This window comes from Bicyclus anynana, chromosome 3 (assembly GCF_947172395.1).
Source record: "Bicyclus anynana chromosome 3, ilBicAnyn1.1, whole genome shotgun sequence".
NCBI classification, from domain to species: Eukaryota; Metazoa; Arthropoda; class Insecta; order Lepidoptera; family Nymphalidae; genus Bicyclus; species Bicyclus anynana.
Window position 1 is genome coordinate 1,585,500 of NC_069085.1, and position 72,089 is coordinate 1,657,588.

Here is a 72,089-nt window from a genome sequence, read left to right on the forward strand (position 1 = left end):
TTATCCAAAACGATTTTATATAAGCTATTTTAGATATTTAGATTTTATATAGCTAAAAATCACCATGTTTTAAAAGGTACGATTTTTCACTTATTCCCGATTATATTCATCTTCCATACTCAGCCATGTTTTTCAACATAATTAAATTTTTAATATCTCGTTGGATAGCTAATAAGCCACACTTGTTTTTAAACTGCTATGCAGATAAAGTTGCTAGGTATTTTTTTAAAATAAACTTGCATCTAGTCATGGGATAAATACGTAAGTTTCATTTTTAAATCCTGTTTGAAGTAGAGTAATTAATTCGGTTAATTTTTGCTCCATATAATCTAATTCAATTTGATAGCTAATGATTTCTACTATCGTCCCTTAAAGGGGTCGCTATAAGTTTCCAGTGACCCTGTATATTAGCACACTCATTTACTTTATATATATCCGCATTTCGATTTTACGACTTATTTGTTGGATCAAATTCCATTATAATATTTTGTCATAATGTAATGTAAATATTAACACTTGCCGCGTCGTTCTTCGCTATGGCTGTCTGGCTCGTAGTTGCATTTCTTTTGATTAACCGGCTGCAACTTTGGCTGGGCGCCCGGCTGCGATGCTGTTTGAACACTCGGCTGTGACGCCGGCTGGGATGCCGGCTGCCCGCCCGGCTGTGATGCCAGCTGGGACGCCGGCTGAACGCCCGGCTGTGTCGCCGGCTGCGACGCCGGCTGGGACGCCGGCTGAACGCCCGGCTGCGATGCCGGCTGAACGCCCGGCTGCGATGCCGGCTGGGACGCCGGCTGAACGCCCGGCTGAACGCCCGGCTGAACACCCGGCTTCGACGCCGGCTGAACGCCCGGCTTCGACTCCGGCTTCGACGCCGGCTGAACTCCCGGCTGCGACGCCGGCTGAATGCACGGCAGCGACGCCGGCTAGGCTCCTGTTGAGCTCTCGGCTGCGGCGCCAGCAGAGCGCTCGGCTGGACGGAGCTACATCCTTGCTTGCGCGTTGAGTTGTTAGTCCAACTTTGTTTGGTTTGCCGAGTGCCTCAATTTTTAAAGCTAAAAATAGAAATTGTGGAGGGCAGAAAAAGTATTCATCGAATAAAGAATCATTTCAGATCATACTGTTTTGTTGATTATTGATTACGATTACAAAAATTAATTATCAAACGTAACAGATTTAATCCAATATTATTAAGTACACATTTATAATAAGATAAGAAACACATTTATAAAAAGGTGTGGGTAAGTATAAAAACCAAATCGTTAAACTAACAACACTTTTGTTGGTAAACCACTCCTAGAAATTGTATTCTAACGTAAATAATAAATAAGTCACGAATTTAAAAAAAAAAATTAAATGAAAGCCATTTCACAAATATACAAATATAAAAACCAGATGTCACCTGCGGTCAATTTACAGCGTTCAGCATACCCCGCTTCTGATATTAGGGGTGGCGAGAAAAGAAACTCGAGGTTCACAAACACACCACTTTAATAACACAACTCTTCGAATATAATCACAAAAACTGAGCCCGCCTCATCCATGAAGCCACGTTTTTATACCTTTCCAACGGAATAAACAACAAGAACAAAATATAGTCAAACATCAATCTTTTATCTATACGGATATTGACATAACTTCATTTATGAATTATGTCAATATACGTCTTTAAATCTATTTATTTATTTTAGTTTAGTTTCGTATATTTTAGTTTAATTTTAAGAACAAAGAATTACTCGTCATTATACGTCATGGTACCTACGTATATTGACAACACTACAGTTATAACCAGATTGTAACATATAATGTAGCATATCCGTTAATACAAATGCCTTCTTATTTAATTTTCTAACAGTTGGTAAACAGAAACATCAAGAAAGGGTGTAGTATAGATAAGTAATTGTACCTAAAACAAATCCCCTTGCGTGGGTGTGTAAGTGTATTCATACTCTTTATTTAGTTATTAAGGTATTATCGACAATATCAGCCAAGAATGGACCTGTGTTCGTATGAAAATCCTTTTGTTGTTAATTTTATGGGACACGGCAAGGTAAACAAATCTCTTTAATATAATATGGTTTTCCAGGCGTCCTTAAACAAATAAGCCATATCACCAGAAAAAAAATAATTAAAATATGAAATTCGGGCATTCTTTCTTTCTTGCCCCACAACAATGCAACCACACTCCGGTACAGTACCACATAATCATGAATCGTGTGAAAACAAGCAATTTCGTTGCCATTATGTTGCGTTCGATTTGTTGCCACAAATTAGCGCTGCGAGTTGCGCGGGGCGGCATCTGGCGACACCCACGATTGTTGCGGATTGTTGCACGGCGCGATTACAGGGTTGCAGGCTAAACGATGATGATTAGCCGACGTTTGTGGGTAATTGTGACTTTCTTTTATTTATTATAATGTTAAATATAGGAACAAAAATGTTTGTGTGTGTGCAAATCTGTTTCTGCACTGCACACAGTTTTAAGAAATTAAATATCACGTGTCTCAAACAGTGATAGAAAACATCGTGAGGAAACCTGCATACCAGGGAATTTTCTTAATTCTCTGCGTGTGTGAAGTCTGCCAATCCGCATTGGGCCAGCGTGGTGGACAGCCAGGTGTCCGGCTTTACCCGGACATGTTTGGCTTTTTGCGGTCGCGTCCGGCCAAATATGTACATGTTCGGCCTGTCCGGCTTTTGTCAGGCTTTTTGTCAGAGTGGCGATTCTCGTTAACTTAATAAACATTTCAAATTCGTAAACGAGTTTTTTTATTATAAATATTATGTCCATCTTTTAATAAATATCGAATATGCATCTTATCTGGTCACACTCCATCTTCGATCTCATCCTCACTTTACATCACGTATAAATACTTTTTTCAACAGTCCAGCTGTAAAAACAGCTGTGAAATAAGTTTGGCAATAAAAAAACATGTCCGGCTTTTAGGGCAAAATGTCCGGCCTTATATAGTGCGAAGTTCGGCCTTTGCATTTTATGGCCTGGCAACCCTAGGCCAACCCTCTCATTCTGAGAGGAGATAACTCCTCTCATTCTGAGAGGAGACTCGAGCTCAGCAGTGAGCCGAATATGGGTTGATAATGATGACGATGATGATGACACAGTTTTTAAAATAGTAGGCTTAAACGTGTAATAGCAGGTATAATGAAAAAAACATGGTTTATTAGTTTAAGTTACATGCGTTCGCTAGTTTTAAATAAAATATTTAGGTATAGAGCCGTGATAACCCAGTGGATATGACCTCTGCCTCCGATTTCGGAGGGTGTGGGATCAAATCCGGCCCGGACATGCACCTCTGAAAGAAGGAAAAACGTCGTAAAGAAACCTGCATTAGAGAATTTTCTTAATTGTCAGCGTGTGAGAACTCTGCCAATTCGCATTGGGCCAGCGTGGTGGACTATTGGCCTTACCCTTCTCATTCTGAGAGGAGACTCGAGCTCAGTAGTAAGCCAAAAATGGATTGATAATGATATAATAAGCTGAATGGGCCGTGAAATGTTGAGTTTTTTAACCAACTATTACCTATTACTATGAAGCCCAAAACATTATCTAAGTAATAAATTACTTAGGACCTTTTGTAAAAGAATATCTAGGAACCTTAGAATTTGTAGCATCTAAAATGCAAACGGTTTAGGTATTTGGTGACGAGCGTTGAATCGTGAACCGGATTTGACCGGTTGCGACCGGTTCGGACCGGTGTCAGCCGGTGTCGTGCAGATTCGGTCACGCTTGGGCGGCTGGCTGATACGGACGACGGATGTGCGCCGAGCGAGCATTTTAGGATTAGAAAATTGGTTTAGAATTACAGCCTGCGATAGTCAGACCAAATTTTAGGATGGCTGAAATATTGTCCCATACTCCTACCATCATCATCATCATTAATAATCCATATTCAGCTCACTGTTGATCAAGATTATCCTCACAGAATAAGAGAGCTAATATCACCACGCAGACCCAATGCGGAAATTCTGACAATTTTATAAATTGCAGGTTTCCTCGGGAAGTTTTTCCTACACCATTTAAGAGACACGTGAGAATTTCTTAAAATGCACATAATTCAAAAGCTGATTTACAAGACGGGGGATGGATTTTAAAAATATTTATGATTAAATAATTTAATTGCGATCCATTTTCTCTAATGAATGACCTATGTCTAATGTCGTGATCTACGAATCTTTTTTCACTGTTTTCCAAAAACTTGATTTTTGTATAAGATCCTGGTCCCTACTATAAGCCCGCTATCTACCAAAAGCCACCATATATAGCATAATAATTGGCTACTTGCTACTTACCTATGGTAGCAGCATAGGCTGACTTCAGCCTACATATATTGATTACCTCAAAATATGTCTAGCTGTTGCAAGCTCTCAGTTGAGTACGACGTGTTAGAAATTCTATTTAATACATGGAATTCAGAAACAGTGGTCACTGCATATTACAAAGCAATGTCCTCTCTGCCGTGTTTATGTGTCTAGGACTCATAGGTAATCTCAAAACTATTGGACGTAAATTTTGTTATATTTTTGTTAATGGATGGATTTTGTTATTGCTAATGGATTAGGTGGTTATTTGATAAGCCCGATATTCTCATGTATTTTGAGACTTCTGTAAAAATCGGTGTAAACTTTTACCCTTTTTTTTGAAACTTATTAAGTGCATATTATATTTTAATTTTTAAAGTTAATCAATACACATAGATTACTGTTTGTTCCGAAAATAACCATGGTTCTTTCGGCGTTTGTGAAAAACTTCTTTTACCCTGCCGACTTCGCATACATCCTCAAGTGTTATAAATTTATCTGATAACAAATTAGTATTTATAAAGAATTTTGAAACACCACAAAACACCTAGGTATATACTTTTTTCTCGTATAAATCTTATTTAACAATATAACAAAATAATTTATCTAATTTTTAGATTCAATACTATCGTGAGTGTTATTCATATTAATTGATTATGAAACACGGCTAAAACTCACGTGATATTAGGTCGGAGTATGCACGACTAGTTTCGAACGGGGCCCTTAGTCATGAGCTGGTTCTTGCATCGCGGCACGATCCAAAATAATTTATCTAAATAGGTTCAATTATCATATTAATTAGGCACTACCTGTACTTACCTACCTACGGATATCATCTAGCAATCCTAAGCAAACCTAAAACTAGGTTACTCATTAGTAGGCGTTTTCGATTCGTGAATGTCTATTCTGTGAGTTCTGTGTGCCTAGTGGGAGTTTTCAATATTTTCATACTGTTACTATCACGTTGACGTAAACGCAAATTTATATGGAATTGAACCAGTTGTGCAGTAGTGCCGCTAGATGGCGCTGTCAATTCCTTAGAAAATCGCGTTTACGTGACAGTAACAGTATCAAACTGCCACTAGGCCCTCTGTACTACACACCTACCTGTTAAAATGAGAAAATAAAATCATTGGATTTTTTTTTAATTTTTTTACGTAATACGTATGATACGAAGTTTGTAGCGCAGGCGTTGCATTGTGAACCCCACACTTATACTCGACACGTCGCATAAAATATAACAATAATAATTAACCCGAGCCAAAGTAATGATTCTTACTTCATTTCTGACTCCAACTTTCTAATTAACTCCTAACACAATAGATATGAGGCACACATAAACAACACCGAGGGTGACAACACTTCCTTTTAATTATATAAACTTTAAACCTCCAAGCGATTGTAAACTCTATGAACCTAAAAATAAAACTCAAATTTTAATAACAAAAATGTGTATCATGTGAAATAGTTGAAAAAATACTTGTTATACAAAATTGAACTTTGACTGTTTGGTTTTAGGGTTGATATTCGAATGTGGGTTAATCTCAAAGTTGCATAGGGTTGTCACGAACAAGTTCATTATGCACTTAGACAATTAGTGTACGCCCGCGGTCGCACGTCATTGTAGGCCCGTGGGCCCTTCCGTCATATCTTCCGGGCCCCTACCACCTTTTTAATTATGCTCATTAGGGGATCAGACGCAATGACATGACAGATGCAACAGTGACAGATAGTGTGACACTGGCCGCCTCGTGTTGGTTGGTGTGAAACTCAAATATAGCTACGAAACGTGATATCACCTCAGACCAATTATAGAAGGACCTGTATGGCACTCATAGTCACGAACAAAATTGTCTGTCATTTTCTGAGGAAAACGAGCTTAGATTTGGTATATATCTTATACTAAACTAGAAGTTTTTGCCCGTTTTTTACACAATTCAATTACACAAAAAGGTATTTTTACGGAGTTCTTTAACCGACGAACACGATTACAACTATTTAACATCGGTTTCCATAGAGACAGTTTTTATAATCGCATTAGATCGTTGATCATATACTTTGACAGAAAAGTAACGTCTAGCGAGGCGGGTCCTATACAATAATTGGTCTGAGGATATAACCAATGGTATTTTATGCTAGAGATGGGGCACTAGCGCATAATAATAATAATAATAATAATTTTTATATAAGGTAAAAACACCCAGACATAAAAAAAATTATAAAATAGTGCAAATAGTAATATATCGTCATCGTTATCAACCCATATTCGGCTCACTGCTGAGCTCGAGTCTCCTCTCAGAATGAGAGGGATTAGGCCTTAGTCTACCACGCTGGCCCAATGCGGATTGGCAGACTTCACACACGCAGAGAATTAAGAAAATTTTCTGGTATGCAGGTTTCCTCACGATGTTTTCCTTCATTTAAGACACGTGATATTTAATTTCTTAAAATGCACATAACTGAAAACTTGGAGGTGCATGCCCGGGACCGGATTCGAACCCACGCCCTCCGGAATCGGAGGCAGAGGTCATATCCACTTCACGGCTTTTAGTAATATATAATACAATTTAATTTTTTACAATTTAAAACTTACGTGCTAACTGGGAAGGTTAAAAGACTCTTCCCAGGCGTCATTTTAGTCCGGAGTAAAGACTATTTTCTATTATGGTAATGGCATAAAAACTGAGCCGGACAAATGTGGAAAATTTACTTAATTTAATTTAGTCGCTTATTAAACAACGAACGTTATTTAAATAATACCTAAATATCGTTAACAATGTCGAGTTGTGTGTTCAGGAAGTACATTAATATATAATGGAATTAAAGAAAAACATGCACAATGCACATAGTCGCTCAGTGGTGTAGCTAAATTCGTATCACTTTTTGCGATGATTTTGTACGTAACTTATCTATAGTATAAAATTATCATTGGATAAAACATCATGAGCTTAACTTTAGTTCCAGTGTAGGGTTGTTAATGAATAAAAATATACAATTGTATTTCATTACTAAACCCACGTAAATATGCACCAACGACTGACTAAATCTGACTGCAATTAAAAATTTATAATTAAACAAAAATTTATTTAGAAATAGCTACCCCAATAGTCACAGTCTAAGTTTTCTCTAGAACGTCGTATTTAACCGCCTTTGGTGTAATTATAGAAACTCTTGAAGTATGAGCATTTTATATTATATATAAACTATGAATCTAATCTAAATTAATTCGTAATTCTTGAAAAATTAATTCTCCGAATCATTTCACCGCGGCTAGTTGCCTCGACTGGTGACAGGAGGGCTGCTCATTTCATCATTTACCCTGCTCGTAAACCTACCCAACCCTACCCTACCCTACCCCTACCTTACTCCTAACCTACTGCTAACGCTAACCCTACCCTCCCCCCACCTTACCCCTCACTTACCCTACCCATAACCTATCCATACCCTATCCTACCCTACCCCTAATCTACACCTACCTTACCCCTACCCTACCCCTACCTTACTCCTACCCTACCGCTAACCCTAACCCTTCCCTACCCCTACCTTACCCCTACTCTAACCCTTCCCTACCCTTCCCTACCCCTACCCTACCATACCCCTATCCTACTCCTACCCTACCCTATACGTTCCATATCCTTCCCCTACTTCTACCTTGCCCCTACCCTACACTACCCCTACCTTATCCGTACCCTACCCTACCCTACCCTACACTTTCCCCTTCCCTACCCCTATCCTATCCCTACCCTCAGCAAAATTAGTTTTGTGCGTGGTGCAATGACCAAAAGACTATAATTTCCCAAGCGACTTCTATGCTAATACTATAAAGAGGTAAAGTTTGTGTGGTTGTTGGGGGTAATCTCTGGATCTACTGGACCGATTTGGAAAATTCTTTTACCAATAGAAAGCTACATTATTTGCGAGTGTCATAGGCTATGTTTGGTCCTCATGTTCACACGGTAACGGGAACCACGTAATTGAAACCGCGGGGCGTCATATAGCGCCATTTCTGCGACTTTCAGAAATTTTGTATTATCTCCGAAACTATATAACTAATTAACATACTGTAATGGGCAAATCTTATCTCTATAATATCCTTGTGATTATTAAACAATTTATTTTGATAAGGATTTAAGTTTAGTTGTGTAAATAATGACGTAAACCTTAGCTTAAAATTTAAATAATTTATTAAAGTACTAAAGGTACTATATCTGCTAAAATATAAAAGATAGATATATGGTGTCGCGGACTTTTTTGTAGAACTTTTAGAGGATCAAAAAGCCTCCATACATTGATTTCAGTTATACGCAATGGTTGAGGCAGCGCATGCGAATAAGTAAGTTTTTCGGTCCGACCTATAAGAGAAAACCCGCGATAACTCAGTAGTTATATATGATAGAAATATAAAATAGCCTATAGCACTCCCCGATAACGTAGCATTCTACTGGTGAAAGAATTTTTAAAATCGGACCAGTAGTTCCGAAGATTACCCCATTTCAAAGAATTGTTACAAACTTACAAACTTTACCTCTTTATAATATTAGTATAGATTAAGATAAGTTATGTTAAGTTCCTTATGTATTCTTTCTTTAAAAAATTAAGGACTGTCATACAAACTTTCATTTCTTAATTCTCATAAACACCTACGTTTTACTCGCCATGATAATGCGAGCAGGTTATATCAGGCGCCTATTGAGTAAAACGTAAAGTTATTCTAACATAACAAACGGTCCTCTTCGAGATATTATAGAATCCTACCTCGTTGAAGAGGTTTCATCCCCTATTTCAACCCCCTTCAAGTTTTATTTCTGGCGACAAAGTAGACTAAGTTGCTTTTCAGCGTGCCATATATACTCAGAGGCACAATTATCCGCCCTCTTTAATTTGACGCGAGTATATTAAATATATAATGATAATGATGGGCGGATAATTGTGCCTCTGAGTATAGGTACATTATCTATTTATCTACCAAAAATTTAAATCGGTTCAGGTGTATAAATATAATAGACAGACAGACAGACTTAGTATCGCATTTATAACAGGTACCCTATTAGTAACCTATTAGTACATGGATTACATTTTGAACGTAAGTCGGTATTACCGTTAAAACTTAACAACAAAATTGGTGACGGCAACTTTGACAATTCGTCGGCGTTAAAACACAACAAGGTAGTTAGAGATTCGACGAAACGACAATTCCAATGAGACAGACAATGGAAGGAGTTTTGGAGTTCCGCAGAAAATACGCACAAAAAAAACTCAGCAAATAAACACATTTCACAAAACATTACCTACTAGTTCCGGCAGAGGGACAGTTTTGCTAATATCTCGTTGGTGCAATTGTGGATAATTTGACTAAATTCAATTAAATAATTTATTTTCTATGATCTAGTAAGATATATTTGTAACGGAGCTCGTTCGGGGGAGGAATACCACCATGGTTATTTTGTCGTTAATAAGTAGCAAGATAACTATTCTGCGGTGTAATTACCTACATTACATATGAGAGGTAACATGCCTATGCATTAGTCTGGTATAGATTAGTTTAAGACGTGCTTCTTGCTAATCTTAAGCCGTTTTTGTTAGAAGCTACTTCTCATTAAGTGGACCATCAGGTTGTTTTGGACAAAATCTTTTACAAGAGTAGGTACGTATTGGCAAAGACTTATTGGCGAGCGTATGATAACGTAGCGAAGCGAATGTAAACATTCAGAGTTATGGATAGAATATAAAATTGTAACTCTTCCAAGTAAACCAGGGAACATCTTGGAATGATTCGTCACTTATATTGCGATCGCAGTCCAGCTAGGCTACCTTGGGTCTTTATTATCAACCTATTAAAATAAACATCAAATCAATTGACAAAATGTCATTTACCTACAATGTGATATACACCAGTAAGCACCGGATGAAATTAATAAATTAATTAGCTTAAGTCAAAGATAGTGAATTAGCCTGCTGGACACTAATATTATAAACGCGAAAGTTTGTATGGATGTTTGTTACTCTTTAACGCCACAACTACTGAACCGATATGGCTAAAATTTAAAACTAAGGTAGACAATACCTGGATTTAACACATAAGCTACTTTTTATCCTAAAAAAATCAATAGTTATTGCGAGATTTGGGAAAAACTGTATTTCACGCGTACGAAGTCGCGGGCGTCCGCTAGTTGCCAAAATATTATTATAAGAAAAAGAACATACGTTAAAGAATGTGAATTATACGGAACACATTAAAATAATGTCAACTCCTCAGCTTAACAGTTTGTCTAAAGTACGAAACAATGCGTTATTTAATAACCGTTAGTTTAAAAACAAAACAAATATGTTTATTGCGGTTGTAAGGATGTCTGCATTGTTTAAACAATTTTGGATATTGTTTCCGTTGAACAATTGTTTGTTAGTTTGTTTTTCTTTATCAGTCACTGATGGACAGTAATGCGGACATTGTGGTCCTTTTGTCCTTGTGATTATTTATATTTTGAAGTATTTAACATCTTGGATGAAAGTTTGAAATTAGACAATGTCCTATGTATACTTTTTTGTACGATAAGGTACTTACTGAAATCAGAATAAATTTTAAGTACAAAACAGGACAATATTCCGTAAGCAATTATGATTAAATTAAATTCTGATTGAATCTCAGAGACACTCCGGTTTCCGACGTTAACACCCGCTGTAGGTTTTTACCTTCTTCTGGGGCTCATAGTTAGCAAGTGTCAGATCGAAAATATACGGTTTTACAAACTCCAAAATGAAGTTATATCTTTGTTAAAGTGTTTTTCAGATAGCAAAAGTAAGGTGACAGTCACCTGTATGACGTACTTAATACGTACTATTATCGTGAATCGCAGCAAACTTTCAAGAGTGAAACGAACTGTTACCCGCACCATTCTACATGAAACGAACTATAATACAAGACGTTTGCCACTGCAGCGAATTCGGTTGGGAGTAACATACTGAATAATTAGAAAAAATAAAACGCTAACAAAAATGCATTATTTAAAAAAAAACACATCTCACAAAATAACACCCGTAATAACAGTAAAATAAGCATCCACCAATGCAGCCACAAACATCAAATTATCCAATCGCGATCCGCACGCATCCGCACGTAAAATCCGCACGTGAAAAGCATCGACATTACGGTAATTGGATAATATTTTTTTAATAAAAAAAAAATATGAATTTTCTCGCGACAATACGTGCATTATTGAGATTGCCCTACGCGAGACGGCCGCCCACAATGCATTATCATCAGTCTATTAACGGAGTGCATTCTTGCTGAAAAATAATAGAACCACCCCTCTCCCTCCCATATAGGAAGGCTCGGTGACACCGCGCTCACGATAACTGGGATTAACTGTATGTTTTAACTATCGTGAGTGTTATTCATATTAAATTATTGTAAAACAGAGTTAAAACTCACGTGACACAATGTCGCAGTATGCCCGATTTGTTTTTGAACTGATACTTCTCTTAGTCATGAGCTGGTTCTTGCAACGCTACGTTAGTTTGGCTTTAGTCGGGCGTTCGAGTACTTTGACGTTGTGCGACGTAAGTTAACAGTTGAACTGTCATAATTAATATCTGTGGACTAACAAAATACTTTTTCATACTAATTGAAGGTGTTCGCAAATGTTTCTTCTAATATCGAGTTTTAATTTTTTTTTATACCTAATAATACTTAAAAACCAAATAAATCTTAAAATCATTTAATACACAGTAAAACTTTACAGTGCTTAATTATCAACTGCCATGCATGTGAAAACCGGAGAATTAGAGTTTAAATCATGTAGCTGTAATTACACTTTCAATCATATTTTTTTTTATCGACAGACAGTAATGCTGTTTTGCAGCAAAAATACACAAGGCATTAGTACTTACCCGGATAGATCTGTCAGAAAGATCTCTACCACTCTTATGCTTTGATGTTACGTAGTGAAAATGTACTATAGCTTTTTATTGGTAAAAGAATTTTCAAGATCGGTTTAGATATTTTACCAGCGACCCCTACATTCTGCAACCTCAGAAAATTTACTTTTTTATTGTATTAGTATTAATGTTATTTATACATTAGTATGCCTAAAAATATAATTAATGGTAATGATCTAACTTGAAGTGTACATTGAATAGGAATCTAATTGGAAATAATACATCAATAGAGATTTCCAATTAGTATTCAATGTTTAAATAATAAAAAACAAACAAATGAATGGTGGTTATTTTTAAAGAAAATCACTATTTATGTAAAAATATAAACGACAAATCTAGATGTATGAAAAAAGAATTTATCTTTTCAATATCATTTTAAAATGACCTACGTAGGTAATAAAAATTAAAATTAAGATTTTAAATTATCAACTTCAGTATTATAATTTTTATTTTATTTTAACAGTAACATTAATTAATTAATGTAATTACACATACATACACATAAAAATCGACAGCAAAAATATTATAAAAAATATTATTCCAAAATGTTTAGCTAGTTTATGATAGTTGAGCCCTATATACTTACTATAGGTATTATAGAATCTATAGTTATTACTATATTATATATCTATAAATTTCAGACATCCAATAGTTTTCGCTTGAAAGAGTAGGTAAATAAGAAACTTTTGCGGAAACTTTTACCAATTAATCAATAGCCACTTGAACTGACACTGGTACCAGATTGTTGAGTCAACATTTTAAGATTCTTCAGTACCTATCGTAGTGAAATTTATGTACAAATTGTTTTTGTTAGTAAGTAGGTTATGCTCATATTGTGTGTTAAAATAACGCATAAGAAATTCTTAATCTAGTAAAAAAAAATAGAAAATATACGCGAATTGAAAATTTGTAACTGGGCACGTGAATAAACTTTATGGTATGTAGTCGAGGTGTCAAGGGAAATTCGCGTAAATTAAAATAGCAAGATAGGGCGAATAAGGTTGCGGGAGGCTTTGTTCACAATGCGGAATGCGAAAACTAACTAGCTTTTTATTTTATATCTCTTTCCATCTTTAGGTTGAACGTCTACAGGAGATCTACCAGGAAAAAGTGCTACGAGCTAGGAAATACGTGATAAATTGCAACATTCATTCTTACCGTCTAGCCAGTTGTTTCGGTGATAAAATTTATTTTTTTGATTGATTTATTGATGTTTCGCAAATCGCTGCTTTGCGACTTAGAGGTCTGTCTATTAATTCTTCGGTATTTTGACGCATCTGCGGTCTGTAATCTCATTTCTTACCTTGTCTGTAATCTCATTTCTTGCCTCTCTCTGTAAGCTTAAGTGTTTGGTCTGAGAACTTTGTGGTTCTTATGGGTCTTATAGAACTTAGATCCAACCGTATGGACAGTTTCCACAAACCTGTTGTTGAGATTGTCCCCAGTATCGCAATTTGCTAGGCAATCAATGATTGATTGCTGATTGATAAACAATCAAACATTTAATTAATTTGTAAAACTGCAGCCATCCATTTTACTAAGAGCCAGTATCAAGTATGTATCGATTGCTGTTTGGTATGTGAAATGTAAGCACGTATTACACAAACCGCCGCTAGATGGCGTTACAAGTACTTTACGAGCTTTTAAAGCTAGGCACCAGTGATTTATTTGTAACATCGTTTCCTTGTTTTAAGGTGTACAAAGTGTACCTATAAATAAATAACACAATATACCTGTGATAGATATAATATTTTGGTTATAAAAATTTAATTTCTCGTCATGTTAGATAATGTAATTTTGATTATGTATCATGAAACAATAAATTTGTTTATTACAGTTACCTATTTAAGGTACGTTCACGTGATTTTCCATAAATCCCCCTTTAACCATATTGTTTATTTGTAGCGAATTAGGGACTTCTGAACCGTTTTTAACCATTTTATCCCCGTATTCCTACGGGAACGGAAAACACGCGGGTGCAACCGTGAGGGGTCCGTATATAGTTTTCATATATTTTAGGTGATCCCATGAACGGCTAGCCTAACCGGGTTGGAAAAGGAGGGGTATAGGTGTGTATTGTTAATCTGGGAGACGCCTGGATCCATTGTGGTGCTGATGCTAAGTAATTAGGTGCGAGGTTTATTTATATGCTTAATGTTATTATATCGGCGGCACAATCGACCCTTGGGCTCTTTTCCTTTATTTGTATCTACTTACATAGATGACGGGTTGGTTTTTGAATTAAATTAAAATGGAAGTTTTCAATTTTCAATTTTGGATGGTGAATTTTCTTTTGGCATTTTTGTCTGGTCAGTGTATTTAGTTTTAATGAATAGGCATATTTTTATTAATGACGTTACCTCGTCATGATAATGGTTGAAATGCGACGACTTATATTGTACTTGATGGAAATTTAATAGTTATTATGATTATTGATTTTCTTGAAACACTAATAATAAGGACCCGTAGCCGTGTGGCACGGCGATTTCCTTTCTACAAACGCTTACGTTTCTGAAATGTATGAAAATTCTGAAATGTATGGCGGATTAGGACGAAATTTTGCACACGCTCTGAGGTCTGACATGACTAGCTAAGAAACGTAAATTTTACAAATCCAATATGGCGGCCTTCCCAAGATGGCGGACTGGCTGTTAGAAATCCACCCCCATGATACGGATACCAAATGAAAGGGTTTACTGTCAGGAATACGAAAAAAATAGTATCGTGACTTAAATCCAATATGGCGGACAGGCTATTTGAAGTGCACCCCCATGATATGGGTACCAAACGTGTTTTTAAGTTTTTTAAACTATTCATGTTATTTTCAAAAGTAAACACAACAGTGTGCATCGGAAAAACGATACCACAACACAATGCGATGCGTTGACGCATCGCAAATATTTCATCGCTTATGATATCGTACGAGAAAATTATGGCCATTAGTTTAGATTCTAGAGAGCTATGGACTATGCTACACGTTCTACAATTCTCCTTGCGTTAAAACACATCAAGAAAAAACAGAAAAGGAAGTAGGTACTGGGCACAAAAACTGAGAAAGAAGTACCTACTAGGTGAACGGTGCGGCACCGCATCGGAAATTTGCACGGTGCGTTGTGCGACGTCGTAGATTTTTGCGATCCGACGACGCACGGTGATTTCGACCATAAATAATTTCATTTTTAACTTGGTCGTTATAAAATTCTGTTTACATTTTTGGCACACTTCAAAAGGCAGTTTATCGTCTATATAACAATATAACAATACAGTCTCGTCATAAGAATACTGCAAGAAAAGCGCTGTTTAAGATATAATTATTTTATTATCCCTCCTAAAAGGACTTTACGAATAATAACCCTACACAAACAATTGTAAACCGTATTGTCATGTTATAGAGAAGCAATTCCTGTAAAATTACATTTGTATACCTAAATCATCTTCGAAGAAAGTAGGTACAATATTTTTGTATCTATAAGAAAAACTGTACTTGTCGGATTATTGTAAATTATTTTTATTTTCTGTTTATAGTAATAATTAAGTAATCAGAAGGTACTTTGATGACTATATAAAAAAATACTTATGTATACCATAGATAAAAAAATATTGATGTAGATTATTGCCTATGCTTTACTAACCTAAAAGGCTAAAGTAAAACGTATCCATATCATCATGCCCTGCGAAATGGTATAGGCAATGGAATTCCATTGAATTAATTTGATTGAATGAATTGAATCAGCATCTGAATGTTTTGTAAAAAAAAGATAAATCATAAAAGCTCTATTGCCTAATAAAAGGGATTTTGATATATTCGCATCAGGTAATTTAGCCAGGTACATAGACAATAGTCAAAGACGTATTTTATTACAGATACATTATTTTTATTACCAAAAATTATGTTAACATTGTTTAAAAAGCGACTTATAGATTATTTTGTATTATGTACACTAATAGCGAAGTAATAGTAACCGTAAACCCATAAAACACACAATACCCCCCTTTAGTCGCAAACATTGGACACGCTTCAGCTATTGTATGGGAGACAGATTGCGGGCTCTGAGACAATGCTCTAACGGGACCACCATAAAATATCCAAAAACCGCCATAAAACCACCTAAAGCTTTTTCTGAAATTCCCTGATCAAAGACTTCCATGTATTGACGCCGAGGATGGAAATCCGATTCAAATCCTCATACATTAGGTAGGTACCCCTAGCCACTCCTAAAATGAAAATTTGGGGGATTAAGATATTATCTCAAACAATTAGAATACCGCTGCTTTTAAATCGACTTGAAAAAAATGAGGATCATAATTTCAATTCTGTAGCAGTAGGTAGGTATTCGTACACTATTTGTAACAAATATTTTCTTAATTTTGATGTACCTATAGGTAGGTAGTCTTAGAAAATATTTTGAACAAAAAAAAGGAAATTTTGTAAATTTTTTAATAAATTAAGATTTTTGTAATTAACGACACTCTTAAAGGTTTAAGAGTATAGTTAATTAAAAAAAAATATATTAAGTTAGGTAACTTCTAACGGAAATATTGGTAATATTTTAATTGTCTGCCAACCCCATTGAAAAACCTACAATTTTTTTTCCCCTATAATTTTCTCTAATTTAAAATAATGTCAATCTTGAAACAAATCATAAATAAAATATGTATAACAAAAATTCAATAAATACTTTTTTAGAAAATAAAAAAGAGAGTAAAAACCTCAAGAGAGAGTAGAAAAAAAATACTGCTATTCATGTAACTCGCTTTACTTAAGTGCATACAGTTTATAGACTGCAAAGCGAGCCATTCCCGTTTCTAAAACAATAAAAACATTCTTTATTAGCTAAGAAAGGAAACTTAGGAATAAAGGCAAAAGTAAGAACCGAGTTATATTACAGCGGTTATATCATGCATAAAGTCGTGTTAAGCTCCGATATGCCTCCAAACAGCTGTACGCCGTAGCGCGCCATGGGGTATTGTTGAGACAGAGAGGGGGAGAGGAAACGTTAGGCGAGTGACGGAGACGGTGTGAGTGGGCAAGGAGGGGCGCAGGCTGTATTCGAGCGGCCCCCATTGGCACGCGCCCGGCCGCCCCTAGCCGCGCCCCCCTCGCGCCGATACCCACACGGGCACCACAACGACCCGTCAGTCTATCGCTCGACTTCGACGCGACACAATCGCCACCTCGTCTGCGTCCATTCACCATTGTGCCATACACTTAGCTAATGTTCTAACAGAACTTTGTGTTCGCGTACAATTCTACCATGTCGACACTCAGTCATCACCCGTACGCGTTCTCCATGCACCCGGGCATGCTGCCGGAGTACCCCAGCGCGCCGCAGCCGCTGCCGGCGTCTTCGCCGCAGTCGGAGGGCCACATCAAGCGGCCCATGAACGCCTTCATGGTCTGGTCCAGGCTGCAACGTCGCCAGATCGCGAAGGACAATCCGAAAATGCACAACTCGGAGATATCGAAACGCCTCGGCGCCGAGTGGAAGCTGTTGACCGAGATGCAGAAGAGACCGTTCATCGATGAAGCCAAGCGGCTCCGAGCGCTGCATATGAAGGAGCACCCCGACTACAAGTACAGGCCGCGCAGGAAGCCCAAGCCACCCACAGCTGGAGGAGCTCCCGGCGCCGGTGCCTTCGCGAGCTTTCCGCTTCCGTACTTCGCGGGCCCGGCTCCGACCGTTGGCCCGTTAGATGCTTTGTCGTATCCTGCGGTATCTCCATACTTCCCTCATCAACTGGATCATCTACAGTTCTCAAAGTTGATGGCTCCGACCGAAAAGTTACCGACGGCATCGTCGGCTGCCGCTGTGGTGTCCTCGTTCTATTCGTCGCTCTACACGCAGCCCACCGCGCCTCCTAAGCCGTTCTCGTCACCGCTGTTCCACCAGTACGGAGCGGCACCATCGTCTCCAGTGTCCCCGACGCAACACAGCCCCCACGACGACCAGCTGAGGCGGCCGGTGTCCGTCATATATTGAAGACCAACGTGCCTCCCTTGAGAGACCGATCTTTTAGGGCTTGGCATCAGTGTTAACCGTTTAAGTGTTATGAACAAAGACAATTGAAACCCCAAGGACCATATTTATTGTTTTTTTTAGAATTACGCCTAGTTGAAAATTGTAAATGGAGTGTGTCCCATATCCAGTGGCTTGTAAATATGTTGAAGATAACGTAGGCCCGTTAGATGGGAAACGGAATAAGTTTACTTAACTGTGATTTTTGTTTTTGACGCATCTTCAGATATATAAGTTAGTAGCACTGTTTCATCAGTTATGTGAAGTGAGAACGGTACCAAAAAGAGATTATTTCATGTAGGTGTCACAATTTAGCTGTAGTAAGGACTTCTGCGATGTGTATCATGGTTTTGTTTTCTCTTGTCAACTGTACTGTCTATTTGTTATGTTTGTTGGAGTCACGACTCGTGTCCGAGGAACTGCTCGCTCTACTTTGGTTATTATGAAATTTATTTATTGCCAGTGTAGATTTTAACGGTATAAATGTAAATTAGTTATCTAAGTCGTAAGTGGCTAGTGCATACCAATTGTATATATTAGTTTTTAATTCAAAATCGATGTCATTACCAACGATGTATTATAGATATTGAAAAAAATGAATTTGTTAACGCCATACAAATAAACTAAATTGTTTTTATTTTAAAGTTTCGTTTTCTTTTACATTCGAAAGAACCCCACATTGATAGAATAATAATGAGGATTAAAACTAAAGTGAAGATGCTTAGAAGTCTTGAACGAGAATAAATTAAAAGTTTATTGACGCAAAAGAAATTGCAGTAGTATTATTCAAAACGATTGACAATACTTAACTCAATAATATTACAATTTGCTAAAGTGTTTTTTTGGTGATAAATTAATGATCATTATAAAATAGCAGTGAATTAAAAATCTTATTTCTTAGATTAAAACACGATTACATCTTCAACTGTTTATTTTTCAAATTTATTATTAAAACACATTAACAGTAAATTAACGAGCTTTATATAAGAATTTTAATATTTTAATTCCATTAATATCAACAATACCAACTAAAATTTAAACCTTGGTTTTTCAGATATTTCAATTAAAGTTAAGTACCCACATAATTATCTACGTACACTTAGTTTACATTTTCAACAGTATTGTTTTGTGTATGAATGTTTATTAAATTAGCATTTAAGTAGATCAGTTTTTGCACGAGCTTCTTTAAAAACTTTAATTAAATAACAGTAGATTTTATAGACATTTAACTGTATCATACATTTGTCTGCAAGCTTCGGGCCATTTGATGCCAACAAATTAAAAGTTAACTGTTTCTTTTATTAATTTAAACGAGTGTAAAGCAACTCGTACAAAGTAAAGTAGGTGAATATTAAAACGATTAATATTATTTCAAAATCCGTCGGCTTTATCCTTAGCATTTGATATTAAGCTTTTAATACTTTTGTAGTAATAGATAACGTGTTGGATGTATCCATGCTCTAATTAGGTACCTTTTAGGATTTAGGCCTACCTTACGCGAAGTTGAAAGAACTTTTTTGTTATTGTTCTTTTCTTCTTTGTGATTTATTACGGCTGCTATATTTCTTTTCAAATGATTGAATACTAGAGTAAGTAATCCAATTTATTGATCGATAATGTTATTACTTCAAATTACTTGTTTAGATTTGGTAATTTTTTTAATTTCAGCTACAGTATCCAGGTTATTTACCTACAGTAGGTACCTCCCTACTTGTTCATATTGAACATACACTGTTAATGTAAATTAGTATACCTACCTATACTAATATAATAATCCTGTAAGGATAAGAATGCACTGTTACTTATTACACTACACTTATATCCCGGAACTTTCTACCTACTAGTCTCAATTTAAAACTTCTTTTTGCATAGATTTATTTATTTTCTTGAGCTGAATTCAAAGCGGGGTGAGGGGGAAGAGGTAAGGGTAGGTAAAGTATAGTTAAGTAATATTGTCGAAATAACGAAAACTAGAACTGCAAGATCAAAAAAATATTGGTAGTTAGCAATCATCCATACTATCCATACTTAATATTATAAATGCGAAAGTAAGTCTATCTGTAAGTTACCGTTTCACGGCTTAACTAAACTGATTTGGATGGAATTTGGTAATGAGACCTTGGAGCAGAACATAGGTTACTTTTATTTCGGAAAAATCCATGATTCACAAAATCCAAAATGCACAAAACTTTACACGGGAAACTCGATGGCGTAGTTTTTTAAATTAGGTAGCTAGGTGCTTTAATTATAATTGTTGTAGTTATTAAAGCTGTATCGCATGATTTTATATAAACAGATTCCATTCCCGTGGGAATCTGAGTATATCTTTTACCAAATTTCATCCAAATCCTTTCAGCAATTCTGAAGTTTTAAGTTTAAAGTAAATGTAACTAAATTTTAAAGTAGGTACGAGAGAATAGTGTGATTATACTGTGCATACGCTAGATGGCGTTACTTGTTCATTGTAAGCTGTTTACGTGCACAACTGGGTGGACTAGTAATAGTAAATATTCCATTATGTCCTTTAAGGTCAATCTCCTTATAGGAAGGTAGGTATTTAACAATTTGATGGCAGCTTTCCTTGGTGTTGGTAGCTCTTTATTTTCATGATGCCTCAGGGTAAATTTGAATTGCTATAATTTTGTTTTATTTTTCAATTTATGGGTAGAAGTTATTTTTGTTTGTATTATTTATTATATTTACTTGTGATCGAGTTGAGAGGTCAGCCGATGTTAGGGAATAGTTATACCTATAGATAACAACACAGTACTGGGGTTCAACAAGCAACTGGAAATACATAAATTGATCTGTATTGATATAGACTGGATCAATGATCCACTACAGAGCCTTGTCTCTTATCTTATACAAGTTAGTGATTCTATCGTTTCCAATACAGGATCATAGGTTCAATTTCCAGCTCGGATCCCAGCAATTCAGGATTTTTTTAATTGGCTCAGGTTTAGTCTCGTGGTTGACATCAGCATTCTAAGAAGTAAGCTTACCACCATCTTAGACTACATCTTCACTTGACATCAGGTAAAGGGTTAAGTTTTTAAATGAAAAAATACCTTCTATCTAAGACAGCAAATGGGTTGTTTTGTTAGGGTTACCGAACCCTTGGGAACTTGCAACTCTACGGCTCCTCAGAAAGTTTGGCGGTACAACCTACCCCCGCACCCCGGCACCCGACCGGGTCCTGCCCATTGTTCGTCGAACATGGTTTTCAATTTCATAATTACGTCGCCCTGGTTCCGGTGGGGGCGTTTTTCAATTCGATTGTTTTATTTCGTTCTATTCTTGGTACCTATTTTCATTGGGCTATTAATTTAGCGTTTTTGAAAAAAGTAAAGAAAACTTAATTGATTATGAAACACGGCTAAAACTCACGCGATATTAGGTCAGAGTATGCCCGACTAGTTTTGAACTCATACGGGGCCCTTAGTCATGAGCTTGTTCTTGCATCGTGGCACGATCCAAACTCATCACTACTCAACCCCTCTCCGCACGCGCAATGCGAGCAGCAGCGCGTCGCGCAGCCGCTTCGCAGTTTGGATCGTGCCGCGATGCAAGAACCAGCTCATGACTAAGGGCCCCGTATGGGTTCGAAACTAGTCGGGCATACTCCGACCTAATATCACGTGAGTTTTAGCCGTGTTTCATAATCAATTAATATGAATAACACTCACGATAGTTTAAATTCTAAAAAAATAAAGAAAATTTTAAGATCCCAATGAAATTAAAATAATTTATTTAAAGCACGTAAACACTTCAGAAGAGTCAAGTCTGTCAGCGATTAGTGACTCTAGTGGAATACTGATATACTTATGGTCCTTCAGCGGTTGTTCAATTCCGTTATTCACGAGGGCACAACACCTGAGGCGTGGCACAGGACCGTGGTGGTTCTGTTCTTCAAAAAGGCTGTAAACACCCTGCTGAAGAATTACAGATTCGTCTTATTGTTGAACCATGTCTACAAGTTATTCTCGATAGTCATCACGAATCGTTTTGCTTGTAGGTTTATATCCATACTAGTAGGCGCCACGTGGTTTCACCCGCGTGGTTCCCGTTCACGTAGGAACACGGAGATAAAATATAGCCTATAACCTTCCTAGATAAATGGGATATCTAACACTGAAAAGAAAAGCTTTATAATATTAGTATAGATAGCTGGCAAAAAAACTAGTTGTTGGTTCTTGGCCTTGACTAGTTAAAACTATACAGACTTCAGCTGTTTAGCGTTATACCAAACATCGCGTAGAAACCAATGAAGTGTGGGTATAAGATTTAATAAACTGAAGCCCGGCTGCTCAGAGATTGCGTTTCTGACGTAACATGAGAGAGGAGGGCGATTTAACATGACAGAGAGAGAGAGAGAGAGACAAAAAAACGAGGCAATTGCAATAGAGTTAGTCCCATTCGCACGACCTGTCAGAAACGCAGTCTCGGAGCTTAGCATTTTCGTAGCCAGTTTAGTGGCCCCAAATTTTAAAGGATTTGGGAAACTTTTGAATTAATCATTAGTTTGTCAGGTCATTGTTCAAATTGCCATTTGAGAGCGGTTCCCACTTTATCTTGAGTTGAGAAGTCTGTTTGTCTGTTGCTAATAGAAATACTTCGCTAAATATATTACCTATTTATACTACAAAGCTATGATTGAAGTTTTCTTTCTTCCAAGAAATTCTTAACAACCTGAAGCTGGGAAGTTGGTTATTACCCCGTGCCATTGAAAGCTCGTCAAGCCGGTCATTATCATTACACATTTTTTTCATTCTTTGCAAGTTAGCCCTTGACTACAATCTAACCTGATGGTAAGTGATGCAATCTAAGATGGAAGCGGGCTAACTAGTTAGGAGGAGGATTTAGATAACCCTTTCGGTTTCTACACGAAATCGTCTCGGAATGCTAAATAAGCTAAATAGACGGTACGCCTTTGTCGGTAGCCTCCTAACAGCCAAAATTGTTATTGAAATCAGTCAAAGCCTGATGGTGATTGTTACAATATTGAATATTATCACTGTAAGCCTGTCAACCCATATTGGAGCTGCGTAATGAGTTGGTTCCATGGGAATTATAATCCGACGGTCGGAAATCGAACCCTAAACTTCTGGTCTCTTAACTGTGGAGTTATTGTGGCTTCTTATCTATGGTATTAAATATTATATTTAAAGAAAAGTTGTTATTCTGTTTGTGCAAGACAATTTGATTAACTGACTTCTAAAAAGGCGTTCTACATTCGGATTTGGATTTTTTACCGATATTGCTTGGCACCGCCTGCAAACTGATCAGTAGATAATATAGTAGGTTCATGTTTGTGCTTTTAAAGCTGACTAAATTTTCTTTAAAAAAGTTCAAGGTTTACTTACCCATTGTACAGCAGGCTTATTCACTATCTTTGAAGTTTTTAAGTTGACATATACGAAATTGAAATTCTATGTAACAAATGTAATCCGGCGCTTACTGGTGGATATCACACAGTAGGTATATGACATTTTGTCAAATTATTTTAATAGTTTGATAATAAAGACCAAAATAGTAAATAGACCAGCAGGTGGCCATCAATTATGAGTTAGAGTAGTTAACTATTTTAGCTGACAGTTACAAGGCCCTGTGGCGCAACGGATAACGCGTCTGACTACGGATCAGAAGATTCCAGGTTCGAATCCTGGCAGGGTCGAATCACATTTTGTTTTACAACATTTTTTTTTAATTTTCGACATTGAGTCTTGCTCCATAATTAAAATAAGTTATGAAGCTTTATACTAACAGATACCCGCAATTTCAATAGCATAGCGTAGATTATAAAATATGGGTGTAGGGAAAAATGTTGATTTAGTACAATCAGGTTGACACAAATGAGACGTCTGGTAAGGTACTGTTACACATGCTCAAAAATAGCATGCTAAAAACGTGCTATTAAACGTGCTTACCATCAGGTGAGATTGTAGTCAAGGGCTAACTTGTAAAGAATAAAGAAAAAAAAAATTAAATATGCTCCATACGAGTAGACCGTATACTTATTATCAGTTTACATTTGCTAGCAATAAGCATGCTATTTTTAAGTATGCTCCTGAATAAGCATGCTGAAAGCAAACCTTCCAATTACACATGCTAATTGGTATCTATCGCTCTCTGTCTATAGTATCGTGTTTTACAGGGAGAGATGAAGGTGAAGAGAATACAGAATAGCAATGCTGATCGACTAGCATACTCAATAAGCAAATCTGTTCAGACGCCTAAAAGTACGCCACCTTCCACTCGCGCAGCAAGTAGCAAGCTCATAAATCGCACGACTGTTGGTTCTTGAGCAAGCTCGAAATAAGCATGCTCATTATTAGCAATGTTGCGATACACATGTTAATAAGTAGCAACTGCTCAATAGTAGCATGGTTTCGTGCTTAAAAGGAGCATGTGTAACAGTAGCTTAAGTCTGTCACACTTCAATCAAGTCAATAAAATTTGTTCATGTGTACCTACTTTTATGTAGCACTTAACACTATCACTAGTCACTAAACACTAACTCAAATGGTTTGGTCCTTTCACTGTATTCGTAACTTCGATTCGTCGTCCAAGAAAGATGAAGACAAAATGGTGACGATAGAAAACAAAACTAATTTAATGATATTTATTTAGAAGCACAGGCTATGTACAAAAGCTCGCAATCGATACAACCCTTCTACAATGCATACTAAATGTAATTTATTTACATGTATCATTGAGTACTCAGCAAGCTAGACGGACGGCTACAGAATGCTGGGTCGTATGCATCGACCAATAATTGGATACCGATGGCTCTCCACGACCAATTGATTGGTACATTATTGGACAGAAGAAATTGAAATTTCAGAGTTGTAGAGGTAGGTATAATATTTGAACGTCAATTCTACGAGATAAAGTTAAGAACGAGATCTTTTATGATTGTTGTTGTTGTTTTAATTTGCAAATGACAACGACAACAGTTTAAGTAGTTCGTATATTATCACGCGTTACTTACCTACTACTTTCTTAGATAATAATTTGCATTCCAAATATACGTGTAGTAGGAGGTATGTTTATTAACTGGACTAAGTAATACAAAATCTAGGCAACCCCACAGTTGGTAACGCAGTCTTGAGAGCAGAAAACTTATCTATTTTCAGTTCTGTTTGGTATATTCTTATAACACGTAAACTTTTTTTTTAATAACAGATGAGTGAAGTTGATTTTCAGTCAAAAATTTTATATTTTTATATTGTTTTTGTCGCAATATAACTAGGCAACCTATGTGCAGGTCAAGGTGAATTTGTGTACCTATCATTTATGTCTAATCACGGATTTCGTAAAAATATAAAGTCAATATCAAAAACCCTTCCGTTATAAAAACTCTTTGTTAATAATAAATTGATTATTATTTCAAGACCGCACGATTATGAAGTACAAACAAAGTGTGTGTACCTTCATTAGATCCTATTCATTTGATAAGTATTATATTCTTCAGTATACGCCTTGTCTTGATAAAGATTAATTGCCTCTTTAATTACTTTATCACGTCATACATGCGTCATACCAATCACAAACCTCTGACTTTGCGTAAAAAGTTAAAGCTTATACACTGGAACTTTACGTAATAAGTTACAGAATAAACCAAGTATAGTGTTTTTCAGATAGCATGGGTACGGAGACAGTCGCCTGTATGACGTTCATAATAGATACTATTATCGTGAATTGCGACAAACTTTCAAGAGTGAAACGAACTGTCACCCACACCATCCTACATTATACGAGCTGTAGGTAGCCTATTGCAATGGAGCCCCACAGAAACCCTTAGTGTTGGAATGAAAATTCCACTAGTTTCTTGTAATTCCTTTGATTTTATCTAGACATTTCGAAGAAAGTTTTTAAAAAGTTTCAGTCTATGTAAACATATTGCACTACTTTATCGAATATTTTAACTATATGCCTTATTAGAATTAGTCATGAAGTTTAGGTTAGCGAAAAGCTCACTGTCACTAAAACGTAAGATATTTTTTCAGTTACTCATCATTATCGTTAACAACCCATATTCGGATCACTGTTGAGCACGAGTCTCTGAATGAGAGGAGTTAGGTTTACTGTTGTATTTGAACGCTCTTTAACGTCCGTTAAAAAAACACTCGTGCGAATGAGGGCTTAGTACCATAGCAATGTATTACCTACAGTAGATTATTATTAATTTGAGGCAACCGTTCGCTAAAGAGGAAGCCTTTAGATACGTTTTACCTATAAAAAAGGATCTCCCATACATAACTTGCACCGCCTGACCTTCCACAAACTTAAGGAAGTGAGCAGATTCCATTCTGATAGTTTGATGCTTTTGAGATTGATAAATGATATTCCTATAAAGCCGTCAAGATTAATTAAACCCAAACTGTTGCCTAAATAGTTAGTTAACCGAACGGGTAGCTCTTTGTCCGTGCGTTGTATAGAACGTTTGCGTTAGAACGTTTCTTTTGATGTTATGCGGCCACGGGTTTTATTATGAAATTGTTGAATCCATGACTATTAAAAGCATTGTCAGTTGTTACTTTCAGTGCGCATTGTGGCTTATGTATAGGGAAAATTGTTGAAAGAAAACTGTGTTAGTCATTACACTTTATTATAATTAGGTTCTATACAAAGATGGACAAAGGGTGGTGTGCGAAAGCCTCAATCTTTGTTATTTTGTTTGATAGACGATGGGTCAGAGGTTGATGGTTATTGTGGACTGCTCTTTATGCTTAATGAACTACAAGTTTCCTTTACTGTCTACTTGTAGACTACAGTTTCAAAGAATCTTAGCAAATCTATACTAGTACTAGCGGACCCGGTTTGACTTATGTGCTCTTCTTCCCTATTCATACCCTAACTTACCCTACCCTGCCCCTACGATGTAAATAGTCTGCATAACAATTTTTAGCTTTCTACCTTGAAAATTGCGGAATGTTGCATACAAAATTCCACATCCCATTTTAGGGAAGGGTTAGAAAGACACAAAAAGTAGCCTATGTCACTCTACATCCTTTCAACTATCTCTACTTAGAAATTACGTCAATTCGTCGCTCCGTCTTGCCGTGAAAGACGGACAAACTAACAGACAAAAGCTTAAAGAAGTAGGTATACTAACAGTAGCCTGTCAATATATATATAACAGTATAGTATATGTAAGACAAAATATTAATTTGTACAAACGAAGAGGAGATTTAAACTCACGTCTTACTAGACACGGGCATAAGTTAGTTATTTCTGCATACCGTCTCCAAAGAGTAAAAAAATCTGCTATAACAAGACCCCAAAACTGTGATGAACCTGCCAATGCATAGCTTTAGGCAATGTGTTAAAAATCATTTACTTAGTCTAGGTTACTACACCATTGATGAGTTCCTTAATGATAAAGATGCTTGGAGGCCGTTGGATCAGCTTCCACCTGCACACAAGAAGTAAGTAATACTAAGAAATTGTAATGTTGTCATCAATTGTAAATTATAATATTGTATGATTTTTTTAAAAGAGCAACTGTTAAGTTTCTTGTTTTCTTCTCAGCAGAACCTTCCGAATCGGTGGTAGAATCTTTACAAATAGTCAACTGACGTGTCAAAAGTGCTTGTAAACTGAGCTTACTTGAAATAACTTACACTTTCACACTTATATAATTAAGTATGGATCATAAAAAGGTGAAGTTTGTGAGATTGTAAGGTTGTAGGGGGTACTCTCTGGATTTAATGATGCGTCGTTCGTTCGTTCCTCTCGTGGAAGCCGATATTTTATCATTCTATAGAACTCTCCATAAAGCTCAAGAAAAATCACACAGTCTATATGCAATACTTTATTGGAGGACCCACGTACTTTCACTGTCTAGTAACAATCATTATAATATCCTTTTTACGCGAAAAATGTAACAAGTATATCAATAAAATATACCTCAACACTGAAGCCTGTAGCGAGGGATTACTTCCCCCTGCCGTATGCTAAGAATCGAAAAAAATAGCTATTGAATAAGCACACACAAATAAGGTATACGGTTATTGTGTATTTTCTCGTATTCAAACCCTTATTTCGATTCGACTTGTGCTTTGAATTTAATGCCATCGATTTTGTGTGAGCACGTCTTTATGTTAAGGGGTTGCCGCAGAAATACATTGGAGAAAAATAAGTAACAAAATAATGAATATTTATCTAAAAACAATCGATTTTGACGGCCTCCGTGGCGCAGTGGTTTGCGCGGTGGAATTACATGACGGAGATCCTGGGTTTTATTGATTGGTCCAGGTTTGGCTGGATGCAGGCTTTGGCCGTGGCTAGTTACCACCCTACCGACGAAGACGTTCCGTCAAGCGATTTAGCATTCCGGTATGTCGTGTAGAAACCGCAAGGGGTGTGGATTTATCCTCTTCCTGACAAATCAGCCCGCTTCCATCTTTGATTGCATCGTCACTTACCATCATGTGAGATTGTAGTCAAGGGTTTACTTGTAAAGAATAAAAAAAAAATACAAAAATCTTAACCTAATCAGTAGTATACTACCTACTGGACGGTTGTTGACTGAAGATTTCTGGGTGTAAACTAAAAATAGTTAACAGTAAGGTTTTTTCATCAGTAGGTTATATCGAAAAGAAGAAAAAGAACTGCATTGTCGTTTTAGTAGTTCGTCGTTGTGAGCTTGGATCGCGAGATAGTGGTCAAAGAATAGTTATTTATGCCACTGTCATGTAATGCAACATTGCAGCACGAGTGTTACAATCGCTAATTACATGCAGTGGCATACATTACTTTTTGACCATGACAAAAGAAATAAAAGAATTAACAAAACTTGGTAAATAATATAATATAATTGGCGTTGGGCATGGGCCTCCTCGAATTTTGTATCGGCGTGCCCTACTAGACTTGTCTCTTATGCGGAAGCCTGATTTTTTGTAGCTAATAAAAAAATCATTGTAACATGGTTTACACGTGTGGTATTAAATAGATTTGTGATATGGTTTGAGTTAATGAGTAGATTACCAAATGGGGGTAGAAAAACATTAACATCTTAAGCCCTCTTCTCTTCTATCTGGCCCTATACAATAATAATAATGAAGTGAAGATATTTACTATCATAAGGTGAAAGTGAAAGTAGGTATAAACAGTGTCTACATCTTCGTAAATAAATAAATAAAATAAATAAAAATTATTTATTAATCACACAGTAACAAATTTCTAATACAATAAAAGAGTAGATCCCTGGCTCCCAAACTAGCTGTAACTGTATCTTGGGAGCCAGTGGATTCCCATTAGTGTTACTTTTTGATAATCTGTTACTTAATTAAGATAATCTGTATATGATAAAATGCATTTACCTTCACTTTACCTAAATTATCCACTAGCTTAAATACCGAACGACTGAAAATAAATTAGTCGCCTGATAGATATAATCAGACACCTAGATTTGAGAAGATTCATGTCCAAGTTTATTCGGCTGACGTCGCCTTAATAAGTATGAGTAAAAATGTGTCGTATGTGGAATAAATAAATATACGGAGACTTTCTTGCTGTTTTTTTATTATTGAGAAGCAATATTTTTCTATTCGGGAATTTCTTCATATTTATCATTAATTGGCATATAAAATGTAAGGTGTAGGTGTATTGTACTTATTACACCTACTCGTTTTAGTAATGTGGAAGGAGTTCCAAATATTGTAATTGTTAATATGTAGTAGGTATTCACTACATATTTACAGGTAGATCGTTTTTAATAGCTAAAATAGATACATATTTATGCTAATGTAGCATGAGTGCTACAATCGCTAATTACGTGCAGTGGCATACAATACTTTTTTACGACCATGATAAAAGAAATAAAAGAGTTAAAAAACTTGGTAAACAAGTTATATAGTATAATTGGCGTTTTTTCGTATCGGCGTGTCTAAACTTGTCTCATATAAGGAATATTCTCTGCGGTTTTACCACAGGTATACTGAACATTTCCATACAGTATGTAAATGTTATTTTCAGTGCCAGGGACTTACTCTTTGTTTTTTGTTTTATCCAAAACAAAATGTAGTAAAAAAGTGCCATGTATTTCGTAAGAATAATTGGTGGTACCTACGTATTTATCGGTAAGAACGGAGATAAAAACCATTAAAAATGCTATAATAATTTTTTTTAGGTAAACAGGCGGAATTTGACATCGTTTCCAAATAATAAATAAAAAAAATAAAAATCCGTAAAATTTAATGTTTGACAATTCAATGTAAATTATTACGTTATTAAATATTAATCCTAATGAAATTAAACATAATATACAATAGGTCCATTATTAATTCCAACAATAAAATATAAAATGTAATGGCTCTGCATTTATAACAACAAAAGCCGAACAATCGCTTTCAAAGTGTTGCTAATCGCATTATCTTCGGCAACGCAATAAAAATTATACTATGAATAATTATTATGACAGAAACTACACAAAATATTACTATTGATTACTTACACAATGTAAATTAAACCTAAACGCTTGATAATAGACCTTAAATTTGCTTATAGTTTGTGTAAAAACCTACCTAGGTCTTATTTATGAAATGTATTGTGAGCTTTATTCTTTAAAATGTTTTCTCTTCTCTGTGTCTTTTTCTGAACAAACTTCGTTACAATATAATTTTACTAGTTTTTCATTCAGCAATGTACCAAGTATCTAGGTCATAACAAGTACCTATACCATAATATATTTTTTTTTTATATAAATGTTATTAAATTTATATATGTTCTTTTATTTTCGAATTCTCCTGTTCCTCTAAATAGGTTAAAATCTTATGTTAAGGAATGTATTTGTGAGGAGTGTCAATAGTCCAATGGCGGGAGTCATACCCTAGACCTCTGTGAGTTCGGCAACTTAAATAGTGAAATGAACCTTTATTCTCTTTTATAGACAGTGAGAACCATATGTGCATTGCAATTCATTCCACTTTATAAATACCCATTTATTTAAATTCCAAGACAAATTGAGTAGGTACCTATTAACTATGTTAAGCGTCTTTAAAGTAGTCTTTATAGATAGTTTTTTCCAATATAAACAATATTGCCGAAAAACATAAAAATATATTTTTAGAAGAAAGAAATCTAAAATTTAGGAACGTGTTGAGTTAATTATCTCCGGCCAATCTTCGACACGATAAAAATTACTCTGCGAATAATTATTATGACAAAAAGTTCTCACAACACATCCATTAAAGCTATTACATAACAATATAAAATAAGCTCTAACATTAGTGATATAAAGTAAAAAATTCATTGAAATTCATTACAAGTTATCGAGAGTAGGCTTATATGGAACAGAACTTTAAGAATTATGCAATAAGGTTGTTTTTTGGGTAACTGTAAAACTTTTTTGGTTACTGACCTCTGGATAAACTGTGAAATACATTAATTTGTTGGCGAACATTTTGTGTTTTAGTTTCTATCAATGTAGTGCTTCTATTGTTTTGGGTTGACAGCTACATAGGTTTAAAGGCCGCGTGCCATACGTAGCGAAAGAGCTATGCGTTAATATATTTTCTTAAAAAATATCGCTTAGATTAAATTTACTTGTGTTAAAATCAACTCTTCTATCATTTTATAACTATTAAGGTAGATTAGAATGAATTAGAATTAGAATTGTGTCAATATTTTTATGTTTTTGACCATTTTTCCATGGGTATTGGTGACAGAAGATCTAGAACAACTTTAAAGCTTTTATTATACCTACCTAGTATTAGTTTAAGTTGTATTTTATATAAGTACTTTGCACATAAATGCGTTTTAAAAAGTAGAAAATCGGCGTTTATGACATGTTAAAATTTAAAAAAAATTAACGCCTTTTGGCGTAAATGAAAAAAATACTTTACTTAGAGATGTTCACACAATTTTCATTGTAAACTAAGCTTTCGGTAAAATACTCTAGTAAGTATATTTATATGAGTTAGGAATGTGCAAGGCATTTAACATAAGTGGAAAAGTCACACAGTCCTTGCATAGCTTTGACTTCGCTCACTGGCTTAGCTGTAGCACATCTTTAGTGGAAAATGAGCCTTACAATAGTGTTTTAATTGTTTCGCCGTGACAGCTACACCGGGTTAATGTTTTGGGTCTCAATGTCCATTTATTCATTGTGGCGGTGCTTTGGGATGAAAGCCTCTGACCATATTAGTTGGTAAACTTTACTGAATTACGTGTTCATGTTTAATTTTGGGTTGCGTTAATTCTGTCACATTGTTTATTGTTGGATTGGATAGATATAGACGATTTTACGCTAACAACAAACACTAAAGGTGTAATGTATCATATATATTTAATATAGAGATTGCAATGAAAAAATTAAAAAAACAATTTTATACGAGTTACATGAGATCACACTTAAGCTGGCCTATTCACTAATTTGGTCTTTAAAAATAATTATTTGGTCTCTAAATTAATATCAATTAAAATAAACATTAAATCTACTGATAAATGTCATCTACTTACTGTAAATTGTAATATATACACGAAAAGTCAGTAGGCACCAGATGATATTATTTGTTACATTAGAGTCTCAACTTCGCATATGTCAACTACATACGTCAAAGTTAGTGTAATAGCTTACAGGTAGGTTAGCAGCTTGTTGTTAATCAACACATAAAAAAATTAAACAGGAATTTTATTACAGATTTAAACAGAAATTAATAATTGTTTACTTGTTTGTTGTTGAATTTGTTGTGGACTCTTCTCGGAGCAAGGCGCGTTTGGAACCCTCTTAACACTCCGATACTCCGAAACTAAACAACTAATATTGATTAAAGGGCACTCTAACGCTTAGATGGTAATTTACACGTAATTTCATCAGCAAGAATTAGAGTGGCAGAAATAGAAATAAACATGGCAGTATTCTCCCGGAGCTTTGACATAAAGAGACCCACTATCATTGCAGTTTATTGTATTTAATAAAAGTCATACAAATCTACAATCGTTGATTATTCATACAATAATTATTCAAAAAGCACGTTCCCTAATGACGGGATTATACTGCGCAATAAATTCATGTAACAATCGGCTCACAATATAACTGTTCCCGTTGTCATAAAACCACACGTGGTTTGGATACGCGAATAAACGTCACCCGCCATGTCTTGTAATTTATCTTTTCAACAATCATTTTTACAGCGCTTTCCTGCATCCACCCCCCTGTGATTAATGATGGATGGATTCCTGAATAATTACCAAGACTTTTAATATTCAAGTTATTTCACATGATACGCCATTTTGAACTTTGCGACGCGCCGATTAAAGTACACATCGTTTTGTTTAAATCAGATGACCCTTAATATATGGCGCAAAATAAAAACGATGTAAGTGACACTCGGGGAAATATACAAAAGTGTGTTTTGTATGTGAAGTATGAGGTGTTATTGTCGATCGATTGTCGCATTAATAAGCAACAAAGGCGAGAATACCATTGAATGCGAAATCTCCACTCGAGTTTAGGGGTAGTGTGCGTTATTAATTTGTTATAATTGTCCCCCCTTCGTCTCATATTTGCTCGCATGCGGCATTTTTATTGCGAATTACTCGCAATCATTAATTTTGTTTTTCTTTTCAACACTCGTGAAGTAAATGTGTTTCGAGTGGCGGTATTATATCGCTTGTGTGCGAGAAATGTGCGTGTATTAGAATATTATAATTCTTTTTTGTAAGCTCCTCGAGTGATTCTTTGTGAATTCACCATATCGGTTACAATGGCTTTCATTACTGATTGTTTGGTCAAATATCGTTTATTACCTTTGGGGATTATTTCTTTGTTCTATTATTATTTTTATAACGTATACAATATACATACATTTTGAATGTATTTCCTGAGAAATTAATCACAAATGTACAGAATTTATTAATATTAGCATTCCTTTATCTAAGATTTCAGGAATAGAAAATTCACCTTCAAAATCTTTCAAAATGCTTTATTATCTTTGTCCTGCGTAGAAAAATTAATAATCAAAAAACTAATTAAATGAATATAAAAATACTTAATAGGTGTAACAATTTCAATTTTATTACTGTAAAAACCGCCTCTATAACATTTTGGTAAACATGTATTATAAATTATAGTAATGTTATTTTACAGGTTTCGTTTTCGATATTCTCGTTGTTAATTACTCGATACATAAAATTTAACTTTTTAATAATCTTTTAAGTGTGCGGTGGCCCTCACTTTAAACGCGTAAGTACCAACTCATATCATTTTAATTTGCAATATTAATTCAAAAGGAAGCGTTCAATAGCATAATCGTTAATTTTATTGCAACTTTCGCGCACGGCCATTCAGGCCACCCTCTGTTTGAGGACAAATTAATTTGCATACCCATTATGGTGCGGAACCCTCCGTTTACATGTAAATGCTCTTGTTTATTTGTCAAATTCGGTTTGCAGTGATTTAGTGACACTGTAGATACGCGTTTGTTAAATTATTATTTTTATTATGTGGCTGATTTTGTAGACCTCTGGTACATTCTTGCATGCATGTTGCTGGGTTTGACTGCCAGTTTTGGTTATATTAATCTAATTTCAAACAAATATTATGAAGACGAAAATTTATGTTTGAGTGTGTTCTCCTTCATGCCACTACTACTGAACTGACATGGTTGAAGTTTAGGGTGCAATGATTATTTCCGGAAAATTCATCGTATCCGGGAGAAATGCTAAAAATATAATTCCACGCGGAGTATATTCGGAGCGCCATTCGCTAGTATTTTAAAACTTATTAACATCATATACACAGCACTTTAGTACATTTTTACCGTGTACAGTTGACACTATATCTACGCAATTTAGCGTCCTAATATGTTCTGAAGACACCTAGGTATGGGTCATTCCCATTGTGTAAGACAAAAAGCCTATCTTTTAACAAAAAATATTACCTACATAAAATGAGCAATCTTTATGTCGTTCTTACAAAGCCTCTCTTCAATCACTTTTATAGACGTCCTAAATAATCAATAGGTATATAAAAAAAATAAAATCCCAAATCGATCGTTAAGCGTCGCTAACGACGGGGTGAGCAAATTGTTCCGTGTGGCTTGTCGCCAAGGGTCCCCGAGTGCCACTGAATATAACGAGCTCTCCAATCTATACGTATTCGCGTACGCTGCTGAACTGGTGGAAGGCTTAATAGTTGATTAGCTGCGATTTTTATAAGGACAAAATGCGAAGGGAATTTAATCCGATTAAAATCGGTAAAATAATATTATTATTTTAAATGGGCGCTTACAGGGTTTTGTTTTTACAGTGTAGATCTTAGAAATTAGATACTACATAATATATTTTACTGTGTAGATGATGATTTTATTAAAATAATGTAGGGATAGGTATTGAATTTGTTGACTTTTTAATTTTAGTACCCACGGTGGTACCTATAGGGAATTTGCTTTACAACGCATCTTCCAGACTTCGGTGAATCCGATAACAAATACAAATATTTTGTTCCTGCCCCAGGGACTCTGTACTATAAAAATAGGTATTAGAAAACAATATATTTACTTTGTTACCTCTAATATAAATGAGGACAATATTATACGACATTAGGTACTACTATGGCGGAGAGGGGGCTGAATCCTCCAAGTAGGTCACATATTGTCGCAGTTAACAAAGAAACAATTGGATCCTTGTATGATTATTTACACGGAGCTACAAAGATTTGCAGAGCTGATTTTATATTTTATTCTAAGGCAAAGTTCATTTATTTCAATTAAACTTAGTTTACAAGCACTTTCAAAACGTCAGGTTTATTAGATAATGGTGATAATAAATAATTAGTCGAAAACTTAAAATTAAAGTTACGGCTGTTCCAAACGCGGCTTGATCTGTAAAAAGCTCATCATCAAAACAAAATCAGCCAAGGTTTATTTTTTCCGTTTTTATTGCATAGGTACTTATAGTAGGTACATAGTACACCAAGAAGGATGCTTATTGCTTTTGCCATAAATTTAGATTAGATTTAGATTTAGATATGCGTGCCCAAGATTCTGGAATCTTGGGCACGCATATTCCTTTTCCTTGCTGCAATGGTATCCAGAAGTTTTAAATGTTAATTTATTTATATTTTGTATTCATTTATAATAATGTATTTATTGTTTTTTTTTTTAAATACTTACACGTAAATCAGTTATGAACATAAAAAACAGAACAATATACGTTACAATAACTGTTATAGCACGTCCTCACATGCCCACTCCAGATTCCATTTTCAAAATTGTCGAGTACCTCGTTGTTCCAGTGTTATTCTGTTATGCTCTTTGTTAGTGATACCCATTCAGATTATTAAATTGTATTATATTGTGATATTATTTAAAAAGATATACCTTCCACATTAGATCCATTCATTCCGAGTCATTCGCGCGTGAAAACTGACGGAACTTTCCGGTCTTCAAGTGGTCTCGTACTCGATCATTGCGTACGAATTATCAACCATTCTCATGCAAAATGCAGTTGTATGACGATGAAATAGAGTTTATAATCGGCTGCATGAAAGAAAGATTGGTATAATTCTTAGGCTTTTAATGGTTTTTCAAGTAGCCGCATCCGTTTTGGATATTGATACCTTTTTATTTCTAAATATTAGGAAAAACTTTCCCACTATTTTGTTTCATAAATTTTGTCAAATAAATAATGTATTTTATAAAAAAATTAAACTCAAAACTACAAAAAGGATTTTCACGAGATTTTCATTGATTTTCATCAATAGATAGTGATAAAATGAGGAAGGTTTAGTATGAAACTTAAAGCTTTGGGTTAATCGGTTGTCATAGGTATTATGACGAATGATGATTATAGTCGGAAGTCTTGGTAAAAGCCAAGTCACCTGAGAGTTCTAATCTGTACGAGATTTAACAAAACAATACAAAGAATTCTGCGATAGCCTACAATCTTTCAAGAATACCTTAGTACTACATCTACCCATTTACCTAAAAATGTTTACGTATTATAAAAGTTTACGCTGATTTTCTCGCGGTTGAAGAAATATGTTAGTCTTCTCAGATCACTATTGAGCACGCGTCTCCTCTCAGAATGGGAGGCTTAGGAAGAAATTAAAAATAACTTAAAGTAATCAAATAGTTCCATTCATGACGTGTTTGCAAACAGTTTATGCCCGTGATGGAGGACTGAGGACTGAGGGTTGAGGGTCAGTGCGCATTAAACTGCTATCCCTCGGGACTGGACGCGTGACTCGCCAGTTTAACCCTAGTGCTGGACTTTGCACATCAGCTGGAAGCGAGTTTTTAGTCACCGATGCGTCTGTTTCGCCAAATTATTATTTATGGGTTAAGTCTTTTCGATTTTCACGTGTAGGTAGCATGCATTACGTAAAAAAAGGAAAGCTAAATGAAACGTTACCAAAAGTATCATGTCACATGTTTTCTTTTTCGCGTAGTAATGCCATTTTTGTAACGTGATTTAGGTATACCTACAAAAAAACTTACTTCGTATAAAGTGTAAAATCAGACGCACTTTATTGTTAAACAGTATCTCTACTTATTTTAAGACTATTTTAAACGAGGCCTATTCACTAATTTTGCCTTTATTTTTCTACATTTCTCATTTCAAAATCAAATCAACTGAGAAATGTTATCTATCAACTGTACGTTATCCACGAAATATTGTACACTTCGTGGATATCATATCGTATAACCATAATAATGACATAATTGTTACATAGAATCTCAATTTCGTATATATTATGTCAAATAACATTCGTCAAAGTTAGTGAATTAGCCTGCTGGTATGTCGAAATAAGTCAACGACAGTCTCTTAAAGTTTAAGGTTGATCTTCGCAAACAAATACACAAACTCATATATACAAATTTTCTTGAAATTTCAATTAAAATACATCAACTTTTGATAATCGAATGAAATTGAGTAAGAAAACTTCTTAAATATATTCCTAAAAATCTAGATCACATTACATGATTATGATTTAGGCAGTCGTTTGTTGTATTATCTGCTGCCAGCATATGTGAAGAGGCCCGCATGCAAAAAGGGTCTAAGATTGATTGTCTCAGCACTGCGCTGTGAATACATCACTACTACTGAGTGAGATTACATCGCGCGGATTTACAACAAGCATTTATTTATAGCCATACTTCCTTCTACCTTGATGGTCCGGTGGTAGAGCCAGCGCGACAACTTCTTCTAAGGTCCTATGTCGAGTCTTCGGTCTGTCTATGAAAACATTGATTTTTTCTCCTGGAAAGTCCCTCAGTTTTAAGCCATGATAGCCAAATGGATTGCCTCTGCCTTTGATTCAAATTTTACAAGTACGTGCATTTAAAGAAATTAAATACACTTTGCTTCAAAGAAAAACAAGATAAGAAAACTTGCATACCTGAGAATTTTCTTAATTCTCTGCGTGTGTGAAGTCTGCCAATGCGAATGGGCCCAGCGTGGTGGACTATTAGCCTAACCCTTCTCACTCTGAGAGGAAACCCGTGAGCCGAATTCGGCCTGTTTTTCATGAGGTACTTCGTTAATAAAACGTACTACCTAAGTCGTCATTTGTTTTGTTGGGACACCGTCTACCTACGTAGATTTATCAAAGCAGTAACCTAGTTATCACGAGACTTTGAAATGAATTCGTAGAGTAATAATTAATTGCTATTATTATTACCAAAAGAAATGCTTATAAATTATTATCATTATTACCAAAAGAAAAATTGTTTAAATAGAAGTTGTGCAACTTCCAACTGTTGTTCCACAATTTACACTAGATTTTTTCCAATATTATGCAAATCGGCTGACTTCATGCACAAGAAAAACGGACAAAAGACATTATAATATATTAATATTTAACGAAAAACCATTGACGTATTGGTAGCTTGACTGGCCAGCGCTAATATTGTACAATAGCTGATTCTACGTTTCTTCACAGTGTTCAAAGTGCACAAAGAAACAGTCGATCAGTCTATGTCCGGTGACTTACTTTAAATGAAAAACTGTGCCTTTGCTAACAACACCATTAATAATACGCAGTTCTTTAGACACACACAGTTTCGTCTTGTGAACTTATTTAAACTAACCGTCACTATTTTATTTTTGAGAGTCGTGATATCATCATCATCATCATCACATCAGCCAGTGGACGTCCACTGCAGGACATAGGCCTTTTGTAGGGACTTCCAAACATCACGATACTGAGCCACCTGCATCCAGCGAATCCCTGCGACTCGCTTGATGTCTTCAGTCCACCTGGTCGCCATTCCAGCACTTTGAGACCCCAACGTCCATCGGCTCTTCGAACCATGTGCCCCGCCCATTGCCACTTCAGCTTCGCAACTCGTTGAGCTATGTCGGTGACTTTGGTTCTTCTACGGATCTCTTTATTTCTGATTCGATCACGCAGAGATACTCCTAACATAGTTCGTTCCATCGCTCGCTGTGTGAATCTGCGCCTTCTTATAAGGTCCATCGAATCCATCACTGGCAACACGCACTGTTCGAAGACTTTTGTCATCAGGCACTGAGGAATTTCGGACGAAAAGATGTCGTGGAACCGTGATATCCCAGTGAATATAACCTCTGCCTCCGATTCCGGAGTGTGTGGGTTCGACGGTCCGGGGCATGCACCTCCAACTGTTCAGTTGTGTGCATTTTAAGAAATTAAATATCACGTGTCTCCAAAAAGTGAAGGAAAATCATCGCGAGGAAACCTGCATACCAGAGAATTTTCTTAATTCTCTGCGTGTGTGAATTATGCCAATCTGCATTGGGCCAGCGTGATGGATTATTGTCCTAACCCCTCTCATTCTGAGAGGAGACTCGAGCTCAGCGGTGAGCCGAATATGGGTTGATAATGATGATGATGATGCTGATAAATCATGAATAAATAAATAATTCTCTACCAGGGATTTAAAAAAAATTGTTACCTTATGTAACTTTATTTTGGGGTGTAGGACCATTTAAAATTTCTTAGCTACTTTAGGTATTATTTGTCACTATCACTCACACAGAGATTGCAGACAAGATACAGTATTTGACAAAATGAACTCTGGCGCTGTTGGTAGTGGTTCTCGATAGAGAGGTCCATGGGTTCGATTCTCAGTTCGGGTCAGTTTAGGATTTTATAATTTCTTAGTTGGCTTAGGTCTGGTAGGCATTAGTCCGTGGCTAGTTACCACCCAACCGGCAAAGACGTACCGCCAAGCGATTTAGCGTTCCGGTACGATATCGCGTGAAATCTCGAAAGTACTGGTAATATAAATGTATGCGTCAAGTAAGCCGACTTCCATCTTTAACTGCATCATCACATAACATCGGATGTGATCGCAGTCAAGAGCTGAATTGTCAAAGAATAAAAAAATGCAGATGTTTTTTGTACCGTCGGTCACCTAAATGGTCTTCCAAACAATCAATAAAACAAATCACTAATAAATTGCTATACGTCCCGAGCACAACAAAATAACACCCATTGTGCATTGTCCCGTACAAAACAAGACAAGCAACGTTATCAGATTAAGACTCAAGCGTCATTAAAGTGATACTCGTCAAGCAATAATGACTATCATTTACTTGTCGCATTCCGTTCAAGCGAACAAAGCCCGATGTTCTAACACCCAAATGCAACAAGGTTCTATAAAATTACTAAAATGATTGACTTTAGAACCTTGTCGATGTTAAACATAATGTCACTTACGACGTTGTTCTTTGGATTTATACTAATCTTGATTTTGATAAGAAAGCGCGTCGCAGGAGAGTCATAAAGAGTGCCCCTTTGTCCGTCTGTCAATCATTGATCGATGAAAATGACATGCCCCAGGATAAAGCATTTTGTAAATGTTCTACGTAGGTCAAATATTATACTTAGGTACTCTAAGATACAGTATAAAAACTATTCACTAAATCAACATCATAATCATGGGGTGTAAGGGGGAGGCTAGTACCAGTCAGTCTCCCCAACTGCCAACCTCACCTGCTCGTGGTGCACCCTGCAGATGGACCGACGAAGCTCTGGCGACCGACGAATGGCGGTATATCCATTCCCACAGGCTAGATTACGAAATGCCTCAGGCCGGTGTCGGGCAGCAGCGACACCGGCGCGAGTAATCTAGCACTGCGCTGACCAACCCGCATGCCCAGCGTGGTCAGTACTGGGCAAAACTTTGTATGGACGGCAAAAACAAAACACAGCCCCTAGTCCCCGGCAGCCCCGCTATTCCTGGCTCTGGCAGCGGTTATGGTAACGGCGGGGCAAGGGGTGTTAAGAATCTCCGGCAGAGATTCCGCTGCCAACCCCGACGATGGTTCCGAGACTTGGTCGCTAACTATGGGCCTCATAAGAAGGCTTAGAGTCACACAGCGGGCGATGGAACGAGCTATGTTAGGAGTATCTCTGCGTGATCGAATCAGAAATGAGGAGATCCGCAGAAGAACCAAAGTCACCGACATAGCTCAACGAGTTGCGAAGCTGAAGTGGCAATGGGCGGGGCACATAGTTCGAAGAGCCGATGGACGTTGGGGTCCCAAAGTGCTGGAATGGCGACCCCGCACTAGTAAGCGCAGTGTTGGCCGACCCCCCACCAGGTGGACTGACGACATCAAGCGAGTCGCAGGGATTCGCTGGATGCAGGCGGCTCAGTATCGTGATGTTTGGAAGTCCCTACAAAAGGCCTATGTCCTGCAGTGGACGTCCATCGGCTGATATGATGATGATGATGATGATGAAATCAACATCAACTAAATCTAGAACGGGATTTGGAGCTAAGAATCATAATACCGCTTCAAAGTGGATTGGCGACTCACTCTCTTTAAACTCTTTACCCACAGAGTTTAAAGACTAAAGGTTCAATGTTCAATAATATCACGACTTTCAAACTCCGGACGAATTTAGGGAGTAAGGAAAACCTAATTGTACGTCCAAGGTTCTATTGGGGTTTCCTTGATGTTTTCTATCATGTTCTGTAGCCGCTCAGGCTAACCACTGGACAAAGAAGACAATAGTATCTTACAGCCAAAGAAATATCATCATCATCATCATTATCAACCCATATTCGGCTCACTGCTGAGCTCGAATCTCCTTTCAGAATGAGAGGGGTTAGGCCAATAGTCCACCACGCTGGCCCAATGCGGATTGGCAGACTTCACACACGCAGAGAATTAAGATAATTCCCTGGTATACAGGTTTCCTCACGATGTTTTCCTTCACCGTTTGAGACACGTGATATTTAATTTCTTAAAATGCACACAACTATAAAGTTGGAGGTGTATGCCCCGGGTCGGATTCGAACCCACACCCTCCGGAATCGGAGGCAGAGCTCATATCCACTAGGCTCAAAGAAATATAGATAACAGTAATACAGAAATTACCTAAACATGAAAACATCCCTCGGTCAATACGTGTACAATACAATAGTCGTGGTGGGCGATAGATAATAAGTTTTTATTTAAACTAGACGGTCTGGCGTTGACAACAATGGAGGGCGAACGCGAGGGTGCAGGTTCAATTCGGGGTCTTACCTATTTGGTTTTATATCTGACATTTTTCGTTCGATTCTTTATAATCTATGGGCTAGATAAGAAAGCCAATGCGAAACTTTCTTATAGTTTGTCATGGATGTTAAAGTCGCTTTTTACTAGAAATGGTTATCCGTAATGCTTCTTATAGTTGTGTCTATGGATGTTTAAGTTGTTATTTACTAGAAATGCTAATACGTAATGTTAGAATAGAGATAGCCCAGTGGATATGACGTCTGTCTTCGATTCGGAGGGCGTAGGTTCGAATTCATCTGAGTTAACTTTTCAGTTAGGAACCTAAGGTGTATTTTAAGGAATATAATATCTGAAATGGTGAAGGAAAAATATAGTGAGGAAACCTCCATACCTGAGTATTTTCTTGATTGTCTATGTGTGTGAAGTCTGCCAACCCAGGTCAGCGAAGTGAGCCCTATAGCTTAACCTCTCTCATTCTAAGAGGAGTCTAGTGCTCAACAGCGAGCCGAATATGGATTGTTAATGATGATGAATGATAAAAAATTATGCAGACTATAGGTGCCTCGTTGGTCCAGTGGTTAAGGTTAAGTCGTTTTACGAGGTCCTGAGTTCGAATCCTGCGTTGGGTTACGAAGTACTGAGCTTTTCATTATTTCAAGTAACCTTCAGTTGAAATTCTAAGGCGGAAGTTTATGGTGTTTAGAGAAGTCACTGGCACAACATTTAAAAATTCTTAAAAAAAGGAAAACACTTATGGCTTTCCGAAGTAAGACATACTTTACCTACGTCGATTTATTATTTTTGTTGTATTTTGTATTTTGCTCGTTGATCTTTTGTAGTGAAACCATAATCTGGGTAAAGTACTTATACTGAATTGTGATTAATAATCTCTTTTTTTCCTTCGGTTTACAAGTAAAGGCTGTCGCGATGTTTTACGTACAAGTGATTTACTTCAGCATGCCACTAATTGATAGTTAACCCTCCAAGTACCATAGGTGGGTAATTTTGACACAAATAATTTATAGGGATCTTATTCTTGCGGTGCAAAGATGAAAATCGTGTCGCCTTCTATCCTTTCATAATGGTGCACGCCGTTAATATTACGTGCAAACAAATAGTTAAATATTTTTATTGCGGATCGCTCGTAAAACTTGATTGAAGTCCCGTTTAATAACTGAGTGACAATGGGCCTAAGTTATTGGCGTCTAAACGTGTTATGGGTGTATTTTATGACGTTTGTTAGGCAAAGGTATGAGATTGAATTCCTTTGATGGTACTTAGGGCCAGTGCTTTAACGACTGTATGTGTGTGGTGCGAACATGGACAACAATATGGGACCTTTATAATTAGAGAGAGTCTTTGAGGCACACCCAAATTGCATGTACTGTAAGTTGTATAGACTTATGTGGAAACAGCAGTTCTTTGTTTTCTCTACTTGAAATAGGTTTATGTAATTTTTACTGTTTATATTATGTTTAGTTTATATTATGTTAGACGTCGTCCACGTGAAATTTAGTTTTTCACAAATTCCTCAGGAACCATTATTTTTTCCGGGATGAAACGTAACCTATTTGTTAATCCAGAGTAAAATCCATTTCCATTCCAAATTTCAGCCAAATCAGTTCAGTAGTAAAGAGTAAACAAATATTAAAAGAAACATCCATACAAACTTTCGCGTTTATAATATTAGTAGGATATTATTATTTATCTTATTATATATTATCATGTTTGAGCAAATAAATTTCTTTAATTGAAAAATATCGCTTAAAAGCTACTTAAATTAAATGATTCTGGTAATATTACGATAATACGTACTTTTTCTAGAACATATCAATAGATATACCTAACTATACATCTTCAATCTTTGAACGAATCATGATAAGTGCGTTTGTAAGTGGTTACCTGTTATTAAAGTTATGTCCACGTTATCGTGAATTTAAAACTATTTAGTAATTCAAATTGTTCACAAAACACGTCACGCACCCGTCAAAAACACATAAATACACGTCATAACGATTTAATATCGAAGTGTTTCAGTTACCCCTACAAATCGATACAGTTTTGTATTGTTAGAATAACACAGAGGCATGGGAATTTCAATCAGGACCCTTGGAGAAACGCACAGAAACAGTGATCCGACAACAAAGCCCACCTGAACCCTTGTAGGAATTTATTAACTGGTTTCACATAATACGTATTTAAAATACATGTGTCCATGCTCACGTGAATACATTATTGATATTATATGATAGTTTATTTTAGCCGACAGCGCATTGTGTTTCGGATCTCTTAGAAAACACATCGCACTTTGAGAGGGTTAGTAGGGAAGTCCGTTTTTGGACAAATGCCCTTGGACGGACGGGTGTTGGACGGGAAATCGAACAAAACGCCGGTCTAGGGATTTTGGTCTAAGTCGTTAGTACGGGTCATCGGCCCCGATGCGATTTGGGACAACTTTTGATGGGCATATGTCAGTTGTTATTATTACACCAACTGATTGACAAGCCCCTTTCAACGATCGTTTAAAAAACTTTGAAATTAAAAGTTACACAACTTGAACTTGAACTAAAAATCTAAAACTGTATTTATATCGCTTTTAAAATTAAGTTAGATTTATTGTAGAAATAGATAAGCGTAGTAGTAAGTAATTAGGCCTAAGATAGTAAGTAGGTATAAGTTATTTTATGATGAATTTTTATTTTTGTGTAGTCTACAAAGTAGTAGTTTGTAGAGCTACAAAGTCACTTTTGAGACTCAGCTCCTTATAAGATAATAATAAAAAAGTAAAATGCATTTAGTATTTTATTGACTTTTTTCTTGGTAAGTTACTATTTTTGTATAATATAATTGTATGTACAAATTGTATTTTTTTTTTAATTTAAAGAGATTTTTCGCTGAACGAATATGCCTCTCTGTATGATTAAAATTTATTTATTTATTTATATATTTATAGATAGATTTTACAACATTTTGATTTCAGTTCACCTAATAACACCGTTAAAAATTCCAACCAAAATGTTCTCATCTCACATATCAACGTAGATCTCATGATCTCAACTAATCCAATTGTACTCTTTACGTCCACAATTATCACGTCAACCAAAACAAGCAGCTCTGTGTACAGAACAATAGCTGGCCGGCGCTAACTCGACGGACAAACATATTTGAGCCTTGTTTGGTGTAATATCAGTAGCCTTTGATTTCTGGGAATCTCTAGCTAACGCGGTTTTTATAAATGTCACTAGTGAGGTCTTTACTTCAAGGTCATGCAAAGCACATGCCTAGCTTGACGAGCAAGATAATAATGCATTTCGGTGTACGATACAAAGCATGCACCACTATATTACGTTACATACCTACATTGTTTTTCATTGATTTTTGTATTTGCGATCATGTAACTTGGTTATTTCAAGAAATTGATCTTGACAACGCCTGCCATTAACCGTAGTTATACGTAGATCTATGCGGGCTTACATTAAGTTAAGATATTTATTTATGTAATTCGAGTCCTACCATTATAATAATTAGATATAACTGTCAGAATCTAAAGTAATATCATAAAGAGGAAATATTTTATATGTTAGTTTGTTTTGTTGTTACGATTTAACTTAAACACTACTCGACCAAATTAAAAAAAAAAATCAAGCTACATCTTTGCTAAGTAACATACGAGTAAACTATATTTTTATTCGTATGAATTTCTGAACGGGAGCTACGCATGTAAAACCGCAAGGCCTCTGCTAGCTTAAAATAAAATATTGAAAAGCGGGAAAAGAAATAATCGCATTGGGATGAATGTAAGGAATTCTTCGGTCCTGTTCAGAAGTGTTAATTTGGTCAAACAGTGATCATAGCCCCACTTAGCTGGTGACGCTTCTCAGAAGGGTGGGCGCTGGCCAGTTTACGAAAATAAAGAAGGACTTCCATACTACTCATCGATATGAGCACTCGGGAACCATGGAAACGATATTATTGTAAAAAAATATTGCATTATTTAAGTTTGTAGTCTCGAAGAAGATTGATTATAGAAATCTCAAGTCTATTCCAGTGTAACCTATACTCAACGATTCTCAACTTTAGTTAGATTCAAATTCTTTCATTTAAAGCAAAAGTATTACGAGCTTTCATGAAAAGTCAAGTCTGTGAAGACTTTACCCGCTACCAAAATTAACTGAATAAAATTCAATGGGAACCTTTTTTATAGAACATCACTATTCAAAATAATAATTAGTATTATTTACAACATTTTATCTACAAACATTGATTGATTTGCAACATACAGGCTTTAGATGAAAAGTTAAAAAAAATTTAGTGCTAACAATTCTCCATTTCATTTGCTAGTCCACTGGCAATGTTCCTGGCATAGTCCATTACTTAAACAAACCGAGATTTGTGTGTGTTTGTGTGCCACCACTTTACACCCACGTGGGTATGTTTGCTACCCCCACCCCCTGCACCCCCTGACAGTGGAAACTAACAATAAAACCCTCTGTTGGTATAATACTCATTTTGATAACTGGAGTGCTTTAATTTGGTTTTATTGGACGAAATTGTACAACAGAACAGAAAACAAGTTATTTTTTTTTATTGCACAATTTTTGATACATACAACCACGAAGATTTGGGTAAATGTAAGTTTAAGTAAGGCGAATTGCATCACAAAATACAGTACAATGTTGTGCTTACAGAATAGCTTGGAAATGAACTGTAATAAATGGATATCGGAAGATATTTTGATGATGACTGGAATCTTGATTAAAACAGCCTCTTGATAAATAATTAATATGTTCAGAATCAGTATGACGAAAATGTGTAAAGACAAAGTGATGAGTAATAAGTAATTAACATGACAGTGACATGACAGTGACAGATGTCACTTAGACAGACATTGACAATGACTTTGACGTTACATAGTATAAGACAATAGACTATACTCATAACATGAACTACTACTGATAGCAGCAGCACTTTTTATCCCGGAAAAATCCATGGTTCCCGAGAGATTTGTGAAAAACTAAATTCTACGCGGACGAAGTCGCGGGCGTCCGCTAGTTAATTATAACTTTAAAATCTCAGTTTTTCGAAATGATTAGCCTGGTGTCTCAGTAAGTAATTGGTGCATCGATTTTGATACCATTCTTATCATTGCTAGACTATTCAAATCACTATAATCAATGATATTAACAACGACGGCCTCCGTGGCGCAGTGGTATGCGCGGTGGATTTACAAGACGGAGGTCCTGGGTTCGATCCCCGGCTGGGCCGATTGAGGTTTTCTTAATTGGTCCAGGCCTGGCTGGTGGGAGGCTTCAGCCGTGGCTAGTTACCACCTTACCGACAAAGACGTACCGCCAAGCGATTTAGCGTTCTACGATGTCGTGTAGAAAGGGGTGTGGATTTTCATCCTCCTCCTAACAAGTTAGCCCGCTTTCATCTTTGACTGCATCATCACTTACCATCAGGTGTGATTGTAGTCAAGGGCTAACTTGTAAAGAATAAAAAAAAAACAAACAACACAGTCTTGAACTGTGCTAGAGTTATTTGTGAGGTGCGAGAGTTGAAGGTCTCTCAAAAAGGAAATCACGACGTTTTCCATGCTGTGTTAGAATTTGACGATTTGACACCGCCATGTGACTTTGACAAGCGGTCGGATAAACATTAGCATGTTTGGTGTTACAAATTATATACTCGGAGGCACAATTATCCGCCCGCTTCAATATGACGCGAGTATATTAAAGTGGGCGGATAATTGTGCCTCTGAGTATATTTTGGTCTTTGATATAGACGTTTACCTTTCGTAGACCTCCTACGTAAACCGCATTTTAAGAGTAGGTAAATAGAAAAAAAAATACAACTTTTTTTATTCTTTACTCGTACAATCTTACCTGATGGCGAGTGACGTTGCAACGTAAGATGGAAGCGGGCTAACTTGGAGGAGAATGAAAATCCACACCCCTTTCGGTTTCTACACGACACGTACCGGAACGCTAAATCGCTTGGCAGTACGTCGGTAGGGTGGTAACTAGATATAGCTGAAGTCTCCCACCAGCCAAACCTGGATCAACTAAGAAAACCTCAATCGGCCCAGCTGGGGATTGAATCCAGGACCTCCGTCTTGCAAATCTACCGCGTATACCACTGCGCCACGGAGGCCGCCTAATTACTTACGAACTCTCTATTTGTTGCTTTATTAGATTAGAAGATTAACTTAATTTTTCTTTAGTAGTTACTTACTACTTACTTTCTTCTAGGAAGCAATCTATACAGAGTACAGAGGGCCTCGTGGCAGTTTGATACTGTGACGATCGCGTCAACGTAAACGCGAATTTCTAAGGAATTAAAACAGCGCAATCTAGTGGCACTACTGCACAACTGTTTCAATTCCATAAAAAATCGCGTTTACAAACATTTTACATATTCAATGACGCATTTATTATTCTTTATTTTTAAAAAATATGATATTTATCTCTCTCAAGTGGATAGTTGAAAACTTTGTAAGCATGAAACAATACTCGACTGTGAAATCTCAATGTTCCCATGAGGTGTTCCCATGTTAAAAAACTTAATTTGCACCAAAGTTCAAACAACGTTTATCGCCACTAAACAGCTGTTAAGAAAGGCGTGCTCGTAAAGCTCTCTGTTTATGGCGACGAGACAATGGCAGATAAATAATGACGCTGATCGGTGCCTCGGCGCGTTGGCAAATATCTGACACTCGCTCTAGAGCTGGACTGGCTACAGCCGGCGACTTCAACTACTTATTTCGTCTCAATTCACATATAAGTCATTCAGTAATTACGATGTGTCAATTAAAGCTGCTTATCAAATCAACTGAACATATTTTGTCGACGTACTTAAATGTTTCCTAAATTTTATTTTTATCCATCTTCGCATCGATTTAGATGGTCCTTCATTACACAAGACCTGAGAAGCAATCTGGTTCTCGTTGTCACCAAAAATTTTTAGAATTCACTGTTGCTAATAGTTTTTGAAATGGTTCGTTTATTATTGAAATCATACATTTTTTAATGTACTCATTATCTTAATTTAGTAACTGTCAATCAAACTGAATTTAAACGAGTTTAAATCTGATGTTATTCTTTAATAAATGACACTAATTTGGACATTATAACTTTATTTATCAAATATTGGCCCAGCAATGTATGAAAAATGGTCTCCTTTCTACCATGCATTGGGCAAACACTAGTTCTTAGAAAACCGTTAGCACTGTAATAAAGTACATCACTAATCCATAGTGAATATTGTCACCTCACTACTATTAGCTTGGCTACAAGCACGATGTCTGCAAGATGCTTGCAGCAATACCAAACCAGCACTGTATCAAGAGGAGCACGTTTGCTTAGACAACAAACACAATGCTGCAATGGGTATATTTCAGACAAGTCCCACTTCTCAGCGGGTGCTTACTTTACACTCCAGTGATAGATAGACTGGCAGATTTACGTGTTTATACCGTGATGCCTTGAGGCACATAATTGTGAGATATACGAGCGGTGGTCACGCGAATATTTTAAATACATTAACGATTTATTCGGTTAATGCGAATTTGGATTGCTGCAATTTTGTGTAGTGTTAGCTTAACGGGTTAAGTGGATGAATGTTTAATATGTCGACTGCATTCTTGTATCACTCGATAGCTTTTTTTATTCAAAGACAACCCTTGAATGTGATCTCTTTTCTTAATTGGAAGTACAAGTTATTTCTGCCCAATAGCCATGTTTGTGACGGATTCTACGAGGATACATACTAGAACGCGCTATATTTACTGAAAGGTGAAACTAGTCAGTTAGCCACTATCAATCTTGTTAGCTATTTGCAACAGCATAGTGGATCTAAGTTAAGTTCTCTATTCTATAAGAAGAGAGGCAGGAAAAAGATTTTTAGCTGTTGACAGACGTTCCAGATTGAGAAGATGAAGAGTTTCTATTACATAGTTAAAAGCCGGTTTTGAAATACAAAATGAAATGCCTTAAAACAAACACAATACATTTCGCATTAATAAAATTAGAATACATTACTAATTTCCGAGCCAAATACTAAAATACACTTGTTCGCCAACAATGGCCGAACAAAAATGCAATTCCGTGCCTTGTCAGAATAAATCCCACGAAAAATACTAAGTTTGTGCCTTTATGGCCCTTCGCTTTGCGGTTGAAGACGCGGTTTGACAATCAAATAGTTTTGAATTAAGCCGGCAGTTACCGGTTCATTGGTTAACTTGGTTAGTTAAAAATACTAATTCATAGTTAGGTACTAATCTGAAAAACTATCTAGTTGGTTTTTTTTTAATTACTGTAACTACCGGTAATTAATCATTATTGTATCACTGTTATGTAGTTATACTTATATTATATACTTTAAAAACATAATTTAACCAAGATTTCTCAGTGGAATTGTTTTATTTCTACAATATTACAATACCAAAATAGTTTTAGCTACGAAGTAATTTAGGTATTAAGGTATACTTTATCTCTTTATAATTACACCCCCAAACTTTATCTCTTTATAAATTTAGCATGTTTCGGGTTCAAAATATTGTTATAATATTTTCTGTCACACCATGTTATATTTTACAGTAAAATAGCAGACAATCATACAACGTATTAATAAGTTCAGATATAAACTGAAGACAAGTAATTATCATGAATAGGTGCATCTGAACTGTATAATTTGTAACCGGTGGCTAAGAAGCAAATTCGATCACAACCATCTTGAACTCTATTACGAATGTGGTAAAGGTGTTAATAATTCAATTTGTTAAGAAATACTTGACGCGTATTATAAAAGTTTTGAGTTATGCGTAATATTTCACAGTAATAGCGTAGATATTGCTTACGTATGTTTAATGACTCTTTCTAAATATTCCTAAAGTAATAAGCACGATGATTTTTAATGTAGGTGTATATTTATAAAGCTTTTTTAATCTGCCTCTTTGGTCTAGTGGTTTCGTTTACCGAGTCCTTGGTCAGGCTATGGAATACTGAGCTTTTACTTGTTACTAGCCGACGCCTCGCGGTTTCACTCGCGTAGACCCCCCGTGCAAATCCGGGGATAAAGCCTATGACACTCTTATATAACGTGGCTTTTTAGTGGTAAAAATATTTTCACAATCGCTTTAGTACAACCCGAGATTTTTCGCCTACAGTTAAAGTGATAAGAATGTTTAATTTATTTGCAATCACCATCAAATTATTATGACAGGCACTGGGTAGTACAATCAAAAATATCATCACTTCAAGCCGTTATTGAGAGATTTTTTGATAGGAAAAAGTCAAATAGTTTTAATAGACTCAAACTCAACGATCGTGATCCAGGTTAGTTTCCTCTGTTTATCTTCCCCCCCTAGATCCGGGATTAATATATGGAAATCATACTAGATGAAATCACAGTAACATTAAATGTCAAATTATATTTTATGTTCTAAGGTCAACAAAGTGTAGTTTTGAAAGTAGGTACTGTCGTGGTATATATCGTGGTATTAAGTAATACTCAATACAAATATTTCGAAATTAGCGTCACCGTACATCAAGATGTTTGCATTAAAAATATGGTGTACTAAATCACATGAACGCCATCAAAATGTATCTTTGTTTTCCACTACGACCAAGATCTCATTGCCTTGCGGTCGAAACCCTTTCAAAATCATATCTCCACGCAAACTTAACGTTACCACCATTTACGCTGAGTTGGAGAATATTAAACTCAATGGTTTTATCATTAAGGTTTAGTTTGTAGTGTATAGTTTTTGATAGCGGCAGTTGTAAGTTGGCAGGAGTATATGAAGTCAGTCAAATGAAGTCATACGTCATATTCGTCGGTTAGGCCAAACGAGTTTCGAGGGTTTATGAGACAATATTTCAATGTGCTTACGAGATCGACGCCGCCCGTTTGTTTCGACAGCACAAAGGGCCAACTCTTTTTCTTGGACATTTCTAATTAGTTTGGCTATAATGCTAAACTTGTGGTCAGGTTTTGCGTTTCTGAGAAAGGGATATCTATATCATTTATTAAGAGATTATAAATCCAGGGTCTGTACCTACCTACTTTGAAATACCAAATTTCAATTGGATTGGTCCAGTACATTAGGAGAAAACAGACAGACCTTAAAATGTGCGCGAGTGAGGTTATAAGGGTTCCGTTTTTGTACTACGTACGTTCGGAACCCTAAAAAAATAACTTAAATCAACTTGGAGCGATCAAAGGTTATAGTAACATAGTAACCAAAAATAGTAGATTGTTATACAAGGGGCTAAAAAGACCCATTATATACGAGGTATTTTTAGGGCCCGAGACGAAGGCGAGGGCCGCCTAAATAGAAACCGAGTTTATAATGGGTTTAGCCCCACGTGTTACACTCTGCTTTTCACTACGATTGCGAGAAAATAAAATAGTTTAGTACAATATTCAATGATTTATTTTAATTGAAAATGAAATGTACAAAGTTTACAATTTTGGATATTAAGGGAGATGCTTTTACCCGGTAACATAATTTCCGACTACTTTGAAGATGAATAATGAATATATGAGGTAAACGTGGGAGATAATAGTTTAAAAAAGTCCTTTCGTAAGTGAATCCATTCGTGGTTGTTTTCTTCACTTATTAAATTTTTCGTAGGTATCGTAGGTAAGTATTTAAGTAAATGCGTCTGGACTTTGATGGTAACAGATTGAAAATTTCATCCATCTTCAAATTAGGATCACCATTCTCACTAGACGAAGACAACAATAACAATTATTGTTGAAAAATATGTAAGTTACGGTCACAAATTTACAATGAATTTCGGAAAAAAATCAAGTGTGTATTATTCACGCCAATTGTTTTTTAAATTCTCGCTTTTTAATTTTATTTTTTTCACATGAGAAAAAGGCAAAGGTATTACACCGTAAAGGATGTCACATATCTTCAAATCTCGCTCTATTCGCAACTCAATAAAAATTAAATAAAAAAATAAACGCATTCCACAGACAAGAACGCTGCATTTCATTCCAATTTAAAGTTTTTTATTTATTTTTCAAAACAATCAGGGCCTTACCTATAATGATTCTATTTTTGAATAAAACCTCCTCCGTTTTATAGTAGGCTAGTACTTGGCTAGTACTCGTAACAGACAAGAATTAAAAAAACAGCCCCTAGAGGCTAATATGCTTGTTTAGCCCCGCTGTGGAGTGGTAATATGACAGTGTTTTTGAGCAAGAGTAGTGAAAAACATATTATATAAACTTGTCTGCCTGTCCTTATGTTTGTATATTCACGTTATAACTCTAATTAACGGCCTTAAAATTAATTAATAAACGGATTTAAGAAATTAAATATCACGTGTCTCAAACGGTGAAGGTAAAACATCGTGAGGAAATCTGCATACCTAAGAATTTTCCTAATTCTCTACTTGTGTGAAGTCTGCCAATCCGCATTAGGTCAGCTCTGTGGACTATTAGCCTAACCCCTCTCATTCTGACAGAAGACTCGTGCTCAACAGTGAGCTAAATATAGGTTGTTTTTTTTTATTCTTTACAAGTTAGCCCTTGACTACAATCTCACCTGATGGTAAGTGATGTTGGAATCCAAGATAGAAGCGGGCTAACTTGTTAGGAGGAGGATGGAAATCCACACCCCTTTTCGGTTTCTACACGACATCGTACCGGAACGCTAAATCGCTTGGCGGTACGTCTTTGTCGGTAGGGTGGTAACTAGCCACGGCTGAAGCCGTCCCACCAGCCAAAATGTTAATGATGGTGTGCCTATAAGCCACCACCACCAACAGTGATAATGTACCTATATCATCGCTGTTGGATGTTCTGTGTTCTATTATGTCGTGATGTCATAATTTCTACATTGCATAGACTTGGCTCAACCACAACAGCTCGGCTGTGAATACACACTTTCAGATTTTGATTGCGCATTATTTAAATTATTGAGATGCCATAGTTATATGTTTGTCTGTATTTGTCAGTTTTCTCATACATTTAACCTACTGGAAATTTAGACATGTGTATATTATTCGATTTGTGAACCTTTTCATAATTATAGTACTATCCGTGTATGAACGAGATATTTTAGTGCACAGTAAACGGGCATGGTATGTGAGCCGTGATAGACCAGTGGATATGACCTCTGCGTCCGATTCTGGAGGGTGTGGGTTCGAATCCGGTCCGGGCATGCGCGTGCCCGCAGCAGGCACACCACTTTTCAGTTGTGTGCATTTTAAGAAGTTAAATATTACGTGTCTCAAAACGGTGAAGGAAAAACGTCGTGAGAAAACCTGCATACTAGAGAATTTTCTTAATTCTCAGTGTATGTGAAGTCTGTCAATCCGCAATGGGCCTGCGTGGTGAACTATTGGCCTAACACCTCTCATTCTGAGAGGAGACTCGAGCTCAGGAGTAAGCCGAATATGGGTTCAGAATGATGATGATGATGATGATGTTGATACTTAATATTGTAATGGACTAAGAGATAGGTCTGACTAACACAGACTCTCGTTGTATAAGTAGGTAACCAACCAGATATTGACCCCGATTTTGGAAATTAATAACAATATGTATGGCCGTAATCGTCCCACAAAAGACCCCACCCCTAATAACACTATTGAACAATATCTACAAACAGACATTACGCTTTAGTTTCGCGTTTTACAAAACCAATATAAAATGACCCCTTCGCAAATATTATCTCGAATCAATGAAAACACGTAGACCGAATTGGTGAGGTCATTTTATGTCGGTTAAAATACCACCCTTGCATGATTGTTTCATGGTACAAAATAATACAATAAGAGACCTTTGTAGCGGTGATGATTTGGATTTTGTACAGTGTAGCTACGTCACAGAGAATATAAAGCTTTTTGTGACAGAGCTTATCTACAGAAGTAGTATAGTCCTTTTCATGAAATAAGTCCCCCTGACTAATGTCTTTAATGGTGCTCATTGTCATTTGGTAATAGCGGTCTTATTAACCCCGACGCTTAAAGAGGGGTGTTATAAGTTTGACGTATATGTCTGTCTGTCAGTCTGTCTGTGGCACCATAACTCCCAAACGGATGAAGCGAATTCAATTTAGTTTTTTTTTGTATGAAAGGTGACTTACGGCCCAGAGTTCTTAGATATGTTTGATGAAAATCGGTTAAGCTGTTTAAAAGTTCTGGGGGTTGAAAGTTGGGAAGAATTACCGAATGTCCGCAAAATACTCGAGTACAACAGAGCCGAACAGAGTCCCGGACTTGTGATATAGGGCGTAGGGTTAAGGAATTCCTTGACAATCGATTAACACTCCCCTTCTCTGCTCGTGATGTTCTCTTTGCCTAGCAAAATTTGGTGAGATCCTATTAGAGTTGCTTTGGATACATTTTCTATCATATAACTTTCTGCAGAAAGAACCTTCTAGAGAGGCCTCTACACTATACTATACTACACGAAATATGAACAAAATATTATTAGTATAAAAAATAGTCGTATATATTTTTTTGTATCTGATCTATATCTTATACTTGTGATTAAGAAACATCTCAATCATGTCAGCTTTCGAACAAAAACGTGTACGTCTTAAACTTAAACCTGCTGCCCTAAGCGTGAGAGAAAAGGAAGCCTGACAGAGTTGCACCGTAACGCGTTACGTTACGAGGCGGTTTATCACCATAAGAAGCTATCACTTCAAAAAAACTGCATCATAATCGGTTCGTTTGAAAAAGCTACGATACCACAGTTATTCGTTACATGCACATGTCAAAGATATAACACCAGTTTTTTGACAACGAGGGTTTAAAAAATGAATCTCAATTGTGCGTACACAGCTTCACTGTGTAAAGTTTCTATTCGTCAACACAATGGCTGCTGTCGGGTCGCGTTAGTGTTGTCGAAGGTTTTAATTTTATATTCATGACGTCATGAGCTCGCGGCTTATCCCCTTTGGACCATCTGCGTTGTGCAAAAAACGTGACCTTCATAAAAAATACATACTGATACTTAGAGATCAATTCACGCAAATGGGTTCAAGATTCATTCCACTATTGGGCAAATAGGACGTGCAATGGGAGATTTGTCTCGTGATTAGGCAAATCATTAATACTAAATTGTCCCTATGTCTGTGTGTACCAGATACCTTGGAAAGTGCTGAAGAACTTCACCATCTTGTTCCTCCTTCCCCTATCTACCAGAGAACAGCAAGACGCTGCGTCAACATTCTTACGTTATGGATATCCTGAAAACTCGTACTAAACGATTCCATCCAATAACCATACCTATCTGTACTTATCTGTATATTTTTTGCGGATGTACCAGTTTTACGTCACAAAATGCTTGGCTGCAACTTTTTTATATGAAATACTAGAGGATGCCCGCGACTTCGTCCCCGTGGAATTTAGTTGTTCACAAATCCTTCGGGAACCATGGATTTTTCCGGTATAATAAGTACCTTATATGTAAATCCATGCTATAATATATCTCAATACCAAATTTCAGCTAATTCGGTTCACTATCCGAGGCGTGAAAGAGTAACAAATATTGATATCATCAAAATCATCAGTTTTTGCAAATCTCGGGAAACCATGGATTTTTTTCAGGATAAAAAGTAGCCTATGTGTTACTCCAGAGTAAAATCTATTTCTATTCACAATTTCAGCCAAATCTCTTCAGTAGTAGCGGCGTTAGAGAGTAACAAACATCCATATAAACATCCATATTTATAATATTAGTAGGAAGCTCGCGCTTGACCACATTATCACCTGATGGTAAGTATAGATGTTGAATAAGGTGGAACGTGCTTGCCTAAAATATGCCTATTCACCCCCATCTTAAGGTTGTATGAATTAGGAAACACTGACTTCGGAAGATAGTTCCATACCCTAGCCATGCGTAAGAAACGAAGAAGGAAATCGCTTCGTACGAGTTCAAGGGATAAAGACCTTACGATTACCTTATTACAACTTTCTAGCAGGCTTAATTGTAATTAAGCGTAAGCTGATATTTTATAAAAAAATATCCAAATCCAAGCTGTCTTGCGAAAGTAGAAATACTCTAATATTTCCCTGGATGACCTCTGTTAAAAATAGTTCTAAAACTCAAATTAACCGACCTATTTCGTTCCATACACAATCAATCGAGGTTAATAGCCCAAGACACATTAAAGCAAACAAAACCCGAAAGCAGCACAATACCAGAAATCATTACAACAATGCTCCTAAATTGACGATATTTAGGAAAAATATTTTTTTTTACTGAGACTCGTTAAGACATATTTAAACACATTTTGAAATACTGTTTGGTAACCATTGGGAAATAATTGAGGCCATTTTCCAAAATGAGTGCAGAACGGTATTGTTTTAAAAACTGTGACAAAAGAAGTAAAGACTGACAAATGTTGTAGATAAAGAGACCACATGCAATAGTACGAATTGAATTAAACATTTTTATTGTGATATGATTTTGTGACACGTTTATTTGTTTCACAGAGTTGCTTAGCTTCGGTTTAAAGAGTATGTTGACGAGTACTTGTGATATTATAGTCACAAGAGCTATGCCCCAGATTGGTGGGCACAGATTATAGAAAATGGTGAAATAAACTTATAAACTCGCAGAAGAAACAAGAGATACGTACTCGTAGAATCTATTTAATCTTAACGTATTTGACAAATAACCTAATTAGATATTCACCTAAAAAGTATGAAGTCATTTGTTTCTAAATGAACAAAGTTAATTTTACTTGTCTTTTTTGAGTAAATCATACTTGTTTTTAATATTTTTTAATAAGTATTGCTTTTTTCTTCTACAAACAAAACTGTTTGATCTCCTAGTGTAGTGGTAGGATAGTAGCAGCGCAGTCACGAGCGCACATTGTCCCGTCATCGGCCGCGTATTGGGGCAACTACCGTAGCAGAAGTCTTGCGCATTGTCTGTGCGCTGCGCTGTTTGCGCCCACACACTCACAGAAGCGCGTACGCTGCCTCATTACTGAATAATGAACTTATATTGCTTTCAACAACGTAACAAGTCGCAAGAATCATCTAACGCTAGTAGTTCCAAACAAGCGTAATGATGTGACGGCATAAGGGGCAATTGCCCCCGGCGGCATACAAAAGAGGATTTTGTCAATTGCAAATTAAAAAAAAATTGAAAAACCGTATGTGCACACATCATTGCACAAAGTTAATTGCAAAATCAGCCCGGGCAGGGAATGCCCATGTTATGCCACTGAACCTAGACCAAGCTTTTCAAAAGTGTTTTTTCAAAATTAGTCTTGAATTAAATTGTGTTAAAACTTATGGTCAAGTCTTGTTTGACCAAGTTAGTCTTGATTGATGGAACGCAGGACGAAAAGTTCAAAGAGATACAATCAAGACGTTTTGGTCTGGCTTTCCTTTTAAATGAAGATTTGATTTTTTATATTCTTTGACAAACTAACTGATCGACTTTGATATCATAAGATGCGTTATTATAATGCTTTCCGGGATGGAACTTCGAAGTTGTGAATATATATATTTAAACACAGAATTTAAAGCACTTAATCTACGTTTCATTTGTATTCGTGGGTTTAAACCTTTAAACATACTGGAAAGCTAAACAGCTTGATTATTGATAGAGCGAGGAGATTCATAATCAACCCAACATGAACTAGTATACAAAATATTAAATTGACCCAACGTTGTATTCTAACACCTTGGTTTCAAATGCTTTCCCAACTGAGCCATAGAGATTTTATTTTTAATTATTCAATTTTATTTATATTTATTTATAATCAAAAAACAGCAAGCTACAATTACAGACACACAAGAACTACAGCAGTTTAATATATATTTTGTTAAGTTAGACAGTGCAGTTTGTTTAATCTTGAATTTTTGTCAAAGAGACTTGTTTCCTCAAATATTACCTTAAAATAGTTTAAAACCTAAAACCATGACGCCTATTTACTATTTGCGAGAACAATTACAAGCTAACATTTCATAAGCAACAATACATAAATCTATATTACCACCATAACATCTGACACATGAAAGCGAGTAAGGTAAGCCAACACTAATTGCCATTCAGCTAGCGTATCGATACAATCTAAATGACAAAAACAGTGAGCGTGTAACACGGCCTGCTCCGACCCATTGTCATTGTAAACTCTTTGGTCAGCCTTTGGAATCTACAGTCTTTGTCTTACTCACATTAGTAACGCCATAAGTTAAGCCTGGTACTCATTTGAGTAATTTGTAGATTCTGAAGAAATGGGAGTGGGTGGTGAGAAGTGGGTCAACTATAATGATCTCTTATTGCCCTGATAACTGTGTGCTAAGCAAGTTCAGCGATAAGATAGTGGTGTAAAAAGTCAGGCAGTGGCAGTTCTCGAGAAACTGAACTTGTCATAATATTTCTAACGAATCTATAACAGAAAATAAAATACGCACTGTTGAGTGAAACTTTTACGAATCATATCAGTTTGTTTGGGATATTTTTAGTTGTAAAATGTTTTACAAGTTTCAAGTACTTACTCCACCAACAAGTGGTAGATTTTTATTTTTTTATTCTTTACAAGTTAGCCCTTGACTACAATCTCACCTAATGGTAATTGATGATGCAGTCTAAGATGGAAGCGGGCTAACTTGTTAGGAGGAGGATGAAAATCCACACCCCTTTTGGTCTCTACACGGCATCGTACCGGAACGCTAAATCGCTTGGCGGTACGTCTTTTCCGGTAGGGTGGTAACTAGCCACGGCCGAAGCCTCCCACCAGCCAGACCTGGACAAATTAAGAAAATCTCAATCTGCCCAGCCGGGGATCGAACCCAGGACCTCCGTCTTAAATGGCCAACCGGGAGGCAGAACCTACTCAGTTGTGTCAAGAAACTTCTTCTATACCCTATTATCTATTTGTTGTGACTTTACAACCATGCACTGATAGAAAAACAAACCGGAATCTACATAATAAAGATGGCAAGAAACATTTTATACCTTGTTCTATAACAATTTTACCAAAATATCTGGAACTATAAATACTTCACTGTTTAGTTTACCCTAGGCGAAGCTCACGTGAGTACCAAGCTTAACAGTAAGTAACGCCACACATTACTGACTTTGAAAATTAATGAACGACTTTGTCCGTGGACGTCTCACTTCTGTGCTGTGTGTGCATTGTTTGGCAAACTAGCGCCTGTGATGTGTTCGCCGTCAATGCGTGAATGATGTGCACCATTGTGTCCGTTGTGCGATTGTGGGCTCTTGTACTATGTTTATCTTGCTAATCAAACCTTGAAGTGAGTGAATTGCTTTTGCGGAAATATACTTCACTAACGTTGAAAATAGACTGCATGAATAATAGTAATAGAATTTATGTAATATACGAGTAGCTTGTTTAGTATGTAGCCGTGATAGCCCAGTAAATATGACCTCTGCCTCCGATTCCGAAGGTTTGACTCAGGTCCGGAATGCATCTCCAACTTTTAAGTTGTGTGCATTTTAAGAAATTAAATATCACGTGTCTCAAACGGTGAAGAAAAAACATTGCGAGGAAACCTGCATACCAGAGAATTTTCTAAATTCTCTGTGTGGGTGAAGTCTGCCAATCTGCATTGGGCCAGCGCCAGGCCAGCCAGTGGAATATTGGACTAACCCCTCTCATGCTGAGAGGAGACTCGAGCTTAGCGATGAGCTGAATATGAGTTAATAATGATGATGATGACTTTCTAGTATTCAACATGCCTTTTTATAAATAGTAATATAAGCAGATGGTTGTTTAGCTGTTGAGGCTTACGTTCATACATTTACCTAGATTTTTGTAAAGTACCCCCATGTAACGTTGCTTTTTCTTACAATGAACTGGATGCTTCTTGATAGCGACCTTAGACAGTTGGTTATTATCAAACCTCAAGGCTACTCTCTTTTGCGCTTGCTTAAACACCCTGACGCTGCTGCGGTTCCCAAGCCAAAAATATAAAAAAAAAACTTGAGAGGTGTGTGAAGTTATCGCTATTGCTATCCCATCCCATCCCATCCCATTTCATCCCATCCCATCTCATCCCATCCCACCCCATCCCTTCTAAAAATAATCGTCGTAAAAAGGTCTTAATTTTTTCCGTCTAGCCTCCTTTCGCAACGCGCGATAAGGTACTTCGTTACAAAAATACCAAGATTTTTTTGTTTAAAACCGCCATTAGCCATCCAAGTTTAACGCAAAACGACATAATGTTTAAACCATAGCCATAGTAGGGTGCATCCTCCCATTATTCATGGTAACTTAAGCCATGGCTACACAAACAATATGCTTCAGGGTTCGTTAGCGACGAGGCGCTGCGGGGTGTCATGGGGTGCGATTTGTAACGTATGGTGGAAATTTTGCCATTGCTTGGTCATTTTCAAGGGTTAGGCAAACAAAAGATTTTGACCAATGATTAATTTTGATTCAAAAACTAAAAAAAATCCATACCTACTGTCTGTGGCTTATTTGAATTCTGTTTGTTTCATATGTACCTACCTAACTAATGTTAAAAGCAAATAACATTTTAAATTATATGCGTTATTTAACGCATATAATTTAAAATGTTTTTTTTTAAATTTCTCAACTTGAAACGTCTGAGACTCCGTTCGCAAGAAATCCAGTTTTTCACAAATCCCGCAGGAGCCATGATTTTTTTCGGAATAAAAAATCTAGGTAGGTATATGTTAATCCAGGGTATAATGTATCTCTATTTCAAATTTCAAGCAAATTGGTACCTCATTTGCGGCGTAAAAGGGTAACAAATATACTAAATCACAAACCACACAGACTTTCGCCTTTGTCAATGCGATTCTGTTTGACAATGAAAATAAGCTTGCCTGTACTTACTAGAGGTACCTACTACTACGGAAAAAGTTGTATATCTACGAAAGTTTCATAATTCTCATAAATATAAGTCATCATACTCATTATCAACCCATATTCGGCTCACTGCTGAGCTCGAGTCTCCTCTCAGAATGTGAGGGGTTAGGCCAATAGTCCACCACACTGGCCCAATGCGGATTGGCAGACTTCACACACGCAGAGAATTAAGAAAATTCTCTGATATGCAGGTTTCCTCAGGATGTTTTCCTTCACCGTTTAAGACACGTGATATTTAATTTCTTAAAATGCACACAACTGAAAAGTTGGAGGTGCATGTCCCGGACCGGATTCGAACCCACACCCTCCGGAATCGGAGGCAGATGTCATATCCACTGCGCTATCACGGCTCAAAATAAATAAATATAAATATTTCAATGTAAATATTTAAGGACCGTGGAAATGGTTATAATATTTACCTACCTACTATTGTAGATACTAAGAGGGCCTATTTTCGTATTTTTTGGTAAAAAATAAATTTATTACAATACTTACTCAATTTTATTTACGTTTCTAGGTATAGTAAGTTTTGTTGGTACAAAACAACTGTTCGAATTCAGCATGCATTAGAGACGGAGACGGCCATGTTTCTAATCTGGTGCGCGCTTATCTCCGAAAACGGTCCGTTGTGTGCGAGCCGTTCCGTTCTGTTCCATTCCGTTCCGATCCGTTCCGTTCGCTGTGACGGTTGCCCTGCGAAAGACGACACATTCGAATGTGGAATGATGTGGAACTGGTTATGCAACACTGAGACATTAAATAAAATGTTGACTCCAAAAATAATATTAAAACATAATAGAAACTCGTCTTTGAAGTGTATGTATGAAGACTAGGATGATATAAAACACCATCAAAAATAAATAACATAACATTTCGTATGTATAAATCAAAAATAAGTCTACATTTGAAAATCACAATTTAAAACTTGTTAAATAGTCAGAAAAAAATCAATCAAAAACTGACTGGGTCTTTTTACAGAGACTATCAAATGTTTTAAATATTGTACTATCGGTTGAAAGGGAAATTCAATAGGTACCTAGAAGTTATGTAACTCAGTCATACAATAATAATTAGTGTTAGGAAAAGCCCAGTTGCTTTATTATAAGTTAACAAAAATATTAACTACTATTATTTTTTTAGTTTATCTAGGGAAGAGCAGAATCTAAATACTTCTGTATTTTTATATAGTAAACAATTGACTACTTTTAAATAATTTGAATGAACTTGTCTATATTGCACATGGATGTTACCTCTAGTGAGTTGTTACCTTCTGCATCAAACTGTCCAATAGATACTACACCGCATTCAAACATCGAAACCTAATTTCCTGTCTCAGATACAGCGTCCATGTCTCTCTATGCCTAAAGACAAATACATTGGACCCTGACCAGTGTAACCTGACCTACCACTCTCCTCTAAACTCTAACTCATGTAGATATTAAAAGGGGATAGATACAGTTGTGAATGGATCGATTTGAACTGGTCAGTAAGACCATGTGCTGCTAGTTGTAGGCAGTATTGAGTACTGCTAAAGGCGGGTTGAAAACTATAGGATTTCAGTGTAAATTCTATGGTTCAAATGTAAGAGGATACGATGTTTGATTCGAGATATAATACTTGCAACTAGCAATAGTTACCTTGGTACGTAGTACCTACCTAAATATTGCATTTTGGAACTGTGATTGTTTATATCGTTATCAACCCATATTCGGCTCCAGGCTGAACTCGAGTCTCCTCTCAGAATTAGAGGGGTTAGGTTCAGTCCACCACGCTGGCCCAATGCGGTTTGGCAGACTTCACACACGCAGAGAATTAAGAAAACTCTCTGGTATGCACGATGTTTTCTTTCACCGTTCGAGACACGTGATATTTAATTCCTTAAAATGCACACAACTGAAACTGGGCACTTACACTGGGCTATCACAGTACTTGATTTTTTTTATATAATTTTACATAGGATTTTTTGTATAATTTATTTAGCCTTAATTGACATACATAAAACTTGAATATTATATAAATTAATTAAACAAATAAAAAAACCCGACTGCATAAATTATACAAAAACTATATACCCTATTATATTGAATAGAATGATTTTCGTCTACATTTTTTTACAGGTCCCGACTGTTTTCTAATTGCTTTCTACACTTCTGGACTGAGCTTGTTTTTTTCTTTTCAGTTTTTGTATAATTTATGCAGTCGGGTTTTTTTATTTGTTTAATTAATTTATTTATTTCACACCTTTTTAGTTACGATAGATGGTGAATTTCCGATTTATTTGTTGGTTACATGTTACAAAGTACGATAATGTATACCTACGTCCAACCGAGTTTAAGTAAATATTCAAAAAGATCTACGGAACCCTCGGTGGGCGAATCTGACTCGCACTTGTCCGAATCAATATATTTAGTTTAGTATATTTTTGGTGTTATATAACTTCACTTCATAAACCTCGCACCTTATAGTCATCCGCCTCGCGTATATTTTGTATAGACAATTAATAAATAACGTTTTTCTAATTATAGTTTTTTTTAAGATGGCTATGATATACCATTTTGAATTCCTCACAAAAAGCCCTTGATTTTGATACCCATGTTGCAATAGTAAAAAAAAAAATTTTTTTTTCACCTCGAGTCTAAAGCGTCTCACAGTCGTCTTGTTGTTTTTTTTTTTTAAATTTCACCTATCTAAGAACACTTGGGTTATTAAGACAAATCTAATGATATCTTAATTACGTAAATCCGTCCAGCGGTTTGGAAGATATGAGGTAATAAAGAATATTACATACATACATACATACATACATACATACATACATACATACATACAAGATACGCGCGAAAAACATAACCCTTCTTGCAGTCGGGTAAAAAGTAGGATACATATTATATATACGCGAAATATTTGCAAAAAAACTGATTTGACCTTTTGACCTTTGTAACTATTTTAGCCGGCACGATATCGATGTCGATTTTTCACATCTTGATAAAAGGTGTATATAAAAATTCAGCTCAGTAGGAATTTTTCCCTAGATAAAACCTAATATTACTGGACTATAAGCAATTTAGCCGTCAACGAGATATTCTATCGCCATTTTAATTCATTATTTTTTTCATTCAACCCTTATTAGCCTTTCACTGCTATCTCACCTAATGTTAAGTGACGATACTGACTAAGATGGCACTAACTTGGGCTACTTTAAAAAAGGTCCCTACTAGCTTATTCTATGCAAAAAGATTTTTATAATATTACTCGACATCAAAGGTGCAAAACGAACCCACTACCTATTAAACATGGAAAACAGCAGCAGGTAAATATCAAAAAAAAAAAAACAAAAAGGTACCTAACAAAAGTAACAAAAAAACATTTTCACGACGAAGTATCACCGTTAAAAAAACAACGCCAATTCTTGATTCGAGTCGAACCTTGGAGAAACTTTCAGGTACTTCGGGTCTGAAGGATTGTTTCACTGAAACCTTATCGACGGAGTTACAAAAGTTGCTCAGACTCTGTGCGGTTAGCGCGGGACCGTGTTCACGACATGTCTTACGACAAATTGTTCTTTGGATTAACGCAGTTACATGTAAAAGTGAGTCAACTTAAACGAGTTACCTACGTGTTTTGAGCACTATTGATAACGCATTGATTTATAACGAGGATTAAGTGCTATTTCTGCTTTCGTCGATGTAGGATTAATATTTTTTCCTTTCTATTTACTGTAATGTAGATCAATAAACTGCATTATCACTTAACATCAGTTGAGATTTTTATTTTACATATTTCATTTGTTTTTACTTCAGTAATACAACTTTAACTGAACAAATTGACGTTGACCCTTTATTCAGTAGTCAGAGTACTTCGCAGGAGGCGTATAAGACATGCTCTCTCATGCGCCTAGCAATCTGAGACATAGCTTTTAATAATAATTGACAACCTTCCGTGGTGCAGCGGTATGCGCGGTGGATTTACATTGAAGTTTTCTTAATTGGTCCAGGTCTGGCTAGTGCGAGGCTTCGGCCTTAGCTAGTTACCGACAAAGCAATTTAGCGTTCCGGTAGCAATTTCGTGTAGAAGCCGAAAAGTGTGTGATTTTCATCTTCCTCCTAACAGTCTACAGACAGTCTACGGACAGTCAGTCCGCTTCTATTTTAGATTGCATCATCACTTATCAGGTGAGATTATAGTCAAGGGCTAACATCACGTAATGAATAAAAAAAAGCAGCATGTATAATAACTGTAATTTCACCGCCAACCATACCCTTCTATTTGAAATACAGCAATGCTGCTTGGCAAGACTAAGACACAACAAGACTAAGGGTAATGCTTCTCCATACGATCTCAAACTTATTAAACAACCAAAACAAAAGAATAAAATAATTTGCCTTAGCAAAGTCGCTACTCTGGCGGGTACCTAAATACATTTTTTTCTTCAGATCTTTTTTCATTAATTACGCTCAGTGAAAATTTTCGGTTGCGGTTTTTTTATCGGTTTAAGTTTCGAAGCAGTCTACTGGCAGGAAACTTTGGGCTTCGTACTGTTGTCGGTCCGACATACCTTTAAAGTTACGTTAGTGACTTCCGTTTCTTTGTTTCTGTTTCTCTTTGAATGCCTGAAGTACTTTGTAGTAAGTTGTAAGACTTAGTACCCCGGACTTACTGATCCATGTATATATATATATTATTTTAAAGAACATTCACTGTCTTCAAAATTGATGAATTTTTATCTTTCCCTATTGCTGGTCGAAAAGCCCATGACCAGCATTGGATATGCCTACCAATAGTCCACTAGTACTGAATATAACAATAGTATAACGGTCGACGATTAAAACCTAAACGAGAAGAACCTAACGATCTTATGGCACTACTAAAAAGCTGGGCTTTTTTCCTGTTTTGAAAGGGAATTTGAAACTTAGACCCACGACGCTGCTGTACGTCTAGCGACTAGCTGACGTCGCGCGGTTTTACTTGCGTGGTTCCCGTTCCCGTAGGAATACGGGAATAATATATAAATTCCCTTCCTCGATAAATGGGCTATCTAACACTGAAATACCTTTTCAAATCAGATCAGTAATTCCCGAGTTTAGATTCAAACAAACAAACTCTTCAGCTTTATAATATTAGCATATAACTATCTGTATCAGAAGATAATAATATTGTTAGGTCCTTCAATCTAACATGTTTTTTAAAACAGGAATAATCACCAATTTTTAACTCTATAGGCTGCTATAGAAAATTTTTCATAGACACGTGACTTAAATGTGAATAACCTCATGATGCGATATCGAATACTTGGTACTACATTGTACCAACGATACAGTTTGTGGTGCATGGTTAAAAGTATAAAATAAATTGAGCTCTCATGCAGGTAGACTATTCTCATTATACAACTAAAAATAGTGTTCTTATTTCAAAATAAACATCTTTGATCTCTTTTTTCATTACCGAAACGAACGTCCACTTTTTTCGAAACTGCAAATTAAAATTCAAACCATTGTACCCGTTTCACTCGTCGCATGGAAGCGAGAATTGTATCAAAGAATTGTATGGAGATAACATCAAAGAGCTATTGTCTTCCCGTCAAGACGTGACACGATCTTTTCATGTCTATGACACAGAATAGGCGAAGGGCCGACCTATGAACTTGGATGTTTGCGAATTCTCATTTTGCAACAAAGGTTTACGTCAATCAAATGATTTGTGTGACGTGTTTTTTTGACACTCGTTCTTATGTATTCTAAGACCTGGCGCTTAGCAGACGCCATAATAATACGTTCATGTGAATGTATCTTTATAATATAAGAATCAGTAAGGAAAAAGTGAAATTTCTCAGTCCTGCTAAACCAAACAAGTATTTCAATAGCTTTGCCAAACTTGTATCACTGTCAAACACTTGTACGGCTAACTTTCAGCTAACCAACTTGATACGGCATACTTGAAGTGATAAAGAGGAAAGGCGACTATAGATTTTTCTAGAAAAAACGTTTCCCTAAAAATACGTGTTCTGGAAGACACGAAGCACGCTCGCACGGAAAGCGGCGCATTGCGAATGTCTAGTCTAGATAAAGGTGACCGCCACTCCATATTTGACATGGTGATAAACGAGCTTGATACGGTATTTTCTTTAACTACCCGCTGGATATAACAATATCCAGCATTACTTTTTTTTAACTGGCTTTACGGCTCTGAACTTTAACCCTTTTGAGCCTACAAACTATATTTATTTGTTGATAATACGCAGATTAACATTAAGTATTCGGCCATTACTGGCGTTCAACAATTTGTAAAGACAAGAGTAATGAGGTGGAAACCTAGAATAAAGTCAATAGCAATGAATGAAATAAAATTTAAATTGGTGTAAGTGTTTAAAAAATATAATTATAACGTATGATTTTTAATTACCTACATAATATATTTATAACTAAGAGTTATACTTTATATACTATTGTTATACTATATATACTAGAGGTAGTAACTAGAGCTATTGTACAAACTGCGATGTATGGGGTTTTGTTGATTAAGTAGATTCAGTTCGTTAGTAGAAGCAGATGCATCACACGAACCAACGGATTCCCGATTCCTGAGAAAAAGCGAGCACATAAATAATAATAAACCTAAAATCCTTTATCACAGTGTATTTATTAAATCATTACGCGTCATAAATCTATGGCAATGGGAGTGACCCACAAATTTGGGTCACAATGGCCCACTCAAGCTAGCATTATGTCACTGTGCCCCATGTCTTTTTAATACATAATAAAGTGCACCACAAACGGGGCTTTGCATATAAATCTCCTAATTACAGCGATTCAGAGTGTGCTAATCTAGCCCTGGCTAGCTAATTTACATGGACGGTGATTTTTCTATGACAATTAAATATGATTTAGGGGGACCGGATGCGAGTACTAGCCGAGAAAGTGTTGCACCCATGGCGTACAGTCGGCATGGAATAACTCTGAAACGTTAAATATATACAGTAAACGTAAACTGACCGCTAACTGCTTCTGACTGTGTAATAAAATTATACTATCACTCCCACAACTTAGAGCTTATGATATCCCTACGTTGAAATTCGTCAAATTATATTTTTTTCCGTTAAAGTGTTTTTAGACACTATAGTCACCCAACTCCATTTCGAATTTGAAGCGATATGATAATCCCTTTAATTGGACATAAGAAAATGAAAAGTACACCATATAATGTTTGTTTGGTTATAATTCTTTGAGAAGTAACTAACTCAACTGAGAAGGAATTTAATTTCAGTTGGTTAAAAAGAAGACGAAAGAAAAGAAAAATATAGACTCAGGAAAAATAATCGGATTTTGTTGTAATGTAGATTAAATAAATTTAGAAACCATTTTAGAAATAATAGAAAACCAAACTACTAACTGTAAGTACAAGCACGTACGTAACTGTACTTTTGATCAGCGTGTACCACAGTCCACAAAAAACTCGTGACACGCCATAAAATGGATTAAAGCAATTGAAGGTTGCTCTCCATTGTGCGAGTAGGACAATATGGCGTTGTCCCCGGACATTTCTCTATTCACACACGAATTTATTATATTAAATATAAATTAACATATTACAAGTTATAGCCGAGGTGAGAGAGCTGTTTGTTCTCTTTGTTACTACTCAAAGATTTATACGTAGTATATGTAAACAAAGGCGACGCTTCTAGCGTCACGACTTACTTTTTACAACGTAAATCTGCGTGCGATTGTACTTTTTACTGCTAAAGAAATACTTTCTATTTTCCTGTGCACTGTTTATGGTTTATTAAACAATGGGGATGGGGGTATAAGCACAGTAGATAAGACAATTTTATGCAAAGAGGGAAGTTAACGAAGTATTGTGTCATATGAGTGATATTACGTGATTTTTTTCAAGTTGGAACTAGATGAACCGTTGATGAGACGACATTTATTTTTGTTAATCGTGTCTATCGTATGTAAAATACTTTTCTTGTTTAACTGGACAAAACGGTAATTTTAATGAAATAGTTATACACAACAGTATAACCACAACAGCAACTAAAAGGGCTAGATTCCAGAACCTTGATGCTATTACAGCTCCCTGCAACCCGCTTGATATCCTCGGTCCACCTAGAGAGAGGTTGACCAACACTGCGCTTCCCGGTGCGGGGTCGCAATTCCCGCACCTTGGGACCCAACGTCCGTCGGCTCTTCAAACTATGTGGCCTGCCCATTGCCACTTCGCTTCGCGACTCGCTGAGCTATGTCGGTGACTTCGTTTCGTCTGCGGATCTCATCATCCTGACGACTCGAGATCGTTGTGCTTGGAGGTCCATGTAAGAGGCCTATGTCCAGCAGTGGAAGTCTATCGGCTGATAAAGTAAGGTAAGGATATGGATAATTAATGACGATGAATGTAATTTCTGAAAACCGAGGACCTCAGGATCTACCTACAGTCTGAAGTAGACAACCACTGCACCACCGACGCATAGCACAAAGAATGTACCCGTCCGTAAGCTATTTGTACACAGCACAGACCAGCGTGTATAGAACACTGTACTGTGTAGACGGACAATTAATTCGCCAATAAAATTAAACAAGCACTTATGGGGGGCGGCGGTTATCCCTTTCATGAGGGATTACGGATTTATTGCATAGAGTTTAGCAGCACAATATGTTTCACAATTGAGTAATTTTGTTTAAGCCCCTTAACTGTTTTTGGATTTTTAGGGTTCAGTGTGTTGAAAATTTTTTGACCTACGTTACTGGTTCTGTTACAGTTTGCGTACCCTCTTTATACGTCAACTAGCCGAAGCCCCACGGTTTTGCCGTAACACATAGTTTCCGGTCTAACTATAGCATATGATACTCATATATAATGTGGCTTTCTATTGGTTACAATCGTTTTCAGCAAATCCAGAAATTAGCCTTAACAGCCTCACAAACTCTCTATAATACCTTTTAACTAAATTATTAATATTAGTAAAGATTTTGGCATTTGACACAAAATTCTGTTGTTTTAAGATAATTGCTACTCCCATTGAGGATCATAGTTTTTAAGAATGTTTTACGTGTCATTATTAGCTATTTTTAGGTATAGTAAACATTGTAAATTGCAAAGAGGACATCTATGAGACCCGCAAGAAAAATGTCTAATCCAAAAAGCCTACAATTTAAATACCGATGGGCCATCACTTTGGCCCAATGCGAATTGGCAGACTTCACACACGTAGAGAATTCAGAATTCTCAGATATGCATGTTTCCTCACGATGCTTTTCCTTCACCGTTTGAGACACGTGATATTTAATTTCTTAAAATGCACATAATGAAAAGTTGAAGGTGCATGCCCCGGACATGATTCAAAACTACGCCCTCCAAATTGAAGACAGAGGTCATAGCCACTAGACTATCTCGTCACTCTCATGAATTACTATTGACTAAAGGTATAAGTAGGTACTCACACTTACCTTAAATAATATCTACTACTTACAGCACAAAATGTACTAGCAGTCAAGACAAGCGAAAAGGGACAAGTTGAATCTCAAGAT

General features: G+C 36.3%; 1 protein-coding gene and 1 non-coding gene across 2 annotated transcripts; both read left to right on the plus strand.

Annotated features, from left to right (window-relative positions):
* The first annotated feature begins 17,379 nt into the window (after positions 1-17,379).
* On the plus strand, positions 17,380-18,916 carry LOC112051870 (SOX domain-containing protein dichaete). The gene has a single exon (XM_024090683.2). It carries the CDS (start codon positions 17,511-17,513, stop codon positions 18,234-18,236), a length of 726 nt encoding a protein of 241 aa, XP_023946451.1. The 5' UTR covers positions 17,380-17,510; the 3' UTR covers positions 18,237-18,916.
* A 4,957-nt stretch (positions 18,917-23,873) lies between these two features.
* On the plus strand, positions 23,874-23,946 carry Trnar-acg (transfer RNA arginine (anticodon ACG)). Its single transcript has one exon. It is a non-coding gene; the product is annotated as a tRNA-Arg (tRNA).
* Positions 23,947-72,089: the final 48,143 nt, after the last annotated feature.

Coding starts and splice junctions, on each gene's coding strand:
- LOC112051870 (XM_024090683.2), top strand. CDS start 17,511: ATGTCGACACTCAGTCATCACCCGTACGCGTTCTCCATGCACCCGGGC.